General features: G+C 33.7%; 3 pseudogenes; all 3 read left to right on the top strand.

The window, feature by feature from the left end:
• Positions 1 to 4,160: 4,160 nt before the first annotated feature.
• Positions 4,161 to 4,277, top strand: LOC145292442 (5S ribosomal RNA; annotated as a pseudogene).
• Positions 4,278 to 39,769: 35,492 nt separating this feature from the next.
• Positions 39,770 to 39,894, top strand: LOC145292594 (U2 spliceosomal RNA; annotated as a pseudogene).
• A 284-nt stretch (positions 39,895 to 40,178) lies between these two features.
• Positions 40,179 to 40,316, top strand: LOC145292587 (U2 spliceosomal RNA; annotated as a pseudogene).
• Positions 40,317 to 72,089: the final 31,773 nt, after the last annotated feature.

The raw sequence follows: 72,089 nt of genomic DNA, 5'->3' as shown, positions 1-72,089 counted from the left end.
TTCACTTTTCAATCTTTGAGCATTAATAGCAAAAGAACAAACCATGTCTGGAATTATTTTTCTTTTTATAGTTGCTGCATCAATTGGAGATAGAGGACCAGAACCTTATTTTACCAATACCTGATGACTAACTCTAGTCATGGTTGGAGTGCCATTTCCAGAGGCAGGAATGTTTATATCATTCTATGAACGTGTTCAGAAGGCCCTTTTTATCCTAAGTGCTGGCCTGCTAGTATTTAGTCTTGTTTTATTCATGTTTGTAAGAAACAACAACATTTGCAAGATGCTGACAGGATCTCCTAAGTTGGCTATCAAAGGTGCTCCTAACGATCATGATGCTTAGAACATTTTTCCCAGCACCACAGATTTTATCTTGAATTCTTGTCGTTTTAGGCCCACATTTATGATACCTGTAATCTTGGTAAAGGGATAGTGTTTAGCTATCCCAAATGTAGAAATAACAGTGTGCCATCATGTTCATTTTATATGATTGATATTTCCAATAAAGAATGAATAACTAGGAAACTAAGCATTTCTAAACCTATGACATCTATAGAACATAATGAAAAAATATCCTATCGATTTTCCAAACATTCTACATATTTTATAGGTGTTTTCTGCCACTAGAGATAATGGATACCTTCTGAAAGATTGCCGGCATATGAGGAGTTCATAGTGCAGAAAGGGTAGCATCGTCACCAGCTGCACATCTCCTGGCCTTTCATTGCTTGAGTCTAGCAACAAGAAAAAATCCAAGATGACTAAAAACCATGCTCGAATTTTTATTCAATTAGACTAATTGCTCTACTAAAGTTAGAGAGTGCGGGCTACTCTACTATTTCGTCCATAGCCAGAGAGAGAGAGAGAGAGAGAGAGAGAGAAAGAGAGAGAGAGAAAGAGAGAGAGAAAGTGTGTGTATGTGTGTGTGTGTGAGAGAGAGAGAGTGTGTGTGTGTGTGTGTGTGTGTGTGTGTGTGTGTGTGTGTGTGTGTGTGTGTGTACTTATGTACAGTCACTCATTCTCACATATGTGCAGCATGTATGTGTACACTTTTCAAGAAGGCAGTGAATTTACTTACAAAATTATTATCATGTATAGAATGCGTTCATATCTATATCTATTTAGATGTATCATGTATGTGTGAGTGTACATATGTGTGTATATGTATGTATGTATGTATGAACTATTAAAATAGGCTGTCTAATATAAGGGGGTTACCATAGTGTATATATTACCAGAGTATATGCATGTATGCATGTATGTATGTATGTAAGTAAGTTTATGTCAGGTCATGTCATGTGCTACTGGTACTATGTAACCCAGTACTACCTGCCTCATGGTCGGGTCACCGGCGACTAAACTGGTTCCCCTACCAGACTTGTTTGGTGAGGAGGGCGGCTAGTCTCCCTGAAGGATTAAAAAACAAGACCTTCCAAAGGGCGAATGAACTCTTTTTCTGGGTCAACGGCCAACTAGCACAGTGTATATTTGTGTGTGTGTGTATATGTGCATTGGGGTGGAGAGGGCTCCCGTAAGCCGTGGTGAAGGCAACCTTTCTAGGAGAAGCAAATCTCTGATTTAAAAAACCATAAAGCGGAAGACCATTACCCGCATTAAGCTGGTCTGCAGTTTAATTTGTTGCTGGCTATCTTGCTCTTGCTTGTTGCTGGATCTCAACATTTTGAACCGAGAGAGAGACTTAGCTGTCGTACAAAGCTAAGACTCTGTAACATCATATTTGTATAGATACTCCCTCAGGCATTTGGGCTCATGGATTTTAAATGTCTGAGGGAGTGGCACTCGTCTGACAAGACGTTGCAATCATCATGTAAGTAAGTAAACTATAAAAATAGGCTGCCTCATATAAGGGGGTTACCATAGTACTGAAGTTGGAGGGCACTTTATTAAAAAAATTTTTGATATTAATTAAGATAATACATATATGTACGTGTTGAATGTATGGTTATGTGTATGTATATGTATGGGTGTATATTCATATGTATGGGTACGCGGGTGTACTTGTATGTGTGTATATATATTTATGTATATATGTAAGTGTGTATTTATGTATATATGCATATCTATGTATGTGAATGTGTCTCATATGTGTATTTTATATATATCTCTGTGGGTTTATGTACATGTATGGGTATATATGTATCTGTATCTATGGGTATATAATGTATATATATATATGTATGTGTATGTATATGTGTGTATACTTGTATGTGTGAATATATATATATATATATATATATATATATATATATGTTTATCGAAAGGTGTATGAGATTATGATCTACAGGTTTTCATTTTGTCTATTGGATATTTAAAAATTCCTAATTGATAGTTTTATAAGTGTTTGTATAATAACAGCGGTATATACCTCTGTATATCTATTCATATTTCTTAGTCCATTACAGTAAATATTTCCTCGCAAGCTTACGTAGTGGGTCATTAATCACAGTTAGGTCTGCATGTATGCCGACGATAATTATTTATATATATATATATATATATATATGTGTGTGTGTGTGTGTGTGTGTGTGTGTGTGTGTGTGTGTGTGTGTGTGTGTGTGTGGCTGGGTGTGTGTAGAAATGTATATTTATGTGCATATGTGTATTCATATATATATATATATATACATGTATGTATATATATGTATATATATATATATATATATATATATATATAACCCCCACCCATGTTACATTCTAACTTTGTAAACGAAATAAGAAAAAGTTTTTGTTTGAAATATCAGTTATCGACGATAATTCTTGGCCTGAAAACGTAATCCCCCAACGTGGGTGATTACAAAAACATGTATGCACATATGTAGCCATCAATGTTTGTATAAATAAAATTTAAATATACCTGCTCTGTTCACTCATTGATCACTCTTTGGTAGACTCATGTTGTTTCATTGGATGTACTTCTAGGAAACTAAACTCTACTGGCTAAATATATATATATATATATATATATATATATGTATATATATATATGTGTGTGTATATATATGTGTGTGTGTGTATATATATATATATATATATATATATTTGTACATGTAAGTATGCCTATGTTGTATTAGGTTGTATCTGTATTATATGTATGTCTGTAGGTATGCATGTATGTATATATTGATTTATATGTAACTTTCATACATTGAGAATGTATGTAGTGCTCCACGCGTGCATGAAACTTTATGTGAGAGGCTATGTGTTTTTTCCACTATATATGTAATAACTTAGTGAAAATTTTCCTGCAAAATGACTTTAGTAAAATAAATCATAGCTTTATTCGTGTTTTGTGTAGAAATAGTTTCCTCCGTGTATGTGTGTATATGTAAGTGAATGTACTATATATATGTGTGTATGTTTATGTTTTTATGTATACGTATATGATATGCAGGTTTGTATATGATTATATATGCAGATATATGTGTGTAGGTATAACTACGTGTATAGGTATTTATGTATATTATATGGATGTGCGTTTACATTTAGTGTGAATATATGGAACTGTATATGTACATTGTATATATGTGTGCATGTATGTCTATGTATATAAGTACGCGGGTGTATGAGATTATTGATGTTTATGCATATATTTATGTATATTTATGCATGTAGAATTTTATGGTTTTCTTAGATTTTATATTTATTTATAATTTATATTTTTGTGTATATATGTAAGGAAATATACAAAACGGTGTGTATCCACTCCTGAGTATATATGTGTGTATGTTTACTTCTGAAATATGCATGTGTGAAAATCGAAAATACCGTTTTCCCCATACTGGGTCGCCGTTGGGAATATGCTGAGTACCTAAAGTTTTTAACCGCTGGCTATAGGCGACATAGTGTCGAACTTCTCAAGTAATTTACAACGCAAAACAAAAAGGGAGATACTTAACCTTTAGGTTATAAAAAGAATATAAAAAGAATAAAAAAAATAAAAATAAAAAAAAATAAAAATTGCACTGAGGATTGAGCCTTTAACCTTCAAAAGGGGATAACTTACAACTGAATTTTACCAGACCTTTTATCCACTATGCCACGGATCCTTGCAGAAAGATTCCTGAGTTCTACAAGATACATATAAAGAACGTCAGAGGTTATATTAGTTGAAACTTTGTGAAAACAACACATAAGTTGGGATATACGGCACAATCACGTTGACACACCAGTTCTCGACAGATCACCGAAGTTAAGCAATGTTGAGCCTGGCCAGTACCAGATGGGTGACCATTTGGGAAGGCGAGGTGCTGTATGCACCATGAAGTAAAATACCAGGTTGAGAAACTGGTGCGGTCTATCCTTTTCCCGAGGGTAGATGGGTCTCTCTTAAGCCGTGGTAGGCACCCCATCTAGTGATGGCGTCACAATAAAAAATACCCTTGATAGCCCTGACGAAGCATTAAGTATTCAGCTACTGACAAGATTTGAATTACACTACAAACTAATGTAGTGAATTCAATCTCGGCTACGGCCGTGCTGGAGGGATGGAAGATGAGAACGGTAGTCCAAATAATTCAAATAGTACCAACTATGAATCCTCATCTCAAAAATTCTGAAACATTGTATCTAATTTGTTTTCATTTTGTGATTCAACATGTTTTTACACATATTTTTCTTGTGTCTTCTTACACTGATTTCCCATCACTTGGTCTGCAACAATACAAAGACATTTCACTCGCTGAGTCTTTTCCATATTTTTATCTTCCGTCTCTCAAACCAAAGCAGTTTACAGCATTTCATTGTATAAATAGAAGAAAGAAAAATCTGTTATCTGCGAAAAGGCAGAATAACCCAACAATTATGCAAATGTAGTCAGGGGAAAAGGATACAAGCACAACCTCCGTAAAGCAGCCAAGCCTGTTCACTGAAAAATGACTTGTACGTGGTAAGCAAGCAAGATCTATCGAACAGACTATCGATAATGAATGAGAGCGTGTTTTTTTATTGGGGGAGAAAACGCATGAGAAAACCTTGAAAAATGCATTTAAAAAGAGAAAAACAAGTAACATGATTTATACTGAAACTTAACTTTATTCAATACTAGTAGTTCAGCTAAGTTTTGTTCGGGCCCTCTGTACTATTCATAACTTCATGTGCATATATATATATATATATATATTAAAAACTTTAACTTATGTTCAGGTAACCTACATCTAAAATTTCAAGTATTTAGACCCAAAATTAGCGGAGGAGTTTGGAAGAGTCTGCAAAGATCAATTCTTTCAACTTTGACCTTTTGCCAGCAAAATTTTCGCCCAAAAACTGATTAAAAAGCTTGCTGCATGTCTGAATACCCTTTATGTAAAATTTCAAATGTTTAGACGCAAAATTGGCTGAATAGTTTGCTCCAGACCACAAACGTCAAACCCCTTGGCAAACAAATTTTCAGCCAAAAACCGATTAAAAAGCCTGCCTTATGTCTAAATACATTTTATGTAAAATTTTAAATGTTTAGACCAAAAATTAACTGAGTAATTTTGTAGAGACTGTGGAGGTCAAATTTTTTAAAACTTTGACCCCAATTTTGACCCCTTAACATTTATTGTTTTGGGCTCAAATCAATTTAAAACGTTGGATCCATGTTCAAGTAACCTACATCTAAAATTTCAAGAGTTTAAACCGAAGATTGGCGGAGGAGTTTGGTAGAGTTCTCAAAGGTCAAATCGTTGAACTTTGACCTCTTGACAGCCAAATTTCTAGCCGAAAACTGATTAAAAAGATTTTCCTAAATCTCAATGCACCTTATGTCTAATCTTGAGTCTGTAGACTGAAAATTGACGGAGTAGTTTGATAGGGACATGTCCATACACAGGCGCGCGCGAGCGCACACACACACACACACACACGCACGCACGCGCGCGCACGCACACGCACACAATTTGACTTTTATAGATATACTAGCAGTTCAGCTTGGCGTTGCTCGGGCCCTATGTTAATAACTTTATATGTATATATATATATATATATATATATATATATATATATATATATATATATATATATATATATTAATTAATAAATTTTAACTTTGTATGCATATGTATATATAGATTATGAGTTTGTACTCATGTACAGGTAACCTACATTTAAAATGTCTAGAGTTTAGACCAAAAATTGGCGGAGGAGTTTGGTAAAGTTTTCAAGGCTCAAATCATTAACCTTGGACCCCTTGACAGCCAAATTTCTGGCTAAAACCGATTAAAAATTTTTCTCAAATCTCAATAACCCTTTTGTCAAATATCGACTCTGTAGATAGAAATTGACAGAGTAGTTTGCTAGGGAAATGTACACACACACAGGCAATATTACTTCAATAGATATAATAGATTGATTAAGTAGCCATTAATCTCAAACCCATAATTATTTGCTACTAATTTACTATTCTTAAATCCAAACTTATTTACTATTAATTCACTAATAATATCAACCCCAAGGTATTTGCTATTAATTGACTATTGCTCTCAAATCCAAACCTATTTACTATTAATTCACTATTAATCTACAGACCCAAATTATTTGCTACTAATTTACTATTGTTCTCAACTCCAAACTTATTTACTATTAATTCACTATTAATCTCAAACCCAAAAAACATTTTCTATTAATTTACTATTGTTCTCAACTCCAAACTTATTTACAAATAATTCACCGTTACTCTCAAACCCAAAATTATTTGATACAAATTTACAATTACTCCTTAATCCAAACTTATTTACTATTAATTCACTACTGATCTCAAACCCAAAATTATTTGCTATTAATTTACTATCACTCTGAACTCCAAATTTATTTACTCTTAATTCACTATTAATCTCAAACCCAAAATTATTTGCTATTAATTTACTATCACTCTGAACTCCAAACTTATTTACTCTTAATTCACTATTAATCTCAAACCCAAAATTATTTGCTACTTATTTACTATTGTTTTTAACTCCAAACTTATTTACTATTAATTCCCTATTAATATCAAACCCAAAATTATTTGCTATTAATTTACTATCACTCTGAACTCCAAACTTATTTACTCTTAATTCACTATTAATCTCAAACCCAAAATTATTTGCTACTTATTTACTATTGTTTTTAACTCCAAACTTATTTACTATTAATTCCCTATTAATATCAAACCCAAAATTATTTGCTATTAATTTACTATCACTCTGAACTCCAAACTTATTTACTCTTAATTCACTATTAATCTCAAACCCAAAATTATTTGCTACTTATTTACTATTGTTTTTAACTCCAAACTTATTTACTATTAATTCCCTATTAATATCAAACCCAAAATTATTTGCTATTAATTTACTATCACTCTGAACTCCAAATTTATTTACTCTTAATTCACTATTAATCTCAAACCCAAAATTATTTGCTATTAATTTACTATCACTCTGAACTCCAAACTTATTTACTCTTAATTCACTATTAATCTCAAACCCAAAATTATTTGCTACTTATTTACTATTGTTTTTAACTCCAAACTTATTTACTATTAATTCCCTATTAATATCAAACCCAAAATTATTTGCTATTAATTTACTATCACTCTGAACTCCAAACTTATTTACTAATAATTCACTATTAATCTCAAACCCAAAATTATTTGCTACTTATTTACTATTGTTTTTAACTCCAAACTTATTTACTATTAATTCCCTATTAATATCAAACCCAAAATTATTTGCTATTAATTTACTATCACTCTGAACTCCAAACTTATTTACTCTTAATTCACTATTAATCTCAAACCCAAAATTATTTGCTACTTATTTACTATTGTTTTTAACTCCAAACTTATTTACTATTAATTCCCTATTAATATCAAACCCAAAATTATTTGCTATTAATTTACTATCACTCTGAACTCCAAACTTATTTACTCTTAATTCACTATTAATCTCAAACCCAAAATTATTTGCTACTTATTTACTATTGTTTTTAACTCCAAACTTATTTACTATTAATTCCCTATTAATATTAAACCCAAAATTATTTGCTATTAATTTACTATCACTCTGAACTCCAAACTTATTTACTCTTAATTCACTATTAATCTCAAACCTAAAATTATTTGCTACTTATTTACTATTGTTTTTAACTCCAAACTTATTTACTATTAATTCCCTATCAATATCAAACCCAAAATTATTTGCTATTAATTTACTATCATTCTGAACTCCACACTTATTTACTCTTAATTCACTATTAATCTCAAACCCAAAATTATTTCCATTTATTTACTATCACTCTGAACTCCAAACTTATTTACTCTTAATTCCCTATCAATATCAAACCCAAAATTATTTGCTATTAATTTACTATTACTTTCAACAATAAACTTATTTACTACTTGCATTTCTGCCTGGCTTGGCTCGAGCCCTTTGTACTGTTCATAACTTACCTTACGTGTGAATACACTTTATGTAAGATTTCAAATGTTTAGACCAAAAATTGTCTGAGTAATTTCGTAGAGACCACAGAGGTCAATTTTTTTAAACTTTGACCCCAATTTTGACCCCTTAACACTTATTGTTTTGGTTTCAAATTAAAATAAAATGTTTGACCCATGCCCAACTGTAGTATTGGGAATCCCAGCTTAATTGCTATATGGGTAGTTTTAGAAATAGAAAGTTATGTAAGTATATTTTCATTTCCCATCAGCGAGTGGGCAGGATCACAAAAGATTAGGTTTGACAGGTATCAACCTAGAGAGAATGCACCGGAAATTAGGAGTGACACGGGAATTGTGTCGTAGGCCTTCAGGTTGATGACTACATGGGCTGAGAGTTGGTTTTGTGCAGCAGAGAATGCAGACGGGAAATCTCGGGTCTCCAACAATCAGGGTTCGAGATGATAGGCTTGCCTTGAAATAAAAGATTGAAGCTTCAAATCCATCTTGTTGTTTATCGATGCATCTCTCTGCAGTGACCACTCCTCATGAGATGGAGACCAGCGTCCAAGAAGGCATCATCCACTGGCCAAGGCAACCAGGTATGTACACATTATACATGGCACATACACGTCTCAAAGACTTTCAAAGCAAGAAACGGGGTAAGGATAGAATGCGTGCGCGCACACACACACACACACACACACACACACACACGTGCGCATACACACATAACAGTGAACTGCACGTAAGATATGTAAGAGCATACATACACCCACCCATATATGTAAGAACACTCTTAAAAGTACCCGTAAAAGTAAAAAAGAGAATGAAGTAGAAGTAAACGAAATAGTGAACAAATAAATAAGTAATAAATAGAAGGACGCAAAAGTTTTCATTTTAAAAATTCAAGTCTTTAGACCCAAAATTAGCAGAGGAGTTTAGTAGAATCAGCAAAGGTCAACTTTCTAAACTTTGACCTTTTGGCAGCCAAATTCTTGCCCCAAAACAGATTAAAATGCTTTCCGCATGTCTGAATATCCGTTATATACAATTTCAAATGTTTAGACCCAAAATTTGCTGAGTAGTTTGCTGGACACCGCAAAAGTCAAATCTTTTGAACTTTGACCCCTTGGTAGCACAAATTTTCGACTCAAACCGATTGAAAAGCTTGCCCTATCTCTGAATACACTTTATGTAAAATTTCAAATGTTTAGACCAGAAATTGGCTGAGTAATTTGGTAGACACCGCAAAAGTCAAATTTTTTAAAACTTTGACCCCAATTTTGAACCCTTTACATTTATCTTTTTGGGCTCAAATCAAATTATAAAGTTAGATCCATGTCCAAGTAACCTACATTTTAAATTTACAGTGTTTAGACCCAAAATTGACGGAGGAGTTTGGAAGAGTTTTCAAAGGTCAAATCGTCGAACTTTGACTCTCTTGACAGCCAAATTTCTGGCCGAAAACGGATTAAAACGATTTCCCCAAAAGTCAATACCCTTTATCTCAAATTTCGAGTCTGTAGACTGAAAATTGACAGAGTTATTTGGTAGGGAAATGTACATAGACACAGACAGACGGACAGACATTTTCACTTTTATAGATATATATAGATAGATATATAGATAGATTAATTAAAATAAAGAAAAGCAAGAATTAATTGTTTCAGTGTTAAAAGTAAATAAGCGTTGCGTTGTTTCATGGATTTTGAAGACTAAAATTTGTTTATTATTTTAATTGTGAAACTAGTTCTAACATATTACATACAAAGGCAAGCAATGCCGATACATCAACAACACAACAGTATACTTTTTTTAAAAATCCCAAACAATTACTAGATTTAAAAACTATATAATTTAAGAGAAAAATTACCATCCTCATATGTTTACATGTTGTGCCTAACCATTCTTTTTTATGCGTCTTGTATATTTTCTTAGGTGTGGCTTATTACCAACTGCTCTGACGTCGGCAGATAAACGAAACTTCTTGGAGAGGCCTGATTTATGCAGGTCGTGGTACAGGTCACGTCATAAGGAAGGCCTGCAGATAATTGTCATTTTACTCACACAGAAATATATAGCAAATATTAAACAACGAGATAAATGGACGTTGTCAAGAAGGGAACAAAGAGGAGATCCATGCAGGAACCGGAAACTAGTTATCTAACCAAAAGGACTCGACTTAAGGAAATTCATAAAACACATTATTAACACAGCGATAAAACCAGAAAGTCATAACCAAGCCGTTACTATCACACAAACTCACAATTTCTTTAGAAAAGAACATATCATAAGCTTGTGAAAGAAAACTTGATAAATATTGGACGTTGAAAGGGATTGTCCAAATAATAGTTGGAATAGGCATTACCAAGCCATAGAAATAGAATTTGGTGATTTTTAATAATTCTCAGTAACCAAAGTCTGAGATGGACATTATAGCAGCATCAAAGAGGAAAGCCATAAAAGAATTATCATAAACTAACGTGCAAGTCTCTCTATAGACATGCTTAGAATGTGAAAATTTCACGGCAAATAGAGGTACTGTAGTTGCATTAAGTTTTCCATTACAAGACAATCCTTCCTCATATCTTTATTTAGTCTTTATAAATTTATAATAAAACTAGATATACCTATCTGGTGGTGGACGGGATGTTGTAAAGTTGTTGTAGCTTTTAACTTTCAATTTTTTGCACATAACATAGATGATATGTCCCATGAAATAGATATATTTGTTTGAAGTAGTAGGGTTATTTTGGCTACTATATTTCTTTTTTTACACAGGAATCACCACTTATCAAGGCCTGGAGGCACTCGAGCATAAGGGTTAATGGATTTACATTAATCAATGTGATTATAGCGTAGTAAACATAAGTAGTGGAATTTTTTGTAAGTTGGATTACTTAGGGGGATGGTTCATCAAAACTTTGTTTATGTTAAACTTGAAGACAACCAGATTGTAGTCAGCAAAAAAGCAGGCCAACGTGTTTAGTTCTAAGAAAAAAGCTTTGTTCATGAAATCTATATTTAGGTTTAGGCACAGATAAAGAGAGTGGGAAACTATTGATAGTGGTTTTGGCTAGACGAGTGTTTTTTGTGAAAGTTTGACGGGGGGGGGGAGGGGCATAGATTGAAGCTCAGATGAGCACCTGCCATGGAAATAACGATAAAACAGAGATAGGTTCGCAATGTCTCTTCTGTGGGAAAGAGGTTGCAGGAAAGAGAAAAGGGCATCCCCCACTAAGCCACGAAGTCTATTTTGAACTCTGTCAAGGCAGGACAAGTTGTTCTAGCACCTCCAGCCCAGATGTGGCAACAGTACTCCATCATTGGCCGTACCTGGCTTTTTTATAGGTAGAGAATTGCATCAGGAGTGAGATATCTACTGGAGTGATAGAAGGATCCTACCATTTTTTCAGCGACCTTGGCAATGGATTTGATATATGTGTTCCATTTAAGATCAGGAGTAAAGGTCAAGCCCAGAAGCTTGTCAAAACATGAAGACTCCCTCAATCGAGAGCTATTCATTTCAATTAAGGCCAGATAGGGATAAGAGCGTTGATGATGTAAAGATAGAAGCTTGGTTTTAGATGCATTAAAAGTAACCAGCCACCTCTTTCCCCATTGTACCACGTGCTCAAGATCAGAGGAGAGAGAATCAGAGAGAAATTGGTCGTTTACGGTCTTTGATGTGCTACCATAGATGCTAGTGTCGTCAGCATAAATGTCTTATCATGGAAATGCTTTGAATGTAAAACTTCATGGCAAACGGAGGAACCGTAGTTGCATTAAGTGTTCGATAACTAGACAGTCCTTACTCATATATTCATTTAGTCTCCATAGATTTATAGTAAAACAAAAGGGATACATTCGTTTGAAGTAGCTGTGTGATCTTGGCTAGTATTTTAATAATAATCTATTAAGTCGCCTTACTGAACGGGTATTCGTTGTCAGAGCTGATATATTCTTAAGTGTAAGGTTTTAGTGTATCTTTCAACGCCTCTCTTAACCAATCGGTATTTATGGTTTAACAAACCAATCATATCCTTGTGAGATAGAATCCGGATGTAGTCATATTCATTACAGCAATGAACAACTTAAATTAGGAGAGAACTTTAATGTCTACTAGACTGACTTGCTGATGTGCTGATGTATTATAACATAGACTAAGCTAAACATTAAGAGAACTTGAGTGTCTACTGGAGAGAACTTAACTAGATACTGTCCTTGTATGTTTAAGGTATCTCTGTATAGAACAACCTAGCAAGAGTATGCTTCTCCTTACAAGTAAACCCTAACTAAATATGTAGGATAACATAGTATTTGCAGTCCGAATATGATCTCCTCAATACGGCTACACCACACTGGCTTATATGAGGAAGAGTGTGCCTTTTCCAAGTGATGTTGCCTGTAGTAACACACTAAGCTGGACACTTCATTGGATGAGATTCATTTTTGTCCTGGAATTCGGTAAGACTAAGAAACCACAATAAAAATATACAATAACAGTTAACTAGTCAATTGGGGAAGAGGGAAATTAATGTTATTCATTTTTTTACTAACTTGAAATCTTAAGTAAGAGATGAAGAAGAATATAATGTTACACTCAAATATCTATGTATCTCAAGACTGAAATAAAATGCAACAAAAAAAGTAACACAACTACTACTATATAATTCAGTCTAACATGAGTTATACCCCTTGTTGACTTTTATTTTTAGGTGATTATTTAAAACTCTTTCATATTAGTAGTAGCCTCGGTCAGACTAAGTATTTTTTTTTTTTAATAAACTGTAACTATGTCATTATATTATCAAAAACACTGTACACAGAAACTGGATTTGTCAACATAAATCCTATTTTGGTCTGACTTTAAAAGCTCGACCAGAGAACTTTATGTTTTAGATTAAGTTTAAGACAACCACAGTGTGCAATTGAAAATACATTAATGTCAACTAACATTACTCGTGGAAATTCCACAGAATGAGAAATATATTTAATCAACAAATATATTTTTATAAAGATTATATTTTTCTGGATAGTGCATAAATTAGGTTTTGGGGGGGGGCTAGAAAAACCAATAACACGCAACAAACATGAGTTTATTAAAATTTCAATGAAAATAGTGTTCAACGAAATTGTATTTAAAATATAGAATTGACACAAATTAAATTAGACTAAAAGCGGCTAACGAAAGAAGGAATAAGCAGAATATTATATAGATAACATAGTCCATTGATCCATTACTAATGGAAATTTGGTATCTGTCTGTTCGAAGGCAAAACTACATTATTACTCTTATCTATCTAACAAAACCTTGAAAATTTCTAAAACATAAATAAAATCAATAAAAAAGTAAAATAAAAAAATAACATAAATAAAATAAATAAAAGATAAAATAAAACAAATAACATAAATAAAATAAAATAAAACAAATAACATACATAAAATCAATAAAAAATAATAGAAAACAAATAACATAAATAAAATAAAAAATAAAATGAAACAAATAGCATAAATAAAATCAATAAAAAAATAAAATAAAAAATAAATAAAATAACATAAATAAAATCAATAAAACAAATAAAACAAATAACATAAATAAAATCAATAAAACAAATAAAACAAATAACATAAATAAAATCAATCAAAAATAAAAGAAAACAAATAACATAAATAAAATAAAAAATAAAATAAAACAAATAACATAAATAAAATCAATCAAAAATAATAGAAAACAAACAACATAAATAAAATCAAAAAAATAAAATAAAACAAATAACATAAATAAAATCAATAAAAATAATAGAAAACAAATAACATAAATAAAATCAAAAAATAAAATAAAACAAATAACATAAATAAAATCAATAAAAATAATATAAAACAAATAACGTAAATAAAATCAAAAAATAAAATAAAACAAATAACATAAATAAAATCAAAACATAAAAAATAAAACAAATAACATAAATAAAATCAATAAAAAATAAAATAAAACAAATAACATAAATAAAATCAATAAAAAAATAAAATAAAACAAATAACGACGTTTTGTAAAACAATTTTTTAGCAAATTCCTTTTTAACCTTTTAAAGCTAAAAAGAATTGATTTAAAACTTTTGATTTTTTTCAATGAAAATACAACACACAACATATTTTTTTCTGAATAATTTTGTTATATAAATTATAAAGGAACAGATGTCAATTCACTTGCATATTTTTTAATTAAAAAAAAACTATAAGAAAAGAAACTTACAGTCTTCTCCCAACATGACTTTTTTTTTTTAATTATAAAATAAAATAGCCATTTTGAAACCGTAAACAGACAGTAATGTTTTATTTTTTTTATTTTATTTTTTTTTTTTAATATTGGAGAGAAAATGATTTTAATGATTTATAACTGATAAAGAGCAACTATAAAGGGAGATAATTTGTTTCTCAATAATTAATTTTGTCATAATGAGGTTCATTTTTTTGACACTAGACGTTCGGGCAAGTACATCAATATTTTGATTGTACTGCCTTTCGATGCTCTAATCAGTGGAGTGGGATTAGTGTAATATCTGTGTTGTTGTCACGATACCATCATTGTAGGCGTCGCCTCCTCATTAAATTAACTGCATGTCTAACCTAACATAAGTGGTAAATGGGAGAAAACACTGGAAAAACGAATCATGTTGCATTTTTTTTTTATTAAATGAAAAATGAAAATCATTTTATTTTTCTGAGACTTTCGGGGAAATTCCACCTTGTAATATGAGTGCTTTTTTTTTCTTCTTTAATTCATTTAGTTGAGAAAGTCTGGTGTTCTTAGTGGTTGTATTAAAGTAGAAGCTGATCGATGTGCATTTACTTGGTTGGCGCGTATTTAAATTTGAATAGGGAGAAACACATCCTTGAAAGCGTTATTATACTGTATTTTTTTTTTAATGGGAAATGAAAATCATTTTTATTTAATTAAAAAATTACAGCATTATTCGGTTTCACAATTTTTTTCCATTTAATTTAATGAAACAATGCTTCCAGGAATGTGCTTGCTTTCATTTAAATATATTTTTTTAACATTAAATAACGTAGAGAGATTAAAATGTTGTATTTTCCCCGATGCATGTGTAACCCATTATGCACCCGTTGGGAACGCAGGGTGTGGATTGTCTGCTGACAAAATTACTCGAATGCTGATGTTAATTTATTAAAAAGGTTTATTAAAAAAGTAGAACAATTCCAGAGAAAAAAAAATCATAGAAATTGATTACTTGTGTGTGTGAGAGGGAGAGAGTGAAAGAGAGATAGACAGATAAAAGACAGGGAGACAGATAGATAGCTTGTCTTACTACACCTAGTTTAATTTTTTTTTTCTTACTGTTTATTCACCCCAAACAAGTTAAGTCACAAGGAGCTACTAATAGGGTCCAGATTTGCCAGAATACTATGTAGGGAGTTGGGCAGCCAGATGACTGTTCACATTACACTTGCACTTCTGCATGTCAGTACAGTCAGGGACACAGGAGCCTGGGAGGGAATTCCAAAATCTAACAGTTCGAGGAAAGAAGCTATTTGAGTAGAAGGCTTTACGGCATCTAGAGATCTCTACAGTGTAGGGTGGGATTTTGCTGCTTGTTTTGTTTGTCGGGGGTATTTATGGCAAAGGGGTACTTGTGCTTTGAGTTTGAGCACTTACCATTAAAGTATTTGTATCAGGGATGCCACATTTCAGCGATAGGACAGGGGTAGGAGTTCTGCCGACAGTGCAGGACCTATTTGGTTGGTGACTCTTTTTATAATCCTATCTAGGAGTGAGAGACTAGTGGTAGATATGACAACAATATTCCATGAATAGTGGTTTTATAGAGATACAGGATACTCCCAGATGTGAGTAACCTTTTTACACGGTAGAGAGAGCCCACCTTCCTCACAGAGAGAAAATTGCTCTGAGCAAGACGTAAAGCACTAACAAGAACGAGAGATGATTATTGCAAAGATAAAAGATGCCTATTGGCCTTAGTTTTTATAAGATCGAGGTTTTAAGTAGAAGGAAAACAGTCAGCAGGAAGAGAGTTCCATAGTTCTTGCAAAGAAGCTATTGGAATATGAAGCTGTATTACAATGAGGTATCAAAAACGGAGAATTGCTGGAGACCACTAGATTATACAGAACAATCATGTTGACACACCGGTTATTGCCAGATCACCGAAGTTAAGCAACGTTGATCCTGGCCAGTATCAGATTGGTGACTATTTGGGAAGGTGAAGCGCTGTATGTACTGCAAGATAAAATACCAGGTTAGGAAACTGGTGCGGTCTATCCTTCTCTTGGGGGTAGATAGACCTCTCTTAAGCCTTGGTAGGCAACCTATCTAGTGATGGCGTCACAATAAAAAAAAATAACCCTGGCGAAGCATTAAGTAATCACCTACGGACAAGATTTTAATTACTCTACAAACTCGTGTAGTGAATTCAATCTCGGCTGCGGACGCATATTACATGTTACATTTACTAAACTAACAAATCAAACGAGCTGAAGTAAAGGGAGCAGGGAATAGATCAGACAATTCTGCTGAACACATACCATAATAGTATTTATAAAAACAAGACTGAAACTAGTAACATCAAATCTGTGAGAGATAGATTGGAAAGAAGAATAGAGAGTTGGAGCTAATCGAATTACAGATACTATGCAACACAACCCTTAAATAGGCTAGAGATTCACAGTACTCCATACATCCCCCACCCTCATCATTGAGAAGAAGCCCTTGACATGTATTCTTTGTTTGAAGTATCGTCAGATATGAAACAAAAATATCTTTGCACGGTTTCACAACTTTTATTGGTCCTGGATATGACCTTAAACTATATCCGATGGGGAGGCCCCAGCTTGCAGGCCTTAGGGAGTGTGGAGCCACCCTTTAATTGCCATTGCTCCCAGGTCCACTCTGATCCGGAGTGGTAGTACCTGTTAGGGTCCCAACTATGGGTTAAATAGAATAGGACTTAAAAAACAAATATACTATATTAAAAAATCATTCTTCATAATCACCAGGTTCGGCATTAAATAACCTGAAAAGGGTTGATATGCCGTAAAACAAAACAACCAACCAACCAACAACTTTTATTCTAGAGTGACATCTGACCGTTAAGATATCGGATAAACTATACCATTCACGCATTATGTAAGAGAAAGTGCAACCATGGAATTTCGACAGGGTTCTGTTCCGGTCCTCATCTTATTTTGATAATTATCTTATTTCCTCCGATTTGGAATCTAATCAGTTAGAAGCAGCGTCACAAACTTTACTAACAAACTCGAATTATTTCAGACATTTTAATTAATTTAATTACAAACGCAATGTTCCTTTACAATGACTGATTATTATGTTGAGTTTTGGTGAATAATCAAGATCCACTTTGTAGTTTGCTCATTTAGTCATTTCTTTATTCGTATTTTTTTTTTTTCTGAAACAAATGAACGGATTCATAGGCAGCTTCATATCCAGCTAAATAACGAAGGAAAGAATAAGGACTTGAAGAATGTCAAGTTGAGGTGAAATAGAATAAAGATAGAGGAATGAAAGTCAATTATTTGCATAAATCAAAGCGTAAGATCAAACTTAAATCCAAGATTTTCATTGGCTGAAAATGATGTAGTTAATCAAAATTAGTATGCTAAATAAATATTGCGTTTAAGTTTGAAATAGGATTATGTCATACTTACATTTGATGTAACATTTTCACTTGTCATGCTTAGATTTGAAATAGAGGTTTTGCTGTTGTGTATTATTACGTTTAAAATAACAGTTTTGCTTGTGTGTCATCCTTAAGCTTTAAATAGTATTCTTTTTAGTCTGTTATGTTTATGTGCAAAAAGCATTTGTGTTGGTCTGCAGGGATGTACAGAGAGGGGGGGTGATAGGGATACCCAAGCATCTGCCTCTTTTACTGCTGTTTTAAAAGTGCCCTTTTCAGAGGAGTGGGGCTTGTGCCCCATTGAGACACGTTTTTATTTTCTTGAGGACCTGCTCTGAAAATATTCCCTGAACATCAATGTTGGCCTCTCATGCTTAAGTTTAAAATAGTATTTTTGTAAGACGGTTACACCTTTGAACACTGATTTATTTTATAATTTGCATTGACCCCCCCTTCCCAATTTAGCCCCCAAAGTCCCCAGGGACGTAAAATTCTAGTGAAAATGAACAAACCGTTCAGTTTTAGGCTTTAACATAAGTAAATTTGAGTTTTGCACCATGTAAAAAAAGAAATCATTAGCTCCTCCCCATTCATCCCCCACCCCCAAATCCTCAAGGCCTTAATATATTTAAATTTGAGTTCATAAAAACTGTTAAATAGACATACGCAGAAAATTTTGGACAAATATGGTAAAATAGTCCCCAAAATTGAGTGTTTTTATTAGCCTAAAAGAGCCCCTGGGCACACCCAAGAGTTATCGCGAAGTATAGGCAAACAAAATTATATAGAAATCAGTTAGTTACAACTTTTCATGGAGTTTTATAAAAATCTAAGGAATCAATTTTTTTATTAAGTACAAAAGTGTCAATTTTAACCATTTTAACTTTGATTAAAAAGGCACCCCTGGCGGGGTGGGGGGGGACAACAGATTTCTTGGAAAATCTGTTCTGTTACTTTTTTACTCACATCATGTTTAATGTTTGTGCAAAATTTCAAAAAATTTCAAAAAATTCCAAGGCTTAGTTATTGAGAAAAGTGCGGACAGACGAACGGACGAACGGATGAACGGACAAAGGTGAATTTACAGATCCACCCTCTTTTTGTCAGGGGACCAAAAATGATTTTTTACATTTATATTTAAAATGACCTTATACACTTAAGATTTTATTGTATGGTCGAACAATCTACATGAGATATGAATAGGACTATCAAAATAAATGTTAAAATTTGATTAATTTGCATATAAGGAAGACAGCCATCTGGAAGTTATAATGAGGTTGACTATCTGCTCAAAGAAAATTATTTTCACATGCATATATTAGTCAATTGCTGAATTGATTGTATCCAGGATGGAATGATAAAATTGTCGCCCCAGAAAAGACGACATGATTCCAATTCCGTCTGATGAAAACCGGTTTTCTTTTTTTTGTTTCCTCTATGGTAGACAAAACTCATGTTTTTGACACGTTAACTTCCAACCCTTAATCAAAGGTGATTTCAAATGTTTTCACCTCCTTCCCATTTCTTGTGGCAGTGTAATCATGCTGACCCCATTTCCTTCTTCCGTTGCTGGTCTGTCACAGATAAGTTTAAAATAATATTTTTGTTGGTCTGTCACAGATAAATATAAAATAAAATTTTTGCTGGTCTGTCACACATAAGTTTACAATAAGATTTTTGTTAGTCTGTCACAGGTAAGTTTAAAATAATATTTTTGTTGGTTTGTCACAGATAAGTTTAAAATAAGACTTTGCTGGTCTGTCACACATAAATTTAAAATGAGATTTTTGTTTGTCTGTCACAGAAAAGTTTAAAATAACATTTTTACTGGTCTGTCACATATAAGTTTAAAATAAGATTTTTGTTGGTCTGTCACAGATAAGTTTAAAATAAGATGTTTGTTTGTCTGTCACAGAAAAGTTTAAAATAACATTTTTACTGGTCTGTCACATATAAGTTTAAAATAAGATTTTTGTTGGTCTGTCACAGATAAGTTTAAAATAAGATTTTAGTTTGTCTGTCACAGAAAAGTTTAAAATAACATTTTACTGGTCTGTCACATAGAAGTTTAAAATAAGATTTTTGTTTGTCTGTCACAGATAAATTTAAAATAGTATTTTTGTTGATTTGTCACAGGTAAGTTTAAAATAAGATTTTTGTTGGCCTGTCACAGATAAGTTAAAAATAACATTTCTGTTGGTCTGTTACAGATAAGTTAAAAATAGTTGAATCTCTAAACGCCAGATTGAATGGTTGCATCTTAAAGATGAATCGTTGTTATATGATCTGAAACTGTATTACATTTCGTTTATTTAATTTCCTCTTTTTCTTCTTAGCTTAATTTTCAGATAAACAAATCTGAAAACGTCATCTAAAAATAGTTTGTTCGATTCATTTTTTACTATTGCCCTCTCATAGAATACGCTTAAAAATAATATTTTAGGTACGGGTAAAATGAACGCCGATGCTCAAAATGTATAAACATTTTGACCCTCTCCCCTTACTTAAAAAATCACCCAAATAACACGATATTAATCAATTTTAATTAAATTTTCAGTATTTATCAAATAATGATCGTGGAATATAATAAACTAATTATTTTTTATTTAAATCTTAGTGGAAATGTATTATTTTGCTTAAACAAAAAATATCTTTACTAAAGTTATGGTTTTCAGTAGTAAATAAAAAACGCAAGAATTTATTTTTACTTTTTTATATAAATAAAGCATCGTAATTTGTAACAATAAACATAAAATAAAATAATTTTTAACGGAACATTACGAAAAAAGCCCCTAAAGTCCGTATTAATGAATTCGATATAACTCGAAGAAAATTGAATTTCTCGAACTACCGATATTACCATTGAATTAAGCATTGTTTATTTAACATTGTCACACAAAAATTATAATAGCCAAAAATATTTCTACTTTTTGTTTTTAAATTACAGATTTCGCATAATTTTTATATGCAAGATTTTAATAATTTCCTTGCTCGCAAGAATGTGAAACTTTCGGCGTAACATATTTGTTATATAATATTGAACAATAATTAAAAAAAATTAATTTAAAAACAGGAACATAGAAAAATAATTAAATTAAAAAATGGAAGAATTTATACAAATGTTCAGAATAGGAATGTACGGATGCACATCTGGGGGAAAAATTATCAAACCCCTTCCTCCTTTTTGATTACTTGACGTCATTTTCACAGTCTTTTGACTGCCTGAAACTTTGGGCCTCCGTATATTCCGTGTTTAGAAAAACTTTAGTTTGTTGCGTTTTGCGAACGGCAGAATCACTCGGTTTTGGACTAATTGATTTATGTTTTGTACAAACAAGGTGTTTTTTTTTTTTAAATTTAATTCAATATTTTAGGACTTTACTTTACTAATTATCATTGAAATAGACCCAGAAAACTAATATTTATCTATAAAAGGATTTTTACAATGAATTTATTTAACTTTAAAATTTAGCTGAATTTGGGTAGCTCGCAGTGAAAACATTTTTCATAGCATTTTTTTTTTTTAACGTAGACAAATATTTTTTTCCTTTTGGAAATTAAGTTTAGTTCTTAATCTTTCAAATACAATGAAAAAAATTACGATAAATCGGCTTTCAAAACTAGGTCCCCCTCTATCGTTGTCCGCTCATTTTTGCTCGTACCTATAATATTTTAATTCATGCAGATTTTGAATTTATTGTTATAGAACCAATTCTCAATTGATTATTCTATTCCATGCAATATATAGTGATTTCAAAAGTTAACAAAAACAAAAATATGATTTTGCTGTCATCAGCTAGAATCGAAACCAAAACATGTAGCTCTTCAGTGTTATTTGTTACCATCTGAGCTAAGTCTAACAAAGCTTGAAAAAATAACGTTGTTAAAGATATAAATATATATATGCGTATATGTAGAAAATACACATTTAGTCGACTTACACCTGCCAAGTTTCAATTTGTTTTCAATATTGACCCCTCAGCAGCTATTTTTACTGACCGAAAACAAGATCAAATTTTTTCCACAGATTTGAATCCCCTATATATCGAGTTTATAAGCTGTAGACCAAAAAGTGATAGAGTAATTTGGTAGAGACCGTTCTTCACACAGACAAAATAACTTGCACACACATATATATATGCAAGTTATTTTTTATATTTATGTCTCGGAAGTAGAGTGAAAAGCATATCTTATTTTTCTTTTATTAATATTATTGGAATCTTTTCCTTTTTTTTCCTTGTACACATTTTTGTGAATTATTCTATGGATTTCTGCCTTTGGATTATTATGGACCATCTTCTTCCAATTACGGGATTTCCTTGGATTTTACTTGTACAAATGGAAATTCTTTTAACTTTCTTAAAGTTATACATTTGGATTTTACCGTCACTGGATTTTTTATCTTCCACCAGACTATCCATTCATGTGTAATCACCTTTTTCTTCACCATATTCCCTCTGCTTCACTTTTTTTTGTTTTCAAGTAAGATCTTAGACTTACTTGTTGTTTCATCAAATACCTCCCGCATTTTGCTAATTCCTACCCTCTGATGGGAAGGAAAGTATTTCTTCGAAACTCCGCGGATTAAGGACTATCCACTTATCTAGTGTTTCCTTTTCAGATTAAATATGTTTTTAACTCATTTCAAAGTGTTTTTTAAACATATTTTATTGACTGTTTGCTCATATATATATATATATATATATATATATATATATATATATATATATATATATATATGTACATATTTATTGAGATAAACTTACTAAAGACTATTTTAATTCGCAACTACCATAGAATGTTCCTACAATGTTGCAAATACATGCAATTTTGTTTGGAAAGAATATGCGATGTTAGAGCAACTAGTGTTGGGACGATTATCAGAATCGGAACCCGGAATCGGGAAAAAAGGACATATTTAGGGTCTCAAAATTGGTGCTGGAATCAGAAAAAAATGTGTGCCTAATTTCGATACCGAAAACGAGTCTTTCCATTATCTTTTTTATTTGATTTTGTTTAAAACAAAATCTTCCATTGCTGGTAGTAATAATGAAATGATAAATATTTATTGATTTTAAACGACCAATTTTAAACTATCAATAAATTTAAAATCTATAGATCATCCACCACAAGTGCATTTTTACGTTTGAGAAAATATCTGCACATTTAACATGTAATAAGGAATAAATAACGATTTTATAATTAAATATTTAGAGATTTAAAAAGAATACGAATTGAAATCGGTAATTGCATCAGAATTGGGAATTGTATCGGAATCGGTAATTGTATTAGAATTGGTAAAAATATTGGAATTGTCCCATCACTAATTATAACCAATTATTTCCCTGACCAACAACTAATTGATCAGTCCCAATGTTGTCAACACATCTCTATAACTAACGGAGATTTTGTATCTGTCTGCCTGACGCCAAAACTCTGCTATTACTTGACGCATTTGTTCAGGCCAAACTTCATTCCAATATCTTTGAAGAAGGTATGAACTACTTACACGATCTGACATAAGTCAACGTCTGAGCTGAAATGCAGTTTTAGATCATCCACAAAGAGCAGGTGGTTGATTCTTTTGCTTGGCAGTCCTGGCTTGGATTGTGCGAACTCTGACATTTATTCAGTAGCTTACTAAGCGGATCTATTGCCGGGCAAAATATAGAGCAGATAAACTGTCTCTTTGGGCGATTTCATTTTCAGATTTTGACGTCACAGATTTTTATTGTCCATTAGTGAACTTAAGAGCCCCATGTAAGGAATTCAACCTATTAAAAAATATCGATAACTTACGAGGTGTCTTCCAAAAGTTTCCCGACTGTTTATTGTACAGGCATTTTAAATTGTCATACAATTTTGAAAATTCAGTATGTACTTCTTATGAGATGACTAACCAATTTTTATGATTTCAGGTTCAAATGAGCTGCTAGAGCAGGAATTGGAATACACCCTACTAAAGCCTGATTGTCACAGCTGGTGAATTTCAAAAATGAAATCTGGACGTGAGGACATTTTAGAAGAACGATATGCAATAAAATTCTGTTTTAAACTTAGAGAAATGCGACAGAAACATATAGAATGCATCAGTTTTTGAGTGGCATACGAGAGTCAAAAAAGGTAGGGTGTCTGTGAGGGATGATGAGAGATGTGGGAGGAGTAAGGAATTCAGAACATCAGAGTTGATTGGTCAAATAAAGAATTTCATAGATAAGGACCGTCGTGTGTCTATAGAGACAATATGTGCAGAGTCTGATGCCAGTGTGGGACACACAATTATTTGTGAAGAACTGAAGATGCGGATGATTTGTGCGCAATTTGTTTGATGGGGGCTCAGAGAACCTCATTCTTGTTGCAGACTATTTAACCAAGATGGGCATCAAAACAGTTCCTCACCGTCCGTATAGTCCAGACCTTGCTCCCTGTGACTTTGATTATTTCCTAAACCCAACGAAAACCTTAGAGGCTGTCGTTATGAGACAATTGAGGAGATGAAAGAGGCTGTGAAGAGGGTCATTGACACACTCACACAGGAGGACTTCTATGAGGACTTCCAAAAGTTGTGCGAAAGGTTCATTGCAGCCGGAGGAGATTACTTCAAAGGGGTCTAGAATTTCATGTGTGTACTATCAATAAAAGTGTCATACGGTAAAAGTATGGAAACTTATTGACGGCTCGCTGTATTTTTTAATCACACATTAATTTTTAGATAACATAGAACTAACAATAAATCAATTTCGTTATATTTATAGCATAAAATCTAAATCAAAACCTGAAAGACTTTAATAAACGCACGTGCATCTCCTAATATACAAAATAAAATAAATAGAAACTGCTTCTTTTTTAATTTAGAGTTTAGTGGATCTTAGCACGGGGGTGGGATCCATGTGGACCTCGGTTGGGAATCTTTGAACTAGATCAACATTTTGTGAATCAGAGCGTATTTTTTATTATCCGCTGTTTTTTTTGTTTTTTTTTTCAGTTTTTTTCCTAATTACGAACGTAACATGATGGGATACATACGGCCAACTTAAAACAAGATTCCTCATGGAATATGAAATATTGCAAAGCTTCTTTATATCGCCACCATCATAAAGATATATGAACCCTCGGTGGTCCATCTGGATACCAGTCGAGAACCCTTACTTAAATACAACAAAATGTATTAGTATATTTTATGGTGGTGTTTGAATACACTTATTAAAAAAAAAAAGAAGAAAGAAAATAAAACAGTGGTTTCGAAAAAAAATGACTTGATAAAATATCACGTGAGTAAAATTTGAACTGCTAAAATTGAACGTGGAAACCTCTTTTTCAGGAACTGTCAATCAAGATGAACCATTTTTTGCAAAGAGATTGGGAACGCATTAGAAAGGTCATTCGAGTGCTCACTTGTCACTCCAAAATTGATAGCATCATGGAATTATGCAGGATTTTCGTTTCTGTTAACTATTCCAATTTTTCTCCGATTTCGCATGTTTATATCTTTCCTGGGATTTTCAACCTATCAGGTTTCTGCATATTTGTATTCTTGTTTTGGTATTCATAAAGTTTGGTAGTGTTATTTTGTGTGTGTGTGTGGGGGGGTTAGTTTATGGTTATTGATTATTTCAAAAGGATTCTTGGCTCGTATTCTATCGAGAGGTGATTGCAATGTTTGGCATAGTTAAAGAATTCTTTAAGACTGAAAGCTCCATTGTATTGAATTTTACAGTTTCTTGAATAATTTATAACTCGCTAAATTCTTTAAAGATAAACGTTTATCATCGTTGGGCCTTCACGAGTGTACCTTGTTTCTCTTTTTTACTTATTTCAAACAAACACTGAATCCAATTATTAACATTCTCTTACTCTCTCTCTCTCTCTCTCTTTCTCAACACACACACACACACACACACACACACACACACACACATATATATATATATATATATATATATATATACATATATATATATACATATATATATATATATATATATATATATATGTATATATATATACATATATATATATATATATATATATATATATATATATATATATATATATATATTAGTCTGTTTATTATACAAACATTATAGGTTACATATGTGCATACATATTTAAGTGGAATCCTAATTGTATAATAAACAGACCAGCTCTGCCATCCATTGAGCACTCTTTAATAAAAACAATATTTAAATATTTAATTAATAAAATTAATTACGTGATAAAATGTCTATATTCAAACTTCCAAGATGTTATCAATCTTAACGCTTATTTCTTTCAACATGTTTAAATATTCGATCCTTGACCGTACCTGTTTTGTTGCGTAGAACCATTCATATAATAATTATGTCAATTTTTTAATCTTTACTGCCCTGACTCATCAGAAGAGTAGGAACGCATCAACTTTAAAAGAAAATAAAAACAATATGGACTTGGTTAAATACAAGAGGAATCTTATAGGTCTTTGAAGTGTTGGGTAAAAGTCAGTTTTAGAAGATTATCTTGCGGAGAGGACCATTCATTTTAACTGGGGAGAAGTACTGCTGAAAAGAGAGAAGTTGGATTTTTTTTCGTTTTTCTTTGTTTTTGTTTTTTTTGTAAAGAGCAAGCCAATTACAGGCGTCAGCATATGTCAAAAGCACAGCTAGAAAGAAAAGGAAAACTTCCCACTTCAATTTTGATATCAGAAGAATTGAAAAGTAAATCAACACAATTGAATAAATAGTTACATGTTTTAGCTTTTTGCATTATTTTTTTGTATATTTATGTAATCATACATTGTAAGAATGTACGTACAATTAATTGTCAATTTAATTAAGTATAATTATTTGGTTAACCTGTATTTCCTTTCAAAAGTACTGCCTTATAAAACTTGAAACTTGTATGCACCAAGTATTTCCGACCAAACTGAACATTTTTGTGCACCAACTATTTCCGACCGGAGGTAGTACAAAATTTCAGCCAGATCAACACAATAGTTTCCAAACTAGCGTCGAGAGTAAATATAGCATTATGGTAACTAATTCCAATTAACCCCTAACTTGCATCGAATGGATACCATAATACTTAGTTCGTTTTTTCTTATCATAACAAAGACCTAATCTAAATTTCAGCTAAGTCATCCCAATAGTTCTCTAGAAAAATTCTAGAGTAATTGTTGTATTGTGATGAATAATCACTATTAATCCCTATTAATCTCTAATTGCGCATCAAACAAATACCATAATACTTAGTTTGCTACGCCTTATTATCACAAAAGTCCATGCAAAATTGGCTCCCAAGAAAAAAGAGAACCGACAGACAGACAGACAGACAGACTAAGAGAAATATAATACGCACTTATAAATTTTTCCTGGTGTTCTTAACTATGCCATGAGAAAAAAATGAAAAAATAAATAAATAAAATAAAAATAAATAAAAAATAAATAAAATAAATAAATAAAAAAAAAGGTTAAGAAACTTTTCCTTACGTTGTTATCGCATGGAAATGATTGATAAGAATTGTTATTAAATTTTCAAAGTGTTTAACTTGTAATAAATATTTTCATTAATTATTATTCGTAGCGTGAAGATAAGAAATGCTAATGCCTATATTTTACCTACACTATCCACTCGGAAAATAATTTGTAGAACAATATTTAACCAAGATAGTAATTTGTAGAACAATATTTAACCAAGATAGTAATTTGTAGAACAATATCTAACCAAGATAGTAATTTGTAGAACAATATCTAACCAAGATAGTAATTTGTAGAACAATATCTAACCAAGATAGTAATTTGTAGAACAATATCTAACCAAGATAGTAATTTGTAGAACAATATCTAACCAAGATAGTAATTTGTAGAACAATATCTAACCAAGATAGTAATTTGTAGAACAATATTTAACCAAGATAGTAATTTGTAGAACAATATCTAACCAAGATAGTAATTTGTAGAACAATATTTAACCAAGATAGTAATTTGTAGAACAATATCTAACCAAGATAGTAATTTGTAGAACAATATTTAACCAAGATAGTAATTTGTAGAACAATATTTAATCAAGATAGTAATTTGTAGAACAATATTTAACCAAGATAGTAATTTGTAGAACAATATCTAACCAATATAGTAATTTGTAGAACAATATTTAACCAAGATAGTAATTTGTAGAACAATATCTAACCAATATAGTAATTTGTAGAACAATATTTAACCAAGATAGTAATTTTTAGAACAATATCTAACCAATATAGTATGCACTGACCTTAATGCCAAGAATGTCCAACATATTCACATACATGTCCATTCATCCTACGACAAACTATAAAGACAGTAAAACGCGTAAAGTGAGGCATAAAATTACATACACAAATACATTGTTCCCATTCAATTTGAATGTAAACGTTTTCATGCCAGAAGGTAATGTGAAAGTTTACATTTATTTATGACGTCTTTTCTGTTGGGTGGAGTGCCTCGATGTTGATGCTGCCTGTAAAACATGCGGCCAGTAAAAGAAGAACTCTTGTCTTAATTCTCAACCACATGTTGACGCAAGTGTCCCCATAAGACATGATGTTCATCAACTTTGGCCTCAAAAGCAGTTTCTCTTAAAGGTAAATAACTCTGATCCTAACATTTTTATCTCGTAATTTTTAAATGTATACAGGTAACATAGCGCAGACGGCAAATACAGGAAAATACAGGTAAAATAACATCACCGGTAAAAAAAAAAAGACTATAAAAAGGCTAAAGAGGACAATCACGAGAGAAACGTGGAGCACAGAATGAGATAACATTTGAGATCGCGGAAGAGGCGTGAATAACGTTCGAGATCACGTGAGAGAAGGATTACGATTATTATATGCAACTGTATGCGAAATGACGTCACCGGTACGGAAAAATAAAAACTTTAAAAAAGGAGATCAAGATAGAGACAGGAATAACGTTCAAGATCACGTTAGAGGCGTGGATGACGTTCAAGAAGACGATTACATAAGTGACGTCATGGCCGTAACAATGAGGAAATAAATGTCGTTGTTACAAAGAAAAAGCGACTTGAACTTCTTTTCTATTTTGCGACTGAGGCATACAATGTGAGTTGGGTCCCGGACAACGCTGCATACACTTTAAAGTTTTGCTCAGTGTTCTTAAGTGGGGCATGGACGCAAACATTTTTCTAAAATGTTAAGAAACATTGATTTAAGTTGTTATCGTATGAAATTGCCTGATAAGAACTGCTATTAAAATTGCCAAAGTTTTAATTTGCAATAAATATTTTCATATTTCCCCAATTGTTATTTGTACCGTGAAGATAAGAAATGTAGATGCCTATATTTATTTCTTCAGAGAATAATTTATAGAATAATATTTCATCAAGACTCTACCCACTGATCTTAACACCAAGACTGTCCAAAGTATTCACATCTAAAGCCGTCCATCCACTTGGCCTAAAATTATTCTGTTTTTATATGATGTGAAACTTAAAAACTTCAACCCACACACATGAAGCGAATTTTAAACTCAGTTTTGTCAACAGTTTTCATGTGATTTCACACAGCAAATGCTCTCCATCGAAATGAAATGAAATTCCCTTTTTGTTTCATAAATATATATTTATTTTTTACTCGGGAGTCACCACTTATCAAGGCCCGAATGCCACTCGAGGATGAGGGTTAATGAATGTATGTTGGTAGTGTAGTAATCTTTAATGGTGTAGATTGGGTAAAATTGGATTATTTATGGGGACGGTTCAACAACAAATTGTTTACATTGGACTTGAAGGCTACCATGTTGTATGCAACCGGGAAGCAGCCCAGCAGAACAGTGTTCCATAGGCGGACAGAAATTATAAACATGCTAGCGTAAGCTGTATTTACTTTAATTTAGTGTTGTGTAAAAGAGGCAGAGGAGGTAGAAACACTTTGTGAAAATTAATTTTATGAAATTTTTGCAATAGGAATTGAACATCAATTAGTAAATATTCCCGAAAATTTATTTGGCAATGTTTTTTTTTTTTTTTACAACTTATCAAGGCCCGGAAGCCACTCAGGGATAAGGGTTATCGCATGTACAGTATGTTAGTGTGGAGATTTAATAATGTATCTACTTAAGGGGGCGGTTCATCTGGAATTGGTTTATGTTGGACTTGAAGACATCCGGGTTGTAGTCAGGTGGGAAGCAGGCAGACGGAACAGAGTTCCACAGGCGTGCAGTTCTAAGGAAGAAGCTTTGTTCATGGAATCTACGTTTTGATTTAGGCACAGATAAAGAGTGGGGGGGGGAATTTTTGACAGTGGTTTCAGCTAGATGGGTCTTTTTCATAAAAGACTGGCGACGGGGGACCAGAGATTGAAGCTCAGACGAGCACCTGCCATGGAAATAACGATAAAACAAAGATAGGCTCGCAACGTCTCTTCTGTGGGAGAGAGGTTGCAGGGAAAAGAAAAGGGCATCCCCCACTAAGCCATAAAGTCTATTTTGTACTCTGTCAAGGCAGAATAGGCTGTTTTTAGCAGCTCCTGCCCAAATATGGCAGCAGTATTCCATCCTTGGACGTACTTGGCTTTTATATAGATAGAGAATTGCATCGGTAGTGAGATATCTTCTGGGGCAGTAGAATGATCCCACCATCTTTCCAGCGACTTTGGCAACAGACTTGATGTATGTGTTCCATTTCAGATCAGGAGTAAAGGTCAAGCTCAGAAGCTTGTCAAAACATGGGGCTTCTCCTAGACGAGAGCCATCCATTTCAATTGATGCCAGATAGGGATCAGAGCGTTGATGAAGTAAGGATAGGAGTTTGGTTTTAGATGCATTAAAGGTAACCAACCATGTCTTCCCCACTGAACCACACGCTCGAGATCAGAGGAGAGAGAATCAAAGAGAACTTTGTCATTTACAGCCTTTGATAATGTTGAAGGGGACTTAGAGTGCATAAGAACACAACCGTCTATTTGAAATTCGGGTATTCTGCAGAGAAGCCAAAAAACGAAACAAGGGGGAAAAAATTCAAATATATAAGAAATAAATGTTACTAAAGGCAATATATGTTACTGTTCTACCTATCTGGATAAGTTTTTTTCTTTTTTTTTTTACACAGTGATCACCACTTATCAAGGCCCGGAAGCCACTAAGGGATAAGGGTTATTGCAAGTACATTACGTTAGTGTGGAGATTTGATGAAGTGTTTACTTAAGGGGGCGGTTCATTAGGAATTTGTTAACGTTAGACTTGAAGACATCCAAGTTGTAGTCCGGTGGGAAGCAGGCAGACGGAACAGAGTTCCACAGGCGTGCAGTTCTAAGAAAGAAGCTTTGTTCATGGAATCCGCGTTTTGATTTAGGCACAGATATAGAGTGGGGGAAATTTTTCACAGTGGATTCAGCTAGACGGGTGTTTTTCGTGAAAGATTGGCGAGGGGGGACCAGAGATTGGAGTTCAGACGAGCACCTGGCATGGAAATAACGATAAAACAAGGATAGGCTCGCAACGTCTCTTCTGTGGGAGAGAGGTTGCAGGGTAGAGAAAAGGGCATCTCCCACTAAGCCACAAAGTCTATTTTGTACTCTGTCAAGGCAGGATAGGCTGTTTTTAGCAGCTCCTGCCTAGATATGGCAACAGTATTCCATCCTTGTGTATTTTACCGTATATTGAAGCTTTTATATGGTTCGAAAAAGAACTAGTGTCTTGTTCGTAAGTTAACCCAATAACAACATGGCCGACTCCAAACATGCCGTCTTTGGAGAGTCAATAAATGTTCGAAACTAGAAAAATAAACAAAATGCTGATAGGAATCTACCCAATACGTGTCACTGTTACAATTATTGGGTGGATTTTTTATCAGTATTTTGTTTATTTTTAGATTTTTGAGACATTATTGACTCTTCAAAGATAGCATGTTCAGGGTCGGCCATATTGTTGTTGCTTTAACTTACGAACGAGACACTATTTTTTTTTTTTTTTTTAGCCGAATGAAAGCTTTTAAATATGTTAAAATACACAAAACATATCCAGATAGGAAAGAAAGTTATTTATATTGCCTTTCGTAATATTTTATTTATGTGTTATATATTTAAATTTTTTTACCCTTTTTTTCGTTTGTTGGCTTCCCTGCTAAATTCCTGAAATTTCAAATTTGCATTAAATTTGATTCATAGTCATAAGATACCAATAAAACAAGATTTCCTGAATTCATTCTTAAGACAACTTAAGTTTAAATCTTCATTGAGCTTAAATTTTAGACATTTTCAAGAATCAATTTTTTTTTTTTTACAGCAATATTTCATCAAGACTTTACCCACTGACTTTAACGCCAAGACAGCCCATATCTAAAACTGGCATAATTTTATTTCCTGAACTGCAATTTAAAAAAAAAAGCTTAAAATAGGATGCATAATTCTGCTTTTGGAAAATATTCGTTATAGAAAATTGTAAAGTGTTTCCTTCAAAAAATTTTTAAGGAAAACAGGGAGTGATTGGAAATCCACCTTTACTTACTAAACACAAGGTCAGTTTTTAATGGGGCAGAACTTTTAACTGCTTAAAAGGGGCGCTTTGGATTGGGACCAAAAATTTAAATTGCTTCTTCTCCACTAACCAAGGACAGAAAAGGTGAAGTGTAGCATCAGAACAGATACTACACTTTGCACAAAACCAAATTCTTTTTCACGGATAAACTTGTGGAATATTCTGAACATTCTCTATAGAATACTTACTATGAAATGACCGAACACGTGCATTTAGATGTTATAAATATATGAAACTAAGAAACAAAACGACAAAGAAATATCTGCTTCATAAAGTAAAGTTAGTCTTTTTCTCTATTCGTCATTAATAGCTTTTTTCTGCAAAATCAATATTTTATTACTGTTCATCAGTTGTTTTGGTCGATCGATATTAAGAATAATAAAATATAATTTAATTACTTTAATTCCAGGAAAAATTTTGATCGTGTCAGAATTATTTCCGTTCGAATACCATCTTAAAAAATGATACGTTATGGAGTTGTTTGGGATTGTATCGGGTCGTTTTATCAAAATTGTTTGTGATTGTGTTGGGTCATTTTGACGGAGTTGTTCGGGATTGTATCGCGTCGTTTTGACGGAGTTGTTCGGGAATGTATCGGGTTGTTTTGATAGAGTTGTTCGAGATTGTATCGGGTCATTTTGACAAAATTGTTCGGGATTGTATTGGGTCGTTTTGACAGAGTTCTTCAGGTTCAAGTCGTGTGGTTTTGACAGAAGTGTTCGGGATCGTATTGGGCAGAGTTGTTAAGGATTGCCTCGGATTGTCTCAATAGCATTGTTCAAGATCGTTCCAGATTGTGCGGACGAAATTGTTTGGGACCATGTCAGGTATTGTCGACAGAAGTATTTGACACTATGTTGGGTCGCATTGACGGTATTTTTGGTGTTGAATCGTGTAAATGAAAGCGTTTGCTTTACGTTAATTTTCCAGTTCATTTTCCAGTTCATTTTCCAGTTTTCATAGTCTTAGTCACAGTCATACTGTTGCATGTGATAACAATTTGTTTTTTTTTGTTTTTTTTTCATTTTTCTTAAACTTTTTCTTCTAGGGGATGGGACATCCAACGAGATGTCTGACATTTACCCCTATTTTAGTGAGTCCAACCAAGAGATCTTTTCAGGATTCTAGCCGTCCCTTTCAGTGCAATCGTTTGTATTTCACTTGCACTTGGTTCACCGGGTATGCTTGGTATGTACTTTTTAAAGTTCTTTTTCATAAGCCCAGTTGCTCCTATGATGACTGGTATACCGTCTCTCTTCCCTTGTGCAGCCACAAATTATTCATGTCATTCTTCTCTTTTGTAATTTACTTTATTACCGTATAAAAAAAAACATGAATGTATTGTAATATCTATCTTCCTGCACACTTATTTGCATATACCAAAGGGCACTCATACCTTATTATCTCTCTTATTACTTTACTAGGGAACTAGATAATGACTATATTTTTGTCATTAATTCTTGTTCTCCCCACAAAATCAATATTTGTATTCTTGTTTGTCTTTTCTTTTTGTGTATCATTGCAGGAAGATTTTAAAAGAATAAAATATAATCTGTGTACATTATTTCCAGGAAATATTTTGACAGCATTAAAATTATTTTTGTACGGAAGCTTATCTTAAATAATGGTATATAACTCTACATTTATCAATACAAAGTAACTTTCCTTTGTTTTGACTACAAATAAATATTTTGGGGTAAAAAAAAAAGCGGCATAGATTAAAAAATACAAAAAACAAAAGACAGCAATTAAAAACACTACCAAGCAACGCCGGGTAGGAAAAACTAGTATGTATGTGACAATTAAGATGAAAATAACACAAATTTCATGAGCACAGTTTCTTTCTTAGAACTGGCTGTGTATGATCCACAATACCTCAGAATTGCTTCCCAACTGACTATAATTATAATATAGTCGTTTTTAAGTCCAACATAAACAAGTTCTTGTTGAGTCATCTGCATAAATAACTAAACCATACCCAAGTTTCGCCATTACTAATCATTATGGTGCTGTCTCATGGATCTCTTGATTTTCTTTAACCATTATTCTCGAGTAGCTTTCAGCTTTAATAATCAGTGACTCCCTCATAAAAAAACGTCTAAAAAATGGAAAATCTCATCTTTGAACACAAACATATTATAATGGAAATTCGGTGTTTGTAAAGCAAACTGGAAATCAGAGAACTTTTTGTCTGTTTGTTGTTCACTTGTAAACTTTTGAACTACTCATCAGAATTCTAACACATGGTATGAAACAGTACAATAGAAGACAAATGCTAATATAACAACTAATAACAATCAAGAAAAGTAACACTTATAGGCCCCAAAATTAGTGTCAGAATTGCATCTAATTTGACATGAAGAACCCTTGGCATGTCAGATATGTCAGAGGTGAATCAATATCAAATGTTATTACTACCGATAATAATAACCACACTCTCTTTCTCTGTGTCGATTCAAGCATCATTCTTTCTTGACATTTTACCAATTCACAATGTTATTGACGCTTTTGTTAACAGTTCCGCTACTGATTGATTACTTAGTGCCGGAGTAATACTTTCACGGTTGGATGGCCGCCTATCACCAACCATAGCTGTAAACGGTAGGTCTAGCTTTTGCTGTTGCAGAGGCAAAACCTACAAGACAGTAGATAATTTCATGCGCTTAATCACACCAGTTCAGATGATGTACCTGGTACTTGGTGTGGCATCCACTTTGGTGAGTTCAGCCGCCTTCCTCTAAAGAGGATGAATTCTGTGTAGCTTGTCACATATATTTTCATAATTTACGATATATATATATATATATATATATATATATATATATATATATATATATATATATATATATATATACTAGCATTTCAGCCCGGCGTTGCCCGGATGTTTGGAGGTGTGTGTTAGGCAAAAAAAAAAAAAAGTGGTAGTAGGAAGGAAGGCTCGAACCCGTACCGCGAACAAGGAATAGAACGGGGGGAAAAACCCTGACGTCTTTGCTGTTACGACCACCGCCAAACCGGAAGTGACGTAGGTTTAAATTAAGGTTAGACAATTGAAAAGAGGCTATGACTTTCGAAAATATTGGTGAAAAAAACGACTCCTCCCTGTAGAAAAGTGCCCAGTTGAGGGTGAAGAAATTAATGTTTTTAGACAATTTTTCGATATTTGTCGTCTGAAGGGTCGAGCTTCAAAACGATACTGATCTTGTGAAAAGTGTCTTTCTGTCTGTCTGTCTGTCTGTCTGTCTGTTTGTGTACATTTCCCTTCACAATAACTCCGTCAATTTGATATACAGGGTACTGAGATTTGGAAAAATCTTTGTAATCGGTTTTCGGACAGAAATTTGGCTGTTAAGGAGTCAAAGTTCAACGATTTGATCTTTGAGAACTCTACCAAACTCCTCCGCCAATTTTGGGTCTAAACACTTGAAATTTTAGATAAAGTTTCTTGGACATAGATCTAACTTAATAACTTGATTTGAGCCCAAAACAATAAATGTTAAGGGGTCATAATAGGGGTCAAAGTTTTAAAAAAATTACCTCTGCGGTCTCTACCAAATTACTAAAGACAATTTCTGGTTTAAACATTTGAAATTTTACACAAAGGGTATTCAGAGATAGGGCAAGCTTTTTAATCGGTTTGGGTCGAAAATTTGAGCTACAAATATATAAATGTATGTATGTATGTTTTCATGTCCGCCCAAAACTTTCAGCAGAGGCGACGGATTTTCACAAGATCAGTATCGTTTTGAAGCTCGACCCTTCAGACGACAAATACCGAAAAATTGGCTTAAAACATTAATTTCTTCACCCTCAAATGGGTACTTTTCTATAAGGAGGGGTCGCTTTTTTCGCCGATATTTTCGAAAGTCATCCCCTTTTTTCAGTTGGCTAGCCTTAATTTAGACCTACGTCACTTCCAGTTTGGCGGTGGTCGTAACAGCAAAGACGTCGGTTTTTTGCCGCGTTATTTTCCTCCTTCGTGGTACGGGTTTGAACCTGCTTTCCTACTACCACTTTTTTTGTTGTTGCTTAACACACACCTCCAAACACCCGGGAACCCATGCTAGTATATATATATATATATATATATATATATCTTTCTATCTATCTATCTATCTATCTATCTATATATATATATATATATATATATATATATATATATATATATATATATATCTTTATTAGAATTGCAAAATTTTAAAATGATGAAAAAGAAATGAATCCTATTCGGATGATATAAATAAATAAGTCGATTAAAAAGTCCATTAAAAAAAAAAAATCACGAATTGTAATGGAACCCGAAGCGATTTTCCTCAGACAAACTTTTCAAGGATATATGTCTGAATGTTTTTTTTTTGTTTGTTTGTTTTTTTTATGTAGAAATACTTATACGAAAGGGATAACGATGAAAAAAAACAACTTAAATAGAATGCGTGGAATTATTTGGGGGGACACATTCTATTTAGGGTTTTTTGTCGGTTTTTTTTTTCGTCCTTATCCCTTTCGTATAAGTATTTTTACAGGAAAACAAACAAAAAAAAAACATTCATACATATATCCTTGAAAAGTTTGTCTGAGGAAAAGCGCTTCGGGTTCCATTACAATTCGTGATTTTTTTAATCGACTTATTTATTTTATAACATCCGAATATGGTTCATTTCTTTTTCATCATCATCATCATCATCATCATATATATATATATATATAGTTCTTGTAGTCTTTTGCTGTCCTCCCATATTGACCCATCAGTTTCTAGTAATGACTTCAGGATTGTGTTATGCGAGAACACCTCAAAACCCGACTCCCTAGATCTCCATGAATACACAATCTATGCTTACACTAGGAACAGTTTTCGGTGTAGTTGAGATATCTTTATTGAAGCCTCTAAGTTGTCCTATACGTGTTTATGTGTAGTACTTTCATATATCTTCTCCTTCTATCGCCTCAACACTGACTTCAAGCATTCTCTGAAAAAAATTGATCATATCATCTCTGTTTATCCTTCTAGCATTCACGTTCGAAGTGACTTTAATGTTCACACTATTGAATAGCTATTCATGCTTTTGCGGACTGTTATCCTCATCTTTATAGTTTTTGTTGTTTCACCACGTTTCGGCCAACTCCTCCTTTGGTCTTCTTCAGGTGATTTACCATGACGGGATAGGAATGCTTAGTTTTGTAACCGCATACTCATTGATTACTGCTTTCCATAGTTGTTGTTGTCTCATTACGTTTGGGTCAACTAATCCTTTGCCCTGCTCAGGTAGGATTGAATCCACCATCATCAAACAATGGTCACCTGAAACCATAGAGAATCAACCCCACTAACTAAGCAGGCCAGAGGTTTAGTTGGCCAAAACGTGGTGAGACAACAATGATGGAAGGAACAATTACTGGAGATAAGTTACAAAACTCAGCATTTCTAGAGTTATTATCTGAAGAAAGCCAGAGGATGAGTTGGCCGAAACAACAACTATTAAGATGAGGATAACAGACCGCAAAAAAAAACCCAAAAAAAAACGAATACTCAAATTATGAAACCTCATCTCAAAAGATTAAAAAAAAAAAAAAATAATATATAATTGAATGGCTAGTCCACCAAAAAAAGCCTAATGAGAAAGGGGAGTTTTGCCATAATTTCTACCTTGCATATGAATCCTAGATTGTTGAGAAACCCAATACTGACAGAAATCATCTTCTGACAACTTACCCGGAACAGTGCTCATCTATTGTCCTGTCTCCTCTGAGATCGCTTGACCATTCAGTTGTCTGAATTCAGATTAAATCAAATTAGTAAGACTTTAAATATCCTTTTCAATCATAGATACTGGACGGTTGATTAGGATAGCCTCAGATTTTCATACCTGAAATTGATTTACTTTCTATTTTCAAAAAGAATCTGTCTTTTATCACATCCGATATAACTGATTGAGTTAATCGCTGGGATTCAGAGCTTTGTCCACTTCAAAACATACAACAGAAATAAAACCACCAGCTATGGTACATCCTTGAATGTGCCACTGACATTGCTCTCAGAAATTAATATTTATATTCCTTTCAATGAAATAGATGCTTTGAAATCCAAACCATATTTATTACTGCAAAACGGTCATAGAAAACGCAATAGAGTCCTACGACGAATCTGTTAAATCTAGAATGGTTGTGCAAAGGCTTGGTGCTTACAAATTTTGGTGAATAACAAATGGCAACAGAAAAGATGTAATACCTCTATTGTAAACATTATCAATAAACCAAAGTAGATATACTCAGCATATAACAACGCTAAACTTATCAAAAATAATTTTGCATTAAATACTACCCTTTTGCAACAAGAACTTCCTACCTCCAGACCCCCCCCCCCCTCCTGTGATTGTAAATAGAGTAAGCATGATCCTTAAATATGTAAGAGAGATTTCTAAACTTATCAAGAACCTGGATGCCGGCAAGGTCACGGGACTTGAAAACATTTCAGTCATAATGCTTGAGAAGCTGCAACTGGGACTAACTCCTGTCCTTAAAAAGCTATTCAATTTTTGTTGAAAACAAAGAAAATAATGTTGCTGCGATAAAAAAAGCTGACTTTATCTATTTTAAAATGAACTCTTCCAAAATCGAATTATGTAGTTCTAACTGCTAGAACTATAATTTTAAATAAATACATTTTTATTAGTCGCGTGCAAGTGACTCTATAAGTCACTCCGTCGGTCCGTCGGTCAGTCGGTCTCTCGGTCTGTCCATGACACTTTTGTGCTTGGCCTTTTTGGTTAAGATCAAAGAAAGTGTAGTATCTGTTCCGGCAGATACTGCAAGCAAAGACCATATGCAGGGGTAATCCCACATATAAGACCTTGGTCAATGTAGAGGCAACCCTTCATACCAATTGTCACTATCCAGCTCCCCTACTCCCCGGGAAGTTGGTCCTCATTTCCCTTCACTTCTCACATTAAAAATCGGCCTTGTGCCTAATTTGCCTGGTGGCGGAGCAAATAAATACCGACCCCACATATAAGACCTTGATAAATGTACGGGCAACCCTTCATACCAATTGTCACTATCCAGCTCCCCTACTCCCCGGGGAGTTGGTCCCCATTTTCCCTTCACTCCTCACATTAAAAATCGGCCTTGTGCCTAATTTGCTCGGTGGGGGAGCAAATAAATACAGCTTTTCTTAGCCTTTTGGCCAAGATCAAAGTGTAGTATCTGTTCTGGCAGATACTGCAAGCAAAGACCATATGTGGGGGGAACCCCACATATAAGACCTTGGTCAATGTAGGGGCAACCCTTTATACCAATTGTCACTATCCAGCTCCCCTACTCCCCGGGGAGTTGGTCGCCATTTCCCCTTCACTCCTCACATTAAAAATCGGCCTTGTGCCTAATTTGCTCGGTGGGGGAGCAAATAAATACTAACCTCCCATATAAGACCTTGGTCAGTGCATGGGCAACGTTTCATACCAATTGTCACTATCCGGCTCTCCTACCCCCGAGGAGTTGGTCCCCATTTCCCCTTCACTCCTCACATTAAAATTCGGCCTTGTGCCTAATTTGCTCGGTGGGGGGCAAATAAATACCCTTTTCTTAGCCTTTTGGCCAAGATCAAAGTGTAGTATCTATTCTTACTACATGCTGTACTTACATTTGTAACTTTGTGATATAAAGTAGGGGATCACTTTTCTGTATTAATTTAATGTAAAATGATCACCCTCTTTACAACAGTCAGTCTCAAAGCCATTCAAGTCATTCTCTAAATGATTGAAGTTGTTTTTGAAGGATTCCAGTTATTTTTTAAGCATTCAAGTCATTCTTAAGGCCATTCAATTCATTCTTAAGTTCATTAAAGTTATTCTAAGTCATTTACTTTTTATTTATTTAAGTCATTTCAGCCCATTTTACGGTCATTTAAGTTTATCTTTCCCCCTAATTAAACACTTCATAAAATCTCCTCACTAACGTGATGTACTTGCAATAACCCTTATCCCTGAGTGGCTTCCGGGCCTTGATAAGTGGTGATCACTGTGTAAAAAAAAAAAAAAAAATTTCATGTCACTCCTACATTCACGCATTCATTCATTACACGAGAGCACGCGACTAATGGCTATTGGCCTTGTTTACTAATACAGTGTTTAAATAACCATTTAGTATATAAAAGGAAGAAAGAGTCCATTCAGCCGTTCATCTGTCTGCACTTTTCTCAATAACTACACCCTGGAATTTAAAAAAATTTTGCACAAACATTAAATATGATATGAGTAAAAAAGTAACAGAACGGATTTTCTGGGAAAACTCTGGTTGGCTCCCTAGGGGTGCCTTTCGGGTTTAAATGACTAAAATTGACACTTTTGTGCTTATTAAAAAAAATTGATGCCTTGGATTTTTATAAAACTTTCTGAAAAGTTGTAATTAACTGATTTCTATATAATTTTGTTTATCTATACTTCGCGATAACTCTTGGGTGTGCCCCAGAGGCTCTTTTTGGGCTAATAAAAACATTCCATTTTGGGGACTATTTTACCATATTTGTCCAAAATTTTCTGTGTATATCTATTTAGAAGTTTTGCATGGTGCTGAACTCACATTTAAATGTTAAGGCCTTGGAGGTTTTTAGCGGCTAAATGGGGGGTGGGGGGAAAAGTACGGACTTAGTCATTTTTTTTTTTTTTTTTGCATGGCGCAGAACTCAAATTTACATATATTAAGGCCTTGGGGACTTCTGGGGTTAAATGGGGGGGGTGCAAATGATGGGCTCAGTCATTTCTTTTTTTTTTTTTGCATTGTGCAGAACTCAAATTTACATATGTTAAGGCCTTGGGGACTTCTGGGGTTAAATGGGGGGGGGGGCAAATGATGGGCTCAGTCATTTCTTTTTTTTTTTTTGCATTGTGCAGAACTCAAATTTACATATGTTAAGGCCTAAAACTCCACCGTTTGTTCATTTTCACCAGGATTTGACGTCCCCTTGGGGACTTTTGGGGCTAAATGGGGGAGGGAAATGCTGAATTTAGTCATTTATTTTATGCCTTCTTCACTGTGCACTCACGGGGGACCATGTATGCCTCTCTTTTTCTTAATATATTAACCTTGACAGAGATGTACTAATTCAAATTTATACAACTTTATCAAGAAGGCATTATGGAATTCCATGGGGTCGTTCTAGTAAGAGTTCATTAATTGACTAAAATTTAAAATTAAAATAATCTGAAATAAAACATGAAAACATTCTGTGGAATTGTGACATAATTAGTAGTAATTTTTTGGGCACATAATCTCCATTATATAAAAATATAGTAAAACCACAAAATCATGGACATGAGGTGAAAGCCAAACGACTGTAGCTAAGGAAAAACTTCTTTAGCCATATCGAACCACTAACAACATCTCAGGAAGAGACCAAACTGTATATATGAACCAGAAAGCTTATTGATGCACCTCCACTTCCCCCTGTTGATATGAGAATCCACCCCCACCCTCTTTTGAAGCCCTCCATTATATATAAATATAGCAAGACAACAAAGTCATATAAAAACTGATCAACTTCAAAGAATTAGGAAATGTAAAAGACTTATATAATTATCGTCTGGCTGAGATGCAAAAGCGCTGGCAATTATGCACAATTTGACTGCTACTTTTAAATAGAATTTTCAAATTAAATGCAAGCTTTCTGATACCTTGTTTTAATAAATTGTTAGGTGATAGTACAAAATGGTTACAAAACACCCTTCCCATGTTAAGAATGGCTTTCTTCATAATAGCATTATTATTTCAGTGTGTGGGTCAAATAGTGCTTAAGTACCAAAGCGCTCACCAACAGCACTGAAATGAATCTTCATCAATATGCTCAAGTTAAATTTTAAAATATAGACATAAAGTGTCTTATTACCAACAAAGTGTATTGATAAGAATACTCCCGAAACTGCTTCTCTGCAGACTGCAACATGGTTGTCTTCAAATCCAACCAAACTTTATCGTAAACTGTCTTCATAAATAATTAAATTTTGATCCAACCGAACAAAGATAACTAAGGCTAGTGATGAACGCCATCTCCTTCATGGACGTGAAGCGACAGCCAAACGACTGTAGTTAAGGAAAACATTCTTTAGCCATATCGAACCACTAACAACATCTCAGGAAGAGACCAAACTGTATATAGGAACCAGATAGCTCATTAATGCACCCCCCACCTCCGCCTGCTGATATAAGAATCCACTCCACCCTCTTTTGAAGCCCTGCATTATATATAAATATAGCAAGACAACAAAATCATACAGAAACTGATCAACTTCAACACATACACTAAGATGTGTTGCCTTCATTTTGTGCCACTCCTTTTTGAAGTACATGTGTCGAATGTCAATAAATTAGACTCAGAGTTGATCAACACCTGCTGCTTGACATTACTTGCATCTCCTCACTGCAGATGAGAGATGGGAAGTTTCCAGACGAGTAAAGATCACAAAGGTTACAAAAAATAAACACCATCTTCTTCAAAGATGTGAATCAGCAGTCCCATGATTGAAGTACAAGATAAGCTTCCTCAGTCATGTTGAGCCCCTAATAACATCTCAGGAAGAGACCAAACTACAGCTATGAAGTAAATGGCTAGAGAATGTCACTCCTCCTACTGATATGGGAATACTCTCTTCTGAGCTACTCAGTTCTGGTTTAAAAGGAATCAGGGTCTAGTGGAAAACATTCAACTGTCTGAGAAGAGAATGGAGTGATTAAAAGTTGTTATGACCAAACGGGGTTACAGAACTGACCAACCAATCTATAAATATGTGAGAAAGAAAAACCTACAATGCAACACTGCCTTTACTGCACTTTACCGTCCAACCAGTGCATCTTGAAAGATCTTGTATAGTACAGCAATAATGCATAAAAAGTGTGAAATTGTTCTATGATCACATGCTTCAAAGACATGTACTGAAGAAGGAAAAGACAGACACATAATCTCCATTATATAAAGATATCAAAAGAACTTGCTTACCAGAGTAAATATTATCATTAATGGTATTAGTCATTTTTTTTTTACAAATTTATGTTAAAGACAATTCAAGAGGAAATAAACGTAAGTATTTTAGTTATTTTTTTTCCTCAACAAAAAAAGATAATGCCTCCAAGCTTAATAGTTTGACTTTTTTTTTTATTTTGATGTCTGTAATTCTTCAAAGAATTCTTCAAAAAATATAAAAGAAAAAGGAAGGAAAAAATCTTTAATTCTGGGAATTTTTTGCTGTCTTCACATTTGAAATAAATTATTTAACGATAAAAATATTGCAGGCGTACAAGTAACAGCCATGTTGATTCAGTTTTAGCTTGTAATGATCAGCTGACAGTATTTTTATTTCCTAATTTACTTGCCTCTCCTCGAGGGCAGAGTTAGGCACAAGGTCGATTTTTTTTATGTGCAGAAAATCCAGTCCCAAAAATAGAACACTGAATGAGGGCAAAAATAATTTTCTAGGTTTAGAAAGTTTTCTCCTTCACTGACTGAGAACAGAACAGATACTACACTATTATTCCATGCCAAAAGCCAAGAATTAGTTTTGTTTCTTTTAATTCCTGATCCCAAGTAAACTTACTTTTGCCCATTTTATATTTTTAGAGTTCAACGAGTATATTCATTTAAAAAACACACACAAAAAACAAACAAACAAACAAACAGTCCCAAAACTACATTTGAAAATAACAGAGACTGTGTGCAGCAGGACGTCAACACAATTCTGTAAGAACTGCAAAAACTTAACGTCAACATCAACCCTAACCTAACCCTAACCCCTGACCAAGATATACACACGACTGGAAACCGCTTGTGAATTTGATATTCCTCAGAGCTTCTATCTTCGGAGGAAGCCGGTTCAACCAACCTACGCTGAATACCATTTCGTTTGTTCGTTCATTCTACGCCAAACCCGGCATAACCAGATGAAACCAAAATACTCTGAACAGACACTGTAATGCATAATTACTAAATAAAATACTTCATAAATATAGCTATCACATTTTTATCAGTCGTAAAATACGCTTAAATGTGATATTTTGATTAATGCAGATTTCGTATATATTATTATATTATATTTGATATAGTAATGATTTAAAAAGTTAGAAAAAACGAGCATCAAAACCAAAACGTTTAGCTTATAATTTATTTTTGCCTCTGCCGTTAATGACTGAGCTATGAAGACATGTTTGCTGCAAGGCTAAAAATTAAAACAAGAACAAATAGCTACTACGTTATGCATACATATTCGTAATGCCAGCGTTCGAACTTCACCTGGCAAAGTTCATTTTTAAAATTTTCACACTTTTGTACGAATTTTCACACTTTTGTACCAAAATCCAAATATAAAGTTTTGCGTTGATTCAAATACCTTATATATGAAGCTCCATGTCTATAGACCAAAAACTCTAGGAGGAGTTTGGTAGGCAAAATTTTTTAAACAAAACTATATACGTATATATAAATATATATGGAAACCCGTTTTGTGTTTACTATAAACTTTTTACGCAAATATTATGCAAGTATAAATCATGTAGAATATCTGCATGGATATAATTACATCTAATAGTTAACTAAAGGTGATCATCCCATAAGAAAACCGAAAAAGCTAATAGGAAATTAATTAAAATGAATGTGTAAAAGAATATGCAAATTAGCTAGATCTTTTGCCAGTGAATGCAATTCCACAATGAAGAAAAAGAAGAAGTTGTATTTTCTTTTAAAATAAAAATAAAAATGTGTTTTTTTTTAATATGAATATTAATACACACACAGAAAAAATTTATAGGAGTAAAGAAAGAAAGATATATAATTAAACAATAGTTACTCTTTATACCTACAGACACTGGTGTTTCATGCTTACGTAATCATCAGTGTAAGGAGTGACAATTCCCGCCAGTCATGAGATTTGAACCCTGCCATGAAGCTACAGGACCACCAAACAATTGCGACAGAAATGCAGGAAATTAAGAACTAGTAAACGCCGAATTCGGGTGAAAACATTAAACAATCTAGAGTGTTCGAATGATCGGAAGTTATGAACATTGCATAAATGCTTGTTGAATGCCTTTTTAATTGTTCCACAAATAGTGCCCATCCTTAAGTATTCTTAAAGAGGCTTGATAATTATAATCAAACAATAATTAGCCTTTTCCTGCTGGTCATGAGATTCAAACCCAGCTACGAAGCTACCTTTTGCTTCATTTGCAATTTTGCAATATATATATATATATAGGTATTTCGGACGATATCAAAGCATCGTTAAACTCACTACTCGTTCAAGCAGCCGCCAATAGCGTAATGGTTAGAAGCCTTGACTGCCGTATAAACGGTCGGGTTTCAATCCTGGCTTGAGGTAGTTGCCTGTCTAGCCGCACTGATGAGCTGTGAAACAGCGAAACAGTACTGTATGTGGATGACTATATATATATATATATATATATATATATATATATATATATATATATATATATATTAAGTAATGTGATTTATAATTTAAAATTTAAAAATCAAATTTTAATTAAATTGAAAATCCGTTTCATAAGAAGGAACAACAACAAAAATCAATTATCTGTACGATCGTTTCGGAAAACAATGCTTTTTATTGTGGTATACATCAAGTTATGTAGAATAATTATATATAGTTTTTTGGTAAGCAAGGTCTCCTCATCAGCAAATTTTGGAGGGTTTTTATTGAATTTAAACCTAGCATTAAAAGTAAGGCAGATGAATCTGAAAAATTGAAATAAAAGGTCTGGATTTAAAATTTATAAGAAAATTAATATGGGTTAGAGATAGAAATAAGTAGAGAGAAAAAAAGAAATATATATATATATATATATATATATATATATATATATATATATATATATATATATAACTACTTTATTTAATCATATAAATTAATATACGAAAGTATCAATTTATGCGTAAAATTTAAGTATTTATTTCAACAGAGCTCAATACGTAGGTAGAGCTAGGTAGTAAGCTATAAAATATATATGGCGATTAAGCTACACAGAATATTCCGCGTTTCATCCACACTAGGATTCATAAGCCTGATGAATCCTAGCATGGATGAAACGCGGAATATTCTATGTAGCTTAATCGTCGTATATATTTTATAACTTACTACTACTATATATATATATATATATATATATATATATATATATACTGTGTATGTTTTTAAATACTATCTGATATATGCTTATATTGGATAACAAGTCAAGCAAGTATGAATACTAGAATGCCCCAATTCCTATTGTGTCTGCTATTCAAGTCAGTCTGTTCAAGAAGTGTTCTTTCCTACTTTTTCTAAAAAAAAAAGCTAGTCTGCTGGTAATTGCATATCATTTTGAAGATGTTATCTCTCCTGGCTGGAAGAAATGATATCTCAACAAGAAAGAAATAATTGTGGCAAAAGTGGTATTGGTTTTTAAATATGGTGGATACGAAACATTTTTCTTTTTCTTTATTTTTTCTTTTTTTTTGCTTTTCAGGAATTATGAACTGGAGCAGAACTTAATACAGATATGTCTACTGTCTGAAGATACCGGCATTCCGATCTAAAATGCACCAATAAAACATTGATATTATTGTTTTTCCTCTTCCCATTGCAAAACTCAATCATGTTCAGCAAAGTCAAAAAGAAAAATAACAATTTCCCTCTAACTTGAAGCATATAGCTTTACCAAAATTACCAAATTCTGTATTAAAACACTCGAAAAGGGTTGGTATGTCGTAAAACAAAACAATTAAACCAAACATAATGAATAAATATTTGAAGATATAAAGAATAATAATGGGACGATTCCAGTATTTTTCCCGATTCCAATACAATTACCGATTCTGTGCTAACTTTCGGATTCCGATACAATTACCGATTCTGTTTCCGATTCTTTAAAAATCTCTTATTTAACTATAAGATTGTTATTTCCTCCGATTTTCGTAAAAAAACAAACAAACAAAAACATGTTAAATATGCAGATATTTAACTAAACGTCAAAATACATTTGTGGAGGATGATCTATTGATTTTAGTTTAACTGGTAATTTAAAATCAATAAATATTTATCATTTTATCATTATTACCAGCAATGGAAGATTTTGGTTTGAACAAAATCAAATAAAAAAGACAGTTAAAAGAATCGTTTCGGGCATCGGAAATCTTCCAATTTTTCCAATTCCCAATTCCAATTAATGGTCCCAATACAAATAAAGAACTTGGCGCATAAAGACTTTTACCAAAATTACTGAATTGGCATTAAATAACTCGAAAATGGTACAAGATTCACTCCTAAACGTAACGAGAAGTCATGCGTGGCGGGAGAATGAGGAAATAAAGGTCGTTGTTACAAAAAAAGGTAGTCAAGCTATTTCTTGTCCTATGTTCCGTGTGACGTATTATCGATACAATGTGTGGGTCCAGGTGTCTACATGTTAACTACTAAATGCCTAATTCAGAAGAATACATTAGACAATCTAGAGTGTTCGAACGAGCGGAAGTTGTGAACAATGCATAAACGCTAGTTGACTGCCTTTTAGTTATTATTCCGCAGACAGTGCCCATCTTTAAGTAGTAAACGCGTGTACTACATTACAAGTCCAGGAAGGCGATAATAGGAATACAATTAAGAATTATTATGCTGGTGCAAAAATAATGTCGTTTTTTTATGTTCAACTTATATATATATATATATATATATATATATATATATATATATATATATATATAAAACGATATTATTTTTGCACCAACCTAATATTAAGACTTCTAAGCAGTCATGACTGATGGAACAAGAATAATCTACCCTTATGGATTAAAGAAAGGCAATACAGCAGTGAAGAATACATTAAAAAGAAGGTTACAACATTTAAATAATTATTTTATTTTTAAGATTTGAAATAATTTAAGAATAATAAATTTGTTTCAATTCGTTTTGATTTATTAATGCTATTTGCCATTTTATAGCATCAACAAGTAGTCTATTTAAGAACACCACTACATTAACAGTTTTTTTTTAATTCCTTGGCCTCATATTGCAAATATATCTCCACACCTGTAGTGAAAATGAATACTGCTGTTAGATATTTGGTGAGCAAACTCATTTGGTTAGTTGAAAATAACAGGATATGATAATCCAGTTAGAATCAACTTGGTGAACTCGAGTTTTGGCACGATTGTAAGAATTGATAGAAACGGATGTGACGTCATATGGCTCAAATAGATAGTGATTGAGAGAAGTCAAAAGTTCGAAAGGAGCACTAAACGTGTGAACATATTAAAATGAGTTGGAACAAAGATCAAGCAGAATTAATCCTTTCTGTCTTCTGGCATGTTATTTGTTGGTGGCGTTTCCCAAGTCAGGAAAGGCCTTAACAAAGGCTCTGGTTATGATATAGATGGACAAATAGTTAGATTATCAAAAATAAAAATTATTCTATTTTTTTTTTAAAGAAGCAATGCACTAAAATAAAATTTGAAATTATAGATAAATCAACTTGTATTCTTAATATAAAAAGCTCTCTTAATCAAAATGTATGGGGCTCTCATGCCGAGTCAGGTAACCTTGCACCTGGGTACTATACCAGATATTGCCATATCATACTTTGTATTAAACCAAAATAAATACATAAAAGATAAAACACAAATACATTAAGTTTCTACTTAGAAAAAGTAGTACAGACTATTCCAGTAGAACTTAAGTTAAATTTTCCTCTCATGATAAGTAGAAATAAGGTGCCCATATAAGTGATACTTCTTTTTTGTCCTTTTTGAAAATTTGAGGATATACATGTTTAGAAATAAATGGGAAAATAAAGCAACATATGCATATAAGTGTGTATATATACACGTGTACATTCATTCACATACAATACTGTTTCGCTGTTTAACAGCTCATCAATGTGGATAGACAGGCAACAGCCTCAAGCTAGGATCGAAACTCGACTACCCAAATGACAGTCAAGGCTTCTCGCTATTGCACTATTGCACTATTGCTGTGTGGGTAATGAATTAACGATGTTTTGACAACGTCCAAATGCCTCAGCTCGATTTGTAAATAAAAAATTTCCAATTTTGTATTCAAATATGAATATAACACAAAATTAATTGAGATAGCTCGAGAGTGCGATCTTTTAGCGATAAAACCTATCCGAATTAATAATGTATTGTTATATTTATGAGTTTTCATTATTATTATGATGATTATTCTTTTTGTTGGTGTTATTGTTCGTTGTTAGGAAGTTTTATTAAAAGTGAGTCTTAGAGAGTCTTATTAAGAGAGATGTTGCGTTCTGTGTTCGTGTTATGAAGAGATTCATATATATAAAATGTTCATACTTAGAAGTGAAGTAGAAGGTTTTAGAGTGAGGAGACAGTGTTGAGACAGTCTTAGTGTTCACATTGTAGATATGAGATGTAGAGACATTGTGTATGTGAAGACATTTTAAAACACAGGATATATAAGACATATAATGACAATTTCACTTTACCTTTTGGTAGAATTACAACACAAAGACGACGTTTATAAAAACACATGATGATATGTTTATTTCTTCTTCGACCGGTCTGTGGCTTTCTTAGTCAGGAATTCAAAGTTTTACATTCTATGTTTCAAAGGTGACCGTCTCGCTTCCAGACGTTCGACTCCCATCTCTCGACTCCAGACTGTCGTCTGTCGTCCTCAGACTCTCTCTGTCTAACTCTAAAGTTTCTAACTATATCGAGAACTTCCCATTTTCCATGACGTCATACACATGTTAAAACATGTGTCTTCTTTCACGTGTTCTGAAAATGCGTGTCCAAAACTTTTCCTTTTGTTTACAAAAGGAATTTTAACCTATATTTCCAGTAACCTATATTTCCAATATGTTACAAACATGTTTATTAAATTATCCTATAGTTGCATTCCTTTTCTTAAAACTATTTTATCTCTAAGCTAAACAATGGTTTGTTTTTACATTCCATTTTCTAATTCTCTCTCGTAATCTATTTCTAAACCTAAATTACGAGGTTCGAATTTCGTCTATTCTATTTCATTTTCATTTTAACTAAATCTCTCTATTTTTATACTTACATGAAAAGGGGACAGCCCTTATCATGTAACAGTATCACACTTATATTGTATCTTGACCGATGTGACTTTTTGTTATTTTATATATATATATATATATATATATATATATATATATATATATATATATAATGCTGATAAATCATTCACTGGCATAAGAACAATCAAAAAAATATATGCTAAATAAAGTGACGAAAAAATTGTACTTATGCAGTAAATCAAAATTGAACCTTTCTGAGATCAGCATAAAAATGAGTGCAGCACTGTATACATACACACACACACGCACACACACACACACACACACATATATATATATATATATATATATATATAGATATATATATAGATATATATATATGTATATAAGGTGTCTTAAGTTTCCAGACATTTTTTATGCAGGCATTTAAAATTGTCGCAGACTCTTAAAAATTCAATATATTATTGCGATACATTATTGCGATGAGATGACTGACCAATTTTTATGATTTCAGCTTCAATGAACAGTTACAGCAGAAATTGGAATACACCATACAAACACCTGATTGTCACTTCTAATAAATTTCAAAAATGCAATTTGGACGTGAGAAGACTTTAGAAGAACAATATGCAATAAAATTCTGTTTAAAACTTGGAAAAAATTACTCAGAAACGTGTGAAGTGCTTCAGATTGCTTTTGAACCATCTTGCCTGATTCGAGCATAAGTTTTTGAGTGACATAAGAGATTCAAGGGAGGAAAGGAGTTCGTGAGGGATGATGAGAGGTGTGGGAGGAGTAAGGAAGTCAGAACACCAGAGTTGGTTGGCCAAATAAAGAATTTCATGGATAAGGACCGTCGTGTGACAATAAGTTCACAGTTTGATGTCAGTGTGGGAACTGTGCACACAATTATTCATGAGAAACTGAAAATGCAAAAGATTTGCACAAATGCACCAGTCCACAGCTCCATCTTTGTCACAGATTATTTGACCAATATGGGCATCAAGACAGTCCCTCACCCTCTCTATAATCCAGACCTTGCTCCCTATGACATTTGCTTATTCCCTAAGCTGAAGAAAAATCTTAGAGGCTGTTGTTATGAAATAATTGAGGAGATGAAAATGGCTGTGATGAGGGTGATTGACACGCTCACACAAGAGGACTTCAATAGGACTTTCCAGAAGTTGTTGAACGATACAACAAGTGCATTACAACTGGAGGACATTATTTTGAAGGGGACTAGTTTCATCTGTGTACTATCAATAAAAATGCCCATACGAAACAAGTCTGGAAACTTATTGAAGGCACCTCATATATACAGATAGATAGATAGATAGATAGATAGATAGATAGATATGTGTGTGTGTGTTGTGTCAAATGACATGATGTCAGATGCCTTTAACGTTACGAATCGGACCAAACAGGGGTGTGTTATGGCACCTGTGCTTTTTGCTCTATTCTTTTCCCTCATGTTGAGATATGCATGCAGTGATGTTGAAACTGGCGTCAAGTTTTAATTCCAGTCATCAGGTAGGCTATTAAAGCAGCAGCGGTTCAAAGCCAGGACTCGTCTTCATACTGAAATAATTTACTCTTTGCTGACGACGCTGCTCTTGTAGCAACACACTTCCTCCTTGATTGATTCGCGACAACATGTAAAGCATTTCGTCTTACAATCAGCATTTAAAAGACAGAAATAGTGCATCAACCTTGCCCAACTCCAAAGCAAGCCAAAGGTGTAAGACAGAACGCACCAGAACACAGATTTCCTGAAAGACAATTGAAGGTGTATGATAAAACACTAAACTATGTCAAGTTGTTTCCTTATCTGGGCTCTAAAGTTAATCACAGTGGGTCCCGAGATTTCTTGATTTCTTGATTACTTGCGCCTTTGGAAAGCTTCGTCAATGTTTGTGGAATGAACGAGGTAATGAACTGGACACAAAAATCATGGTATACCGGGCTGTTGTTATTTCTATCCTCATGCACGGCTCTGAGTCTTGGACTCCATTCAGGCATCATATTCACCAATTTGATGTATTTCATAAAAGCTGTCTTTGCTTAATCTGTGGCATTACCCTTTGAGACAGAGTATCAGACACTGACCTTTTCACAAAGTGAAATATTTCTGGCATTGAGTCATTCCTTATTCAGTGCCAAATGCAGTGGACTGGTCATGTTCTGAGAATGTCTGATGACAGGATACTAAAAATCCTAATGTACAGTCAGTTGGACAGAGGGAAAAGGAATGTGAGGTGACCATTACTCCGGTAAAAAGACAAGTTAATGAGCAATTTATCTTCAATTGGTATCGCACACAGCAGTCTTCAGAATGAGGAAGAGTGGAAATCATATTGTTTTGAGCATCTTCGCCGTTTTCATTCTGACAGTTTGAATCATCTGTGTGAAAAAAGGGAAAGAGCTAAATGGTCAACAGCCATACGATTAACCGCATCACTGAATCCACATACTTTTACTATGTGTGGACTCGTTTCTAAGTCTCTTGCAGAACTTAAATATCTCCTGAAGCATAAATGAAGTTAAACAATAAGTTATTGGAACCTCATACGTCGAAATCGACCAGAGAGTTGTATATATATATATATATATATATATATATATATATATATATATATATATATATATATATATATATGTGTGTGTGTGTGTTTGTGTGTGTGTGTTGTTCGTCCGTTGGAACAACGAGGACCATCTTATCATCCTGTAGGGTAGCGTGGGGGGAGTCATCATCGGTGAGTGCGGATATGGTTAATAAGCCCAATCTTTACTTGAAAGGTTCTGCTGCAGTAAGAACAGGGAATGATAGAAGACATCGAGGACTTCAAAACATTGTCCTTCGTGTCCTTTCTGCGCTTCTCTGCAGCAACTTTTCAGTTACTTTCATATTTGCAGGCACCATCACGAACAGCGACCCACCACTTCGCTCTATCTAAAGCTGTTTCCTCCCAGTGATGCCTTCAGAGTGTCTTTAAATCGTTTCCTCTGACCGCCATGGGAGCGCTTGCCATGCTGGAGCTCAGCAAACAGAAGCTTCTTGGGTGGTCTGTAGTCTGGCATGCAGGCTAAATGACCAGCCAAGCAAAGCTGAACCTTCATCAGGATAGTGGGGATGCTTGGGAGTCTAGCACGAATAAGGACTTCTGTGTCTGGTATCCTTTTCTGCCAGCAGTCAAGCAGTTTCCTCAGTCTGGTGGTGTGGGTAGGAAGCACATTTAAGTGTTTGAGGGCTTTGCGAACAGCGACTCGTTACCTCGTGGTAGTCCAGATTGCTGCTTGAACTTGTTGTATGGTTTGTGCAGGCATCAGAATGTACAGCTCTGTCGCCTAGGGCTGCTGCCCTTATCTCTGTTGCCCTCCTTACTCTGCTCCCACCTTCATTCCTGCCACCCATGCATCTGGTCGTCTTTATCATCACAGCTGCCTTAGCTATCGTTGCGCATCGAGAGTCCCGTGTCCATGTATGTGTACGTGTCGGTGGTCATGAACGTGGACGTGTCACACAACGTGGTTGATCTCTGGCTTCTTCCTCGTTCCACATATATATATATATATATATATATATATATATATATATTATAAAAGCAACTTTGTCTGTGTGTGTGTGTGTGAGTTCTTGCCCTATGGACTACAAAACGATTTTTATGAAATTTCATACAAATGGACTTTATGTATTTGTGTTTTAGATAGTTTTTTTATGGGAATATCTTCGATAAGTACTGACGATTAATAATCGAAAAAATCTGATAAAAGAAGGAACAGACGATTTGGACCAAAGTTAACATCTTATACTGCCTAACATCACAAGTTCGTTCGAGAAGTTTTATAATAGCGCAAACAAAGAGGCCTGGTATATAAAAATCAAGAGTAGGTCCGTTCATATGACAGGGGCGCGTTCGAAATAAATGTTTCTGTTTAAAGCACAATTTCAACATGGTACTTGACTTTTTCATTTTAAACTAAAATTCAAGCCATTATCACTGCATAAGCAGAAAGCTAGACATATAAAATCAACAGTAGGTTCTTTGATATGACAGAGACGCGTTTGAAATGAATGTTCTTGTTTGGGGCACAATTGAATGATGATATTGACTTTGCATTTTAAACTTTAATTCAAGCCCGTGTGTGTCTGATACTACTGGTCAGTATTCAAGCCTTCTAGACCTTTTTTCTCTCAACTTCCCCTGAGCTATGTTCATGTTCTGTTCTATCTCCTCTGGGATCCTCCGACCAATCCGTTGTATCAGTTAAGAGAAAAATGAAATGTAATAAGTCTTCAGCATACTGTATACAATACATACAGCATACTCTCCACCATACTGTATACCAATACTCTATGGCTGACTAGGATAGCTTCCGTACATTTATATCTGATCTACCTCTCCATTCCATGTTTAAAAAGGGTGCGTCCTCTATAGTATCAGACCTGACCGAATCGTTAATTTTAGGCATAGACCGATTCATACCATCCAAAAAATTCCAACAAAAACCTAACAGCCAGCCATGGTTCTCCCCAGAATGTGCTGTTGCCATCACGCACAGAAATCACTTTTTCCATAGCTATCAACGTAATAGATGCACTGAGATTAAAGCTGCTTTCAGGAACGCCAGCAACCACTGTAAAAGAGTAATAAAAATGCAAGAGAGCCATATGCTCAGTCCATTAAATCCAAAGGAGCTGAGCAGCGGCTTGGTTCCCACCAGTTTTAGCAAATAACAAATAGGATCCTGAACAGAACCATGCATTCTATCCCAACCATTATCAATGGACCAGAGGTCATCTCGTCAGCATCAGACAAGGCCAAACTATTTGCTAAAAACTTTGCAGCAAATTCTACCCTATGAAACGAAGGCTATCAACTCCCCATATTTCCTCCCATAACACACAACATGCTAGGTAACATACAAATATCTGTGCGTGAGGTTGCCAAGCTAATCAAGAACCTAGATTCCAGTAAAGCAACTGACCCTGATGGTATCCCAATTATAGTGTTAAAAAAGCTTCAACCAGAACTTGCCCCAATACTTACAAAACTGTTTAAGCGTTGCCTTAAGGAGAAGTGCTTTCCAACACCCTGGAAACTCTCATCAGTATGCCTTGTATTTAAGAATTCAGGTGATAAGTCATCTCCCTCTCAGTATAGACCAATAAGTCTCTTGTGTGTCATGAGTAAATTGCTGGAAATAGTCAATCACCTCAGCAGAAATAACCTTCTTAGTGACACACAATATAGTTTCCATTCTACTAGATCTACAGCAGATGTGCTAACAGTTATATCTCATAGGATTAGTGAATCTCTCGACAAAGGCTTCATTTCTAGGACAATTGCTCTTGACATATCAAAGGCCTTCGATAAGGTATGGAATAAAGGCCTACTTCACAAGATTTCCAGCTATGGTATAACTGGAAATGTTTTCTCAATCATTAAAGCATTTCTCTCTGATAGGCTCATAAGAGTAGTGGTTGATGGGCAGAAATTAAAGGCCTGAAGTATTAATGCTGGAGTCCCTCAGGAGTCCATCCTAGGCTCAACTCTCTTCCTGATCTACATCAATGATCTCCCAAAACACATACTTAAATCATTCGTTGACATCTATGCTGATAATACGACCATCTATAGTAACACATCAAAGGCCGTAAATGACAATGTTCTCTCAAGTTCTCTCTCCTCTGATCTTGAGCGCGTGGTACAGTGGGGGGAAGAGGTTGCTGGTTACCTTTAATGCATCTAAAACCAAGCTCCTATCTTTACATCATAAACGCTCTGATCCCCATCTGGCATCAACTAAAATGGATGGCTCTCGTCTAGGGGAGGCCCAATGTTTTAATAAGCTTCTGGGTTTGACCTTTACTCCTGATCTGAAATGGAACATGTACATCAAGTCTGTTGCCAAGGTCACTGGGAAAATGGTGGGATCCTTCTACCGCTCCAGAAGATATCTCACTAATGATGCAATTCTCTATCTATATAAAAGCCAAGTACGTCGAAGGATGGAGTACTGCTGCCACATCTGGGCAGGAGCTGCTGAAAACAGCCTATCCTGCCTTGACAGAGTACAAAATAGACTTCGTGGTTTATTGGGGGATGCCCTTTTCTCTTCCCTGCAACCTCTCTCCCACAGAACAGATGTTGCAAGCATATCTTTGTTTTATCGTTATTTCCATGGCAAGTGCTCGTCTGAGCTCCAATCTCTGGTCCTCCCTCTCCAAACTTTCTTGAAAAACACCCATCTAGCTGAAACCACTGTCAATAATTTCCCCACTCTTTATCAGTGCCTAAACCAAAACAAAGCTTCTTTTTGGAACTGCACGCCTGTGGAACTCTCTGCTGCTTGCCTGTTTCCCTCCTGACTTCAACTTGGATGTCTTCAAGTCCAACATAAACAAATTCCTGATGAACCGCCCCCTTAAGTAATGACACTTTATAAAATCTCCAATACTAACGAACAATACAACACTACCTCATTGATTACTGTACACACAATAACCCTTATCCGCGAGTGACTTCTGGGCCTTGATAAGTAGTGACCTTCATGTAAAAAAAAAAAAATTCAAGCCATTATATATTAAAATAATTCGAGAAGATCAACGGCAGATTCTCTACAGTGCAATGTAAATTGTAATGTATTGTGCTCTAAGTCACAGTGGAGAAGCATGTGAAACTTCCTTCTGATGTATTGTGGTGGGTCCCCAACTAGAGAAGGCAATCAATTGATTGTCACAGATTTTGATGGCAATAAAAATATGGAAATGTGAAATATTCGTCGATCATCATTCAATTCTGGGCAACGTCGGTTTCCCTGATAGTAAATATATATATATATTATCAGGAATATTGGATAACTCGCCTCCCACACACACAAGGCTGGACAATCGAAAGGAGAGGATGACTTTAAAAAATATCGGCGAAAAAAGCGACTTCCCCCCTGCAGAAAAGTGCCCAGGTGAAGATATTAATGTTTTTAGCCAATTTTCCAATATTTGTCGTCTGAAAGTCGCACTTCAAAACGATACTAACTTTGGTAAAATCCATCGCCTCTGTTGAAAGTTTTAGACAGAGATGCAAACATAAATGCATACATACATACATTTATATATTGGTTACTAAAAAATTTCGACCCAAACCGATTAAAAAGCTTGCCCTATATCTGAATACCATTTATGCCAACTTTCAAATCTTTAGACCAGAAATTGTCTGAGTAATTTGCTAGAGACTGCAGAGGTTAATTTTTTTAAGCTTTGACCCCTATTATAACCCCTTAACATTTATTGTTTTGGATTCAAATCAAGTTATATAGTTAGATCCATGTCCAAGGAACCTATATTTAAAATTTCATGTGTTTAGACCTAAAATTGTCGGAGGAGTTTGGTAGAGTTCTCAAAGGTCAAATCGTTGAACTTTGACTCCTTAATCGACAAATTTCTGGATGAAAACCGATCACATCGATTTTCCCAAATCTCAGTACCTTTTATATCAAATTTCGAGTCTGTAGACTAAAAATTGACAGAGTTATTGCGTAGGGAAATGTACACACACACATACACAGACAGACACTTTCACTTTTATATATATATATATATAAGATAGATAGATACATAAATATATATGGGAACAATATTGTATGTCCTGCAAACTTTTTACGCACATATTATACAAGTATAAATCCCGGATATTTGGAGGTGTATGCTGAGCAAAAAAAAAAAAAAAAAAAAAAAGGGTTGATTTTTTAAATTTTTACCCTTATTATGACCCCTTAACATTTATTGTTTTGGGCTCAAACCAAGTTATTAAGTTAGATCCATGCCAAATGAATCTATATCTAAAATTTCAAGTGTTTAGACCCAAAATTGTAAGGAGGAGTTTGGTAGAGTTCTTAAAAGTCAAATCGTTGAACTTTGACCCCTTAACAGCCAACTTTCTGGCCGAAAACCGATCACAAAGATTTTTCCAAATCTCAGTACTCTGTATATCAAATTTCGAGTCTGTAGACTTAAAAGTGACAAAGTTATTGCATAAGGAAATGTACACAGACAAACACACAGGCACACAGAAATACACACAGACATACACACAGACACATTCACTTTTATAGATATACTAGCATGGGTGCCCGGCGTTGCCCGGGTATTTGGAGGTGTATGTTGAGCAAAAAAAAAAAAAGCGGTCAATTTTTTTTCAAACTTTGACCCCTATTATGACCCCTTAACATTTATTGTTTTGGGTTCAAATCAAGTTATTAAGTTAGATCCATGTCGAACGAACCGATATCTAAAATTTCAAATGTGTAGACCCAAAATTGTCGGAGGAGCTTGGTAGAGTTCTCAAAGGTTAAATCGTTGAACTATGACCCCTTAATCGCCAAATTTCTGGCCAAAAACCGATCAAATCGATTCTCCCAAATCTAAGTACCTTGTATATCAAATTTCGAGTCTGTAGACTAAAAATTGATAGAGTTATTGCGTAGGAAAATGGACACACGCACACACGCACACACACACACACACAAACACACACACACACACACACACACACAGACGTTCACTTTTATAGATATATAGATAGACTAGCATTTCATCCCAGCGTTGCCCGGGTATTTGGAGGTGTACGTTGAGCAAAAAAAAAAAAAAAATAGCCGTCAATTTTTTAAACTTTGACCTCTATTATGACCCTTTAAAGTTTATTGTTTTGGTCTCAAATCAAGTTATTAAGTTAGATCCATGTCCAAGCAACCTATATCTAAAATTTCAAGTGTTTATACCAAAAATTGTCGGAAGAGTTTGGTAGAGTTCTTAAAAATCAAATCGTTGAACTTTGACCCCTTAACAGCCAAATTTCTGGCCGAAATCCGATCACATCGATTTTCCCAAATCTCAGTACCCTGTATATAAAATTTCGAGTCTGTAGACTTAAAATTGACAAAGTTATTGCGTATGGAAATGTACACAGACACACATAGACACTTTCACTTATATATATATATATATATATATATATATATATATATATATATATATATATATATATATATTCGTTTAGTTGTAATACCAAAAATGAAATTATCCTTACTTTATAATAAAATATTCAGAATTTAAAATGAAACCAAGCAATGCACTGAAATTGAATTTGAAATATCGGTGTTACATAAGTTGTATTTTAAATAAAAATCACCAATATTTCATGATGGCATCATTTTGCCGAAATATTCCAAAATCAGCATTAAGATCTGAATGCTTTTCAAAATTTAATTGGAATTTCCTTATCCAAAAACAAAATCTGATAAAAATATTCATTTAGATGTTATCAATGTTTTTCAATTTGCCAACCAGCAAATGCCGAGTAAACCATATAACTTTTTGATAGATCTATAAGGGAGCGGATATTTAGGAGTATGGATAATGTCTGCGTTTCTTTCTCATTGCGCAGGGCTGAATCGGTATTCCTGATACTTTTTCTTGGGGTGGGTACATTCTAGATGTTCTGTTCTTGAAGATGTTGATAACAATTTTATCTGAAAACATTTTATTCATCTTAAATAAGCTACATATTTTCTCCAACTCTCATAAGCACTAGCCCAGTCTAATAATGCTAAAACTACACTTATAATGTGGCCATAAGCGCAGAATATCAACCATAATTTAAACCAGACTTTTAACCCGTTAAAAACGGGAAAAATTATAGCCTGTTGATTAGAATGGGTGCTTTATGCCAAATTAATAGTTGGATATGACTAAATTTGTGCCCATTTTTTCATTAAATACTGAGCCTGATTTACCTCAAACTGCCAGCCTGATCGCCCTCATCCACTGAGTATTCGCTGAGCTTCCATCTGCATTGTGGAAAAGGCACTCTTCCAGTTCCAGACCCGTATCGAGGTGGTGATTGAGGCTGAAGGCGGCTACATTAAATAGATGTCAGCTCTACTACATAATCAAGTTACCTAAATTGATTTTTTCAATAAAAGTTTTAAAATAAAGCTGTAGTGTTGTTTTCTTTAGGGCTACAAATTTATCGTTCTACCCTGAAAGTATTTAGTACTGAATAATCTTAGCCGTATATCAGTGTATCTGCTAACTAAACTTCATAACAATGCAATTCAAAACAAATCAAAGCAACACGCAACTAAAAAAACATTGTATTGCAAAATAATATTTACAACCAGGTGGATTTTGTTTAGTACTTTTGTCATATCAACTTTTCTTGGGATATTTTATGCTAAATCCAGTCTTCTTACGACTGTTTATACTTCAAAGATGGTTATATTTAATGCACATAAGCATTTTTAATCATATATGGTAAAATAATTTACTTGAAGCATTGTATGTAATATATATATATAATGGACCCTCCCATCGATTTCGATATATGATCTCCGCCACAACAACTAAGTTGTTTGGAAATCCACACAGATGATTCAATTATAGTGGTGAAGGCTTTGTGCAGAACCAATCACACTTTTAGGTACAACCACTTATCTTTATCTATGCAATAACTGCTATAAGACAGAGAACAGGTTTTACAGAGTTTTCGTTCTCCAAGATGCATGTCTTAACAAAGACCGAGAGTGTATCTCTTCCAGTGAATTAAATACCAACCTGGGAATTTCTAAGTCTCCGCATGGTCTATACAGCATCTAGCTTTTCCAAATGGTCACCTATCTGGTACTTTCCAGGCTCATCTTTGCTTTAATTCAGTGATTTGGCGAGAACCGATGTTTCAGCATGATTGTGCCGTCAGTATATATATATATATATATATATATATATATATATATATATATATATATATATATATATATGAATATGTTGGATTTTAAGAAGAGAAAACGATTATTAAATACCAACACGATTTTTAGCCAGTTAAAAAGAGAAAAAAAGATATACCACATGGACTTTGAATGATGGTTGGATTTGGTTAAATTTCTGATCATCTTTACATTAAATACTAATCCCTGTTAATCCCTAACTTTGCATTGAACAAATACTATAATACCTAGTTATAATTACAAATGTTCATACAAAATGTCAGCCAGATCAGCTCATTAGTTTCTGAGAAAAAGTGGAACAGACAGGCAGACAGACTAAGAGAAATGTAATATAAATATGTATCTTACTTGGTTCACTATCTTTTCTCGATCACTAGAATCCTATGTGTGACAATAGAATATTATAATATTTCGAGGATATAACATCTTTCTGAAGTGTTTCTATTTCTTTATCTCAGGTTATTCTTTGCTCTGTGTGTATAGTTGTAATTTTATGATTTATAAATTCATCCACTGTGTTATTTTTAATTTGCTATTTTTAAATCTATTTTTATCAATGAGCCATGGTTTAGTAGATGAACATTTCTGTAAAAATATGTTCGTACAGACAAAATTTAATCCTGGCTAATTCTCTAAATCAGTTGTGTTCATTTGGCATTATGGTTAACGTGTTTGCAAGTGTGAAACGTCCAGATTATGTTAAGAATAAGTAGGTTGCAAACAGTTTTTAAGATTGTGTCAAGCCGGTTTAATGGTTATCGTACTTGCCTCATTGTCTTTAGGTTTTGGTTTCGAGTATTTTTTTACTTATAGGAAGTGAACTGTTTATAAAAAACAATACTCACATGACCATGCCTCAATTTCTTCTTTTTAATTTTGTTCAGTAATTTAACATTACGTTTAATACTGAGCAACGGCAGGTACATCAGCTAGTAGCCAATAAAGTGAAATGAATTTTATCCTGTCAGAGTTCCCACTAAATATCAATACACATATGTAGAGTTGCATGAAAAAGGTCGTGCTGAATCGTGCAAGGATGGGCATGTAATTTTTTAAGAATCTTTCTCAGGCAACGCCAAGACACGGGTCAACTAGTAAAATAGATAAAAAATTTAGGTACTTATGCAGAAAAGGCACAGTGCTATTTTTGTTAAGTTTAGTTAAATTCAAGTTTAACTGTATCATTTGTTTATTAAATTGTTAGGTGAAAGTGCATGTTACAAATAGGTTGCTGAATAATAACATTATTAGTGGGGCCTGTGGAAATTCCACAGGGGACTCATTCATATGTAATATATTGATGTTGGCATTCTGTAGATGCTCAGAGTAAATGGAGACGCTCTGATATTATTGTAGCTTTTTTGTTAAAATTGCAAAAGTATTTATCTAAGCTACCACGAACGCCCGACAAAGCCCAGTCGTAAAGTATGCTTAAATATGGTATTTTAATTCTTGCAGATTCTGTATATATTATCATAGAGTTAATGTTCTATCGATTTTTATAATATAGTTGCGATTTCAAAAATAAAAATTGCGATTTCAAAAACAAAAAATATATCCATATGACTTGGGTGTATTAGCTTGAATCGAAACTGAAATAAAACCTTATGAAAAAATATATGTATATATATATATATATAACTTGAGTTCCTTCAGTCATAATCGAGAACGAAACCAAAACTTATGAAGAATTCTTGATAAAATTATTTATAAAAAAATAGATTACTGGAGTGCCATCAGTTATAATCGAAACTGAAACCAAAACTTATGACGAATTCTTGATAAAATTATTTATAAAAAAAATAGATGACTTAAGTGCCATCAGCTATAATCGAAACCAAAACAAAAACTCATGAATAATTCTTGGTAAAATTATTTATGACAAGAAATGGAAGTACATAACAATTAAACGACTCGGATGTAAGCGTGACACAGAAAATAACACACACACTATCGTATTAATATATAGATTATTTCAGTGTGGTACCTTTTCTGCATAAGAGCATAATTATAAAATTTTGATAGATTTTTGTAAAAGATTTTTTTAAATTTAAAACCCGTATCATAAGGAACCATTTCTTTGTAATCAGATCATAGTCTTTTCGGTGATTATTATTTGTGCTTAGCTGAAAATAGAAATTCTATGAAACTCAAATAAAAATATTAAATTACTCGCTGGTGAAGACATATCAGTTTCGCTATCTCCAGTTTGAGCAGATTGCACACTGAAATGAGCATTATTATGACAGTTATCAGAACCTTACTTCTGTGTTGGTTCATGACAAATCAGAAACAGGTGTTTTGTTTGCGACAGCTTCAGTAGAAGATTGGTATTCAGAGCTAACGGGTTCCCTCACAAAATCTCCCCTTTCCTAAATGTATTCTTTTCACCATGGCTGAGAACTCCATCTACTCCTCTCTATGATAACCTTCCAGAATATCAAGGGAAAGCTAACAGGTACTACACCTCAATCAAAGATGCCCTGAAACTATGTAAGACAAGGGCCTTCATCTCCCTGAGGTATTATACATACTTGCTTACTTGAATACATACCGTACATAGTATTTCCAAATGGTCACCCATCTGATAATAGCCAGTGGACAGGCTCAACGTTGCTTAACTTCAGGGATCTAACGAGAACTGAGATGTCAATGTCATACTGAATAATGAAAGACTACTTGCTCAGTGATTCTCCATTTGCAATGTGTATACGTAAGGCCAATGTACAATGAAAGCAGTTGTCTGAAGAAAGGAAAATATACTTCCTGTTGTGATATCCAAGTAATTTTAAAGAATAAATAAGCTAACAAGATTCTAAAAAATTTAACTGTTTATACAGAATGGGATACATGTAGATGAATCTTGAGAATTCTTTTTAGCTATATTTTAAGGGAATGTTTTAGGCCAAATAGGAAAAAAAGTTTTGTCCTAATCAAATATCAGATGGATTGCTTTTTGGGTTTTACTTTGAAAATCTGACGAGACAACTTTATATATTAGATTAATTTTAGCAACAAAAAGCTGCTGATTTAAAGATAGGTTAAATCTGGTGAACTCGGAGGAAGATTTAATCTGAATAGTATAAGGTGGTGTGTGCAGGACAGGAGCAAGGGAAATGTACCTGCTGTTTTAATAGCGAAGTAATTCTAAACAATAAATGAATTAATAGTATTTTTTTTTTACAAAGTGATCACCACTTTTCAAGGCCCGGAAGCCACTCAGAGATAAGGGTTATTGCAAGTACATTACGTTAGTGTATTCTGAAAACAATTTAACTGTTCAAGTGGGATACATTTAGATAAATGTTTGAATACCATTATAGCAATATTATAAGGAGCTGTTTTGGCTCATAAACTGTTTTAGTTCATAAACGAAAAATGATGCCAGTCTGACAAGGTGTCGAATCATACTGAAGCAGAAGAAACTGCAGCAAATCAAATTTTCATCGTCCTAGTGATGTCAAAAGCGAGAGAGAAAAATAGTACAGATATGTCAGATGATTCTGATTTTCGAGATATTGTAATAGTATCGATGACAAATGTCAAGTAGCAAAATAAGAGGAAACAAGTTTATCAGCAGAACAATAGATAGGAAGTTGTTCACAAACGAACACAAAAGAAAATTAAAATAGAATAGTTAATCAAGGTGAAATAAACAACCAAACAATGGATTAGCTAATATATTTTAGAATTAGTTTTAGGTGTGCTAGTGAGTTATGCAGCAGTTTGTGGCAATTTGGGACAGTTACAGTTGAAGCAGTTGTGAGTTGAATGAAGGTTGTGGTCCAGAGCAAGTGTACATCTCGATAGACAATAGAGAGTCACGCCTTCCAGAATGCGAACCTTGGCATAGTGTATGGAAGAACTAATCTGCCCAGTACTCAAGACCTCTCAGCCTTCCTAGTGTGTTCCAAAGGAAAGCAGGGCAGTACGTTTGGCACCAGTTTGGTTCCAGGAGTTGCTGGAGTCAGTTAGCATAGCACGTTGATCTGCCTTCGGGGATCCACTCCTGATTTGGTAGGTTTACTCCCCTACACTTGACTGCTGGATCATTAATCTCTTCCGCTCTCTAGCCGTTGACTGGTTGTAGCAGTTCCTCCACCTAGATTAGTGATGCAGTGTAAAGACCCCCCACCCCTCACGTGGCTTAGCCCGCCAGCTGAAGCGGTGTACTGGGGTGTGATGCTTGGAGTCAGCACGTGAGAGATTAGAAGATGGATAGGGTCTAGTGACGCTAATCTTCCCTAACAGGTAGGACCCATCATGACAAGCTGCCAAAGGTACTACCCCTAACCAGGTGTACATGAGTTGATGTCAACTGATGTACACAGCCTCGATTTAGATGTGGACTTTAGTGAATGGGGGTTCAGTAATCTCACACACAGTGCAACTGATATTTGCAGAATGTACCAGACTTTATGTTTTTTTCTATTATTTTTAATACTTGTGAGCCCATGCGCATCACCTCAACATTCACCAATGTGAGAGACGATGACACGGCCAGAGATAAATATTAAAGACAAGAAAACCACAGAAATAACGTTGAGGTTGGCGATAAGATAATATATATTATTCCTTAATTGGAATTCATTTTTGAGATAAGCATTATATATATTAATTTATTTTTATTTCGGACTATTATTCTCATCTTTATTAGTTGTTGTTTTCATCTTTATTAGTTGTTGTTTTTCACGACGTTTCTGGCCTTCGTCAGGTGGTAGCCGCGACGGATAGGAACTTCGAATCTCCTAACTGCATTCTCAGCAATCTCTGCCATCCGTAGTTGTTGTCATCTCACCACGTTTTTGGCTAATAAAGATGAGAATAATTGTCCGAAATAAAAATAAAAAAATAAATTAATATACGATAAGATAAATTTATAGATTATATTAATTTAAGCATTGATTTTAATGTTGTTATTAAAAGGTACAGTTAACAGTTAGTGTTTCATTCGTTTAGGCTGAAAATGAGTTCCTTTGCAAATTTCACCATTCAGGATTTATTTGAATGGTCTGCTGTAACGGAATCATGAGATGTGATCGGCCCATCAAAGACAAAATGGATGTGAGCTTCTATGCTGATAAAACCAGCTCAGAAAAGAACTTCAAAATCTGGTGGCAAGAGATAAAGCATTCATTCCAAGGATGTTGGAAGACAACGCTGATGGGAACGTTCCATCACTTTTTATCTACAATAGATATTCCCAGTTTCACAGAAGTAAAGAAACCATTCACACATTTAGTGTATATATATATATATATATATATATATATATATATATATATATATATATATATATGTATAAGTATATGTACATATATATATGCATACATATATATACACATACATATACATTTATATATATATAAAAATACATATATATGTACATATACGTGTATATATATACATATATTTATATATGTATACATATACATACATATATATATATACATATATATACATATATATACACATATATATACACACATATATATGTACACACACACGCACACACGCGCGCACACGCGCGCGCACACACACACACACACATATATTTTTTCAGATTCATCTGCCTTACTTTTAATGCTAGGTTTATTTATGGTGTCTTTTAAATTCAATAAAAACCCTTCAAAATTTGCTGACGAGGAGACCTTGCTTATTAAAAAACTATATGTAATTATTGTACATAACTTGATGTATACCACAATAAAAAGCATTGTTTTCCGAAACGATCGTACAGATAATTGATTTTGTTTATTGTTCCTTCTTATGAAACGGATTTTTAATTTAATTATAATTTGATTTTTAAATTTTAAATTATCAATCACATTACTTAATATTATATATATATATATATATATATATATATATATATATATATATATATATATGTATATATGTATATATTTAAACATATACTGCTGAAAAGCCCGGAGAGTTTCCATTTAACGACTTTCTTTTTGATTTTTTTCAATTTACGTATTAATCTTCTTGTAATATTATCAAATGTTTGTGTGCCGGAACCCCTATATAATGTGTTGTTGCATTGTTTCCACGGAGAAGTAAAATTAATCCACTAAATAGAACAGTTTTGCACCACTTTCATGTTTCCTTACGAAGATTAAAATCAAGATATAACCCTACTAAACATTACGCCTACAATTCTGATTCTAATTTTGATCAAAATCCATTATATGGTTTTGATTGTAGAAAATGTCTAAAATGTAATGTTTAAGCTTAATGAGTTTTTTTTTATTGCCTTTACACCCTAAACAAGGCTCGGTGCCACTTTGATGTAGAGGACAACTATCTGGGACATAATTACAAGTATACTATGTAGGGAGTTGAGCAGCAAGATGTTTGTTTACATTATACTTGAACTTCTGCATGTCAATACAGTCGGGAAACAATAATCTGAGAGGGAATTCCAAAGTCTAGTAGTTCTGGGGAAGAAACTATTAGACCAGAAGGCTTTCTGGCATTTGGGGATCTCTACTGTGAAGGGGTGGGATTTTGCTTGCTTGTATTTACGTCGATGGGGTACAAGGGCTTGTAGTTCGTCAGAGTATATACCATGAAAATACTTGTAAAACAGACAGAGGGATGCAACATTTCGTAGGTGGGAGAGAGGTTGAAGCCTAGCTGACATTTTGGGACCTATTAGATTGGCGACTCTCCTTTGAACCCTGTCCAAAGTGAGAGACTAGTAGCAGCATATGCATCAAATGTGACAACAATACTCCATACATGGGCGAATGGTGGCCTTGTAAAGGTACAGGATAATTTCAGGCATAAGTAATTTTCTAGCACAGTAGAGAGAGCCCACCTTCTATGCAGCAGCCCTGGTAATTCTCTCAATGTATCTGTTCCAACTTATGTTCCCTGTGAACGTTAAGCCGAGGAGTTTGCAAGAAGTACTTTCAGGTAATGTATCTTTAACCACGATTGTATATATATATATATATATATATATATATATATATATATATATATATATATATATATAATATAACGATTGTGGATATTCTAAGTAGGGTAAGCCATAGAGTAAATGTGGTATTGTGGTGATTGTTGAAGTAAAAGTTAATGGACAAATAAGGAACAATGCTTGAACAAATGGGTCAGACTGCGTCTAATTAAGAGCAGGATCGACATGAGATTGACTCCCTCCCTGTGTACGCTCTCAATACTTTTGATGGTGATGTGCCGAATTTGTTCAAATATATTTTTTATGCTTTAGCAAATAAATAATTCAAAGTGTAGTATCTGTTTTGTCCTCAGAAAAAAAATCCTTCACCACTCTGGAAATTTTTATTGTTTTATCATAATTCAGAATGTCCCTTTTGCATGGAGCTGAATATCCTCAATATCCGAAACCGACATTGTGTCTAACTTTGCCCTCGTGGAGAGGCAAGTGGATAAAGACTGTCATATTTAATGCAGAGGTACAGGATACATTCAGGCGTAAGTAACTTTTTAACGCGGTGGAGAGAGACCACCTTCCTCGCAGCAGTCTTAAAAAGGAATTTTAAATTTAAAGATTCTTGCTTTATTGAAATCTTATGATTATGGATCAATTTAATACATATCGGAAATATTTGCATTTTTTAAATAGAAAGTAGTTTCTATATTATGCCATTTAAAAACCTTTAAAAACACCACAAAGAAACTGGAAGTTGGGGAATATTTATTAATTGATGTCTGATACATAGATTTTCATAAAAAGTTTCTACCCCCCTTTTTATTTTCTTGGGTATTGCCCATATTTAGACCCCTAACACTGAGCATTTAGATCTTAATGATCGGTTAATTAGTTTAAGGGTAGCTTCTGTACATACAAATATATTAACATATTAAAAAAATGCCTTATTTATATAAACAGAGATATAGCATGTGCTTAAATAAAGCCTCGCTTATGCAAGCATATGGAACGCTTGTGTAATTAAAGGCAATCCTTGACTATCATGTTTTCAAAACAAAAACATGCCTATATGTTAAGTTTTATTTATTTGTGCGGTATGGTATTGTTTTAGTGTCTCTCTTAAATCATAAAGTTTACAATGCAATTCGTTATCTATATAAAAGCCAAGTCCGTCCAAGGATGAAGTGTTGTTGCCACATCTGAGCAGGAGCTGCTAAAAGCAGCTTATCCTGCCTTGACAGAGTATAAAATAGACGTCATAGCTTAGTGGGGATGCCTTTTTCTCTCCCCTACAGCTCTTTCCCATAGAATGGACGTTGCGAGCCTGTCTTTGTTTTATCGTTATTTCCATGGCACCCCCTTTTTATTTTTTTGGTATAAACGTAAGCTAAATATTGCCCCGATTTAGACCCCTAACACTGAGCAGTTGCATTTACAAATTCATAAGTTTTATTTATTTGTGCCGTATGGTATTGTTTTAGTGTCTCTCTTAAATCATAAAGTTTACAATGCAATTCTTTATCTATATAAAAGCCAGGTCCATCTTAGGATGAAGTGTTGTTGCCACATTTGAAACGCCTGTGTAATTAAAGGCAATCCTTGACTATCATGTTTTCAAAACAAAATACGTATATGTTACGTTTTATTTTTTTAGGTGGTATAGTATTGTTTCAATGTCTTCCTTAAATGATGAAGTTTACAAAAAGTAAATAATTATTGGTAAAATTTTACAAAAATCATAGGTGCTTGAATTTTTATGAAGGGATTTCACCGTCTCTTCACTCCTTTGCATGAGACTAAATTAAACTAAATATAGCCTACACCAACCTACACGTGCATCTAGCTGTTCTGTTTTAAAATTCATAATGAATTCATAATTAGGTTAGAAATGACTCGTATAAATAGGAATACCTGAACATATAAACACACCTAATTTTATATATATGTGATTGAACAGGGACGTGCAGAAGAGAGGTTATAGCGGTGCCCAAACACCTGCTCCTTGACTTCTGTTTTTTTTTTCACGTGAGCATCTGCCTTGAAAAAGTTCTCTGCTTGAATAAGAACGTGAAATAATGAGCAAAAACAAACATTGAAAAAGAAGGAGTTATAAAAAGGTGGGTTCTTTTCTTTTTTTTTAAATTATATGATGTTTACATGCATTATTTTAATGGGTAAAAACTAATGATGTTTAAATGTATTATTTTAATGGGTAAAAACTGATTATGTTTAAATGTATTATTTTAATGGGTAAAAACTGATGGAGGACATTCTGAAAGAAGATTACATCATTTTTTTTTTTATTTCAAGTGTGTTTTGATGATCTTGTGAGGCTTTGCTTATGTAAGGAAGCGGCCAGGAATTCTTTTCGTTAGGGTTGTTTTGAAAATAGAATAAATAAGTGGAATGAAAAGAGCAATTTTGAAGTTATTGTTTTCTAGTTTTAATTGGATGGGAGATAAAATTCACTGAAGAAGCCTTTTTGAAAAAGTAATTTATTATCAAGAAAAATCTGTTTTGAAATGGATAAATACAATTGTACAAATAACAATGGCTTTTAAGCAAATTCGGAACACAAAGACCCATGGTGTAGTGGATAAAGTATTTGGTAAAATTCAATTGGTAAAATTCACATTCTTCTGGAGGTTGAGGGGTTCAATCCTCAGTGCGGGTGAGACCTAAATACAATTGCGAATTACTTAGGAAGTCTACCAAACCGTGGCCAACAGAACGAGAGCATATATCCCTGTGGATGAAATTCAGGGTTCCGTTCGAAATTCCATTAAGATTCTCGAGTTCAACACACCGATTCCCGAGTTCGACAAGACACAAGTAGGTGGGGAGGGTTGACATAGACTGAAACGTTGTGACAGTCACACTCAAGATGAGAGCATTATCTATCTATCTATCTATCTATTTCTCTCTCTCTCTCTCTCTCTCTCTCTCTCTCTCTCTATCTATCTATCTCTCTATCTATCTCTATGGTACGGGATAGCTGACTTTCTGTATAAATTGATTTCACGTTGCAAGTCAGAAGCCCTGCTTTAAAATACATTCTATTTCTGAGCTTTGTAAATGTGCTGCATAAAAGTTTGTAAATACCATTCATGGCCGTAAGTGAAAATATAAAAATTGCTGTCAAAAGTTTATTTATTTATTTTTTTTTTTAAAGCAAAAAAGTCAAATATTAAAAGCGCCAAATGTGTTCAGCACCATTTAGTATTTTTAGGACTTCTTTAAATTGACGAAACTGCACAAAAAGAAAAAAAGAAAAAGAAAAAAAAACAAAAAAAAAAACACAGCCAACCAAGAAAGTAACCTGACTATTCGCATAGAATGCTTCTGTTTTAATGGAAGATCTAGAGATCTTTCGTTTCAAAGTGGTTTTCGTTTGCAGCAATGTTCTTTTCTAATCTGATTAGCGTTCATTTACATCAAAGATTTTCTACTTCATCTTGATTTGAAACTTGTTTTTTCTTAGGTTTAGAAGATCTTTTAACCAAAGTTATGTTGCTCGAAGTTGACTTATTAGTTCAAGTACAAGATGTGTTGAATAAGTGTTGAATAAGTGTTGAATAAGCGTTGAATAAGTGTTGAATAAGCGTTAAATAAGTGTTGAATAAGTGTTGAATAAGTGTTGAATAAGCGTTGAATAAGTTTTGAATAAGTGTTGAATAAGTGTTGAATAAGCGTTTAATAAGCGTTCAATAAGCGTTGTATAA

This window comes from Euprymna scolopes, chromosome 13 (genome assembly GCF_053919585.1).
Source record: "Euprymna scolopes isolate OS-2025 chromosome 13, ASM5391958v1, whole genome shotgun sequence".
In the NCBI taxonomy this organism is placed as follows: domain Eukaryota; kingdom Metazoa; phylum Mollusca; class Cephalopoda; order Sepiida; family Sepiolidae; genus Euprymna; species Euprymna scolopes.
Note: the sequence above shows the minus strand (reverse complement) of the source record. Positions and strands in the feature narration are given on the sequence as shown.